The 72089-nt window shown below is 34.9% G+C and overlaps 2 protein-coding genes across 7 annotated transcripts; both read right to left on the reverse strand.

Annotated features, from left to right (window-relative positions):
* Window positions 1–12569: 12569 nt before the first annotated feature.
* LOC139898517 (kinesin-like protein KIN-13A) lies at window positions 12570–17527 on the reverse strand. Its single transcript, XM_071881259.1, is given in 13 exon segments — window positions 12570–12772; window positions 12954–13019; window positions 13113–13668; window positions 13817–14035; window positions 14569–14709; window positions 14711–14887; window positions 14997–15159; window positions 15336–15417; window positions 15505–15582; window positions 15678–15779; window positions 16397–16588; window positions 16762–16983; window positions 17324–17527. Coding segments are annotated over 13 exon segments (2385 nt in total). The 3' UTR covers window positions 12570–12589.
* Window positions 17528–29325: 11798 nt separating this feature from the next.
* On the reverse strand, window positions 29326–35349 carry LOC139898518 (bZIP transcription factor 68-like). Of its 6 annotated transcripts, none has more exons than XM_071881265.1 (13): window positions 35283–35349; window positions 35137–35193; window positions 34979–35053; window positions 34128–34217; window positions 33992–34048; window positions 33740–33906; window positions 33408–33462; window positions 32793–32835; window positions 32598–32699; window positions 32464–32519; window positions 31173–31250; window positions 30590–30715; window positions 29326–29772 (listed from the first exon to the last, which is right to left on the reverse strand). In XM_071881265.1, exons 1-13 carry the CDS (start codon window positions 35343–35345, stop codon window positions 29695–29697), a joined length of 1047 nt encoding a protein of 348 aa, XP_071737366.1. In that variant the 5' UTR covers window positions 35346–35349; the 3' UTR covers window positions 29326–29694. The 6 variants fall into 6 exon arrangements, with proteins under 6 accessions (XP_071737366.1, XP_071737365.1, XP_071737364.1 ...); XM_071881264.1 differs by having other exon boundaries at window positions 32464–32525; XM_071881263.1 differs by having other exon boundaries at window positions 32598–32705.
* Between the last annotated feature and the right edge of the window lie 36740 nt (window positions 35350–72089).

The raw sequence follows: 72089 nt of genomic DNA on the forward strand, positions 1-72089 counted from the left end.
TCTCATTCGCGCATCCCCTTAAGTATATAAGGATAAATTCAGAACGAACTGCTCGAAGAGTTCACTCCCGTTCAAAGATCACACCTTTCGTGCGATTTTCTTTCAGAAATGTAATATAAGATACTTTGAGAACCAATAAACCTTGTTATCCTCTTGGAAGGGGACTGCTTAAAACATTTACGACACTGATGTGGATACTCTACATATATCTTCCTTCGTTGATTGCAACTATATGTTGATCTAGTTAATGTTAACCCTAACTTCAACATGTAACTGAAATGATAAAGTTACATTATGGAACTGTGCTTTCATTTCATCCAAGGATAAGTTCACATACAGTATGTTGAACTGGGTGATATCCTTCATTATTCGTTCAGACCATCCTGAAGACGCTATAAATAATTATGGCTTGCATTGCATATAAGTCCGATTAGTCACTTCCAGCTAAAATTTCAATTCATTTATTCAAATGAAACGTTCTTAAATATCGGGTTCTTTATACCTATGGTCTCCTTTCGAAATTAAGGGATTAGTAAATCCGTGGCTAACACTATCCAGACATCAAATCGCATGGTTGTGATCACCATGCTCTCTATTCTATCTGTCATCTTTATATTGCGACATAAGCGCCCAATGTTTTAGATAAGTTTGGTAACATTCATGATGCATTTCATGCATCCAGCTTACTGAAGATGCCTGTAGGGCTAAAAATGGCATCTTTCCTTTTGTGGATATATATTCAGATGACATATTCATGTTAACAAGAAACGAAATCAATTTGTTGATCTCTTAGGACAAGAGACTTAATCAATGGCATATACCTATTCTTAATTTGATACGCCGAAGTACCTTTCAAGGTAAATAACTCACTTCTGAGCCCACGAGTCTTACGAAATTTTGATACGCTCCTTCTTAGTCAAATACGGTATCATTGTTGGTTACTCCTCAAAATTTCGGGATGAAATTTTCTTTAACAGGTGGGTAATGTAACAACCAGACTTTTTCGACTTTCTTTTGTGCTTTGTACTTTCACAAAACTACGTATTTGTGTGTACTGAGCTATACTATACTCTGGGATCTTACTACATGTGGATTACTTTCGTTTATATGTTTAAACGTGCCTTTAAGTAAGTAGGTTACTTAACTTGATCCCCGGAAGCCTTTATGACCGTTGGTGTCACTTGAGTTTAGAACGAACTGCGTACTGTGTACACGTTTAACTTTTGTCGTAACCGGAATATACGAAATACTAATTGTTATTTTATAATAAAAATTACTTGGGTTTTGGATGCTTAATTACGCTTAGTAATTTACTAGAGCACACTAGTTAGTCTTGATAGACTTTCTACCTTGTTGGACTTTAGCCCACCCTACACTAGCTAGTGGACTATTAAATTAGCCCAATTTTAATAAGTTAGTGACCCATATTAATGTAAAACAAATGCCCATTTATTAAAGGGAACATACTAGCATTTTTGTTAAGTATTATCCTTAATGTTGCATGGAATCCTAACATAAGCACCAACTTTAGACAACCATTAACCAAAAAGCAAAAGTGGTCCCCCACTTGTCCCCTCCCAAACCTACGGCCATGAGGGCCTTGCCTCACCCATTCCCACTATAAATACAAGCCTTAGCTCACCCATTTCACACTTGATTTCATTTGTAATTTACACACACTTACTCTCTAATTCTCTCTCTAGTTCTTCTCTCTCTAAAAAGTGTAAGTATCTGATTTTTCTTCTTCTTCTCCCTTCATCACTCACGACATCATCATCATCATGTATGGATCTAGCCTTTAGCTTTTGATCTTGTTATATCTTAAAGATTCAAACTTGGGTTTGAATCCTTCAAGATCATGGAAGTTTCAAGTTTTCTAGCTTTGAATCTTCACTTATTTTGTAGATCTAAATCTTTTTAACTTTAATCTTGTTATTTTGTTATAAAGATTCAAACTTGTGTTTGTAATCTTCATGTATCTTAAAGATCCAAGCTTTATGCTTCAAGATCTTTAAGAACACTAAAGATCCAAGCTTTTTAGCTTAGGGTTTCATTATTTTGTTAAAGATCTTAGCTTTTTAGCTTATGGTCTCATTACTTTCATTATTTTATTAAAGATCTTAGCTTTCTAGCTTATGGTCTCATTAATCTTGTAAAGATCCAAGCTTTCTAGCTTAGGGTTTTCTTAATACTTGAGATCTAAGTTATTATTGTAGATCTCACTTACTTGGAACCTTTTTGTGTTTGTTGTGATGATAAATATCAAGTCTTCATCATCACATATGATATAGATGCATGAACTTGTGTAAAATGGACAAATGTTGAAGCTTTATTGGATTCATGCAATAAAGAGGCAACCTTGATGTTCAAAACTTGTAGAATGATAGATTTTACTTTTAGTTGTGTGTTAATGGTTGAACCTTGGTCAAAGTGATGCTAAAACATCAAAGATTTGTACACTTGAAGCTTACAAGCATCAAGGATGAGAACCGTGATGAGCATCAAGCACCAAGAACCTAACCGGAGCAATTGTTTGCTGTTTTTCGGGGTCTGATCAGACTCCCGTGCTTCTGGAAAATTAGTTTTCAGATAGCTCGTTTGATTAGATGACTTTTCGTTTAGGCCTCGACTTAATCCGATATATGGTTTAGGATTTATGGCCTTCAGAAAGTCACTACGCCCTTGTAACGTTGTGCTAAAATTTCTGACCTACTCGCACTAAAACCGTCGCCACGGTCAAACGAAGACGAGTTAGGTTCTGAAAATTTTTCAGCGGTTAGAGGACTCACATACGGATCCATAGCCACTTTCTACGCATCTTTTAGATTTGTATAGAGGTTTTAACAGCTGTCCGAAGTCAGCCTTTTGTTTCGATCTCTATTCTTGTTAAACTTACCTTAGTGTTGATGAATGATGATGATAATAATGATGTCGATGATGACACTTAAACTTAATTTATTCACTTTAACCTTTTGGGACAACATACTGACCTAGTGACCTTTGACTTAGGTTGACGACCTTTCGGACCGACTTACTACCTGCATACGTTTCGTATCGACTTTTACTGCTTATTCACCGTGAGTTATAGCTTCCCTTTTTACTTATACTATTTTTGGGACTGAGAATACATGCGCTTTTTATGTTTTACTTACTTGACACGAGAACTTAAACTTTACATATGTGTGGATTATATAACGGCATAAACATTCCCCTTAGCACGGTAACATTTAAACATTGGTTTTGAACCGGTGAACGCGAATATTAGATATGGATCCATAGGGTTTGACATCCCCACTCGGGCTAGTCGCGCTAGCATTTAATGGGTGTTTGATACTTCGAGGACATACGCACTCGCCAAGTGTACTTTTAGGGGGTATTACTATTACGTTAAGTTAGTTACCGGGTGCCCACGGATAAGCATATACTTTTCATACTGTTTTGAATACGATATCTCGTGGTCTACATTACTTTACTGATTACAAACTATAGCTCACCAACATTCGTGTTGACTTTTTAAGCATGTATTTATCAAGTGCTTAGACGTTGTTGCTTCCGCTGTTAGACTTTCTATATTGGTGTTATAGACTTGCTGTTATGGACCTGCTGTGTTAGATTTTCGCTGCATTACTTAGAGATGTCTCAATCATGAAACTTTTATCTTGCATTCGTAACTTATGTTATTTTCAAATAATGGCTTTGTAACGACCTTTGGGTCACATACTTATGTTAACGCTTCTAGTAAGCATATTATCTTTTGTAAACGCTATCTTTTTATGAATGCAAAACTGGTTTTCAAACAGCATATAGTGTTTGACCGTGTAAAGATCCTATTGTTGACGAATCGTACACGATGGTTTTGTACGGGGCGTCACAAAAATGGTTGCTCGCAATGCAGGATGAGATGGATTCTCTACAGAAAAATCAAACTTATGAGATTGTAGAACTTCCACGCGGGAAGAAGGCACTGAAAAACAAATGGGTGTTCAAGCTGAAAAAGGATGGTAGTGGAAAAGTGGTGAAATACAAAGCACGGCTTGTAGTCAAAGGATTCCAACAGAAGAAAGGGATTGATTTTGACGAGATATTTTCACCAGTAGTCAAGATGACTTCAATTAGAGTCATACTTGGATTGGTCGCAAGTATGAACTTGGAGCTTGAACAGATGGATGTAAAGACAGCTTTTCTTCATGGAGATTTACATGAAGACATTTACATGGAGCAGCCTGAAGGTTTTAAGGTTTCAGGAGATAACCTCGTTTGCAAGCTGAAGAAAAGTTTATATGGTTTGAAGCAGGCACCTAGGCAGTGGTACAAGAAGTTTGACTCGTGCATGGTGAGTCAAGGGTACAAGAAAACTGCAGCAGATGAGTGTGTCTACATTCAGAAGTTTTCTGAAGGAAATTTCGTTGCTCTTCTACTATATGTAGACGATATTTTGATCGTAGGGAAAGATGCAACGAAGATCAACCAGATGAAGAAGGAACTCTCGAAGTCTTTTGACATGAAAGACTTAGGACAGGCTCAACAGATTTTGGGAATGCGTATAACTCGAGACAGGAAGAATAGAAGGTTGTGGTTATTTCAGGAGAAGTATATTGAACGAGTGCTTGAACGATTCAATATGAGCAATGCCAAACCTATTAGCATTCCATTAGCCAACCATTTCAATTTAAGTAAGAGATCATTTCCCTCATCCAAGGAAGAGATCGGGGAGATGTCGTCAGTACCATATTCTTCAGCAGTTGGAAGTTTGATGTATGCAATGGTGTGTACAAGGTCCGTTATTGCTCACGCAGTGGGAACAGTGAGTCGTTTTCTCTCCAACCCTGGGAAAGAGCATTGGGAGGCGGTAAAATGGATTCTCAGATATCTTAAAGGTACAACGAAGATATGTCTTTGTTACGGGGGAGCTGATCCAATCTTGGAAGGCTATACAGATGCGGATATAGCCGGAGATCCTGATAGTAGGAAATCTACTTCAGGATTCATTTACACTTTTGCAGGAGGAGCTGTTTCATGGCAGTCAAGACCACAGAAGTGTGTTGCATTATCCACAACCGAAGCAGAATATATTGCTGCCGCAGAAGCTGAAAAAGAAATGTTGTTGTTAAAGCGTTATCTCCACGAATTTGGAATCAAGCAAAAGGAGTACAGGGTACATTGTGACAGTCAGAGTGCTCTAGATTTGAGCAAGAACTCCATGTACCATTCCCGTACAAAACATATTGATATTCGCTATCATTGGATACGCGAGGTAATTGATCGACAACTGTTGAGACTAGTGAAGATCCATACAAAGGAGAATCCTGCGGATATGTTGACAAAGGTGGTGACTCGAGAGAAATTGGAGTTATGCAGAGACATAACTGGAATGTTCGTGGATTCGGCTTGAGGGGGAGAATTGATGGTTTCCAGCCATACACCAACTTCACCTTCTAGATGCCGTAATCAAGATTTGTTTCTAGATATTCAAAGTAGGCAACCTTGACAAGTCATATGGAAGTAGCAAAGTTGATAACGATGACGGCCGCCAACCTTCTCCATTCACACGACACCTTCCTCGTTCACACCATTCCACCGCCAACAAAGTTTTAGTATAAATAGAGGTTGAAACCTCAATTGTAAATCATCCCAAATCACTCAGAGAAGTGTAATCACAACCTAGAGAGTGTGTGTGAGTTTGAGAGTTTTTTTTTTAGAGTTTTGTAAATACTCGTGTAATCTATTCTTGTGAGTAATAGGGTTATTTTTCTCTCAAATTTGTATCTCCCAACGTCCAGGCGATCCTCTCTTCCTAACAGCAAATCGCTTACACAAAATTCAACGACATAGGTGAAGATGTAAACTTTGTTGTTTATTTTCACTTGGTCATTCCCGATCAAACTTGTTGTATTTGTTATCGACAGGCATCATTTGTATATCACCTATGTTGGTACCCCTCCAACTCCACTGAGAACTTTCTTCACGCTTCTAGCAAGATATGGATAGCGTTAAATTAAGAAGATAATATGAACATTTCGAGGAAGACAAACGTTTTGACTTTTAGCAATAATCATTTTAAAAAGGAATACGCCGTGGTGTTTTCTAACTGTGGTTAGTGTTTATATTCATATAAATGGAGTATATCATATTACAATTATGATTTTGAAAGGAATATATTTGTATAGAATATAAAACTACTAATGTGTTGCAGGTGTTTATAGCGGTTGTGGAATGAAATGATATTTTGGAGAGAAATCATGATCTTAATTAATATTAATAATCTTAAATAAAAGGAAATGATAATATAAACCGAACGAGTAGCTGATTAAAGAATAAAATATTACAAATACTGTACATTAGTTAGGTATATATTTTTAACTAGTGAAGTGACCCGTGGAATCACGGGTTTTTTAAACAAAACAGTTTAATGATATGTTCTAGGTATTAAGTGAACGTAAATGCTAAAGTCATACAGTTTAATACTAAATTGATTCTCAATTGCACTTTACCTATTTGAAACATGCTTTCATAAACATTTATCACTTGTGAATCTAGGCAATTGTAAACTCCATTTGACCATGTATATAGTAGTTGACAAATGCAAGTATAAGAATAGAGAGACTTAATTCTCTAACCTTTATATACATAAAAAAAATGACTTGATGAGTTATGCATACTCTACATACAAATATTACATAATGATCACGGATATACTGAAGACTATAAATGGCTATGGGTTGATTTAAAAACCCATGTTGAAGAAGATCATCCACTTTGGTGCTAATTTAATTATTTGCAGCTAAGAGATGAAGTTACCATAGACAACAATTTAGCGATCCACATTATCAAACTTCGAATCTTCTTTCATGCCCATGCTTATCTCCCATGTTTAATTCCATATATTCAACCACCATAAAACACTCCATACGATTCAAACCAAATAATAAAACTTCAAAAGTCAAACATAAACACAATATGCACAATACTTAATGGGTTCAAATTGCTACTTTACAAATTATAATTACTTAATACATCTAATTTAACAACCTGACATATACTTATACTATATACTAATGACTAATAATTCATGAGTTTTAAAATGAACATTGTATATAATGTACCTTGAGTATCTACATCTACGTAATCATAAATGTCAATTGTAAACTCACTAACTTAGGATCAAAATAATTCAAATCCACACTAAATAGCCACCAACAAAAAATAACAAATCAATTTATGACTAATATATAAATAAACAATCAAATATTCAAATCAAACCCTAAAGTAAAAACACAAAACTTTAACATACAATTTAGAAATTGAAGTTAAACCACTATCACAATATTTCAGAGACTAAAACAAACTATTTCCTATTTGTTCCTGTACAATTTCCAACAATAATAAATTGAGCTAATAAATAAATGGTTTCCAAAAAAACATTAAAAATATAAATTTACATCTCTCTGTTTACTCTCTATCACCACATCTTCTAGTTCCACCAAAGTCCCAAATTGCATCATCATATCTTTCCAAACCATAAAAGTTGCAACTTCCAGAACATCAAGATCCAAATAAATATCTTGCAAATACTTCATGGTTTCCTGCACACTTTGACCTTAAAAGCCAAACTGTACATAACAGTTTTACCTCCATATGGCACTAAAGGATCACACCTTGAGTGGTGTATAAGTGATTGATTTACTCACCTGTCAATTGACTTAAAACTTAAAACATCATTCTCTTCATTTTTAGACATGTTTTGCTGCAACTCTGCAAGTCTAAAAATGCAAATGTCTTCAAATAATCACCTTCCACAAAAAACTACATTTTTACATAAAGAAAATAAAATAAAAGCGCCGAAAACAACAGTTTATTTTCTTACCAATTTTAACACAGATAAGCAACACCAAGTAGCATGGTAGCACAACATAAACTGCTCACAGGTAAATCTTGCATCATTATTTCAGATGCTATGACTTGCTTATCATATACTCCATAATCTATAAACTTTGTACAGTATTCAAAGTATTCAAAAGGGGCCCACCGAGATAAGTTGGTCATTACTACCAGTATATATATATCCACTAAACCTTATCAAGAATCTAGCATTTATAGTCGATAATGATGTCATCATTTTAGCATTTTAATAGAAACTATAGACTATAGATGCTATAAATAAATATTCAGCAAATCAAGTAAACAAATCTTACTACCTGTAGGACAGTCGATCTTGGGTCTTGCAGAAAAAAGTTCAAATCTGAATATATGGAGGAATAAGATGATGTGAAGAAGTAGAACGCAAAATATAAAGATAATCTAAGGTTGTTTGGTATCATATGCGAATGAAATCAAGATACAATATGGGTCGTATTAAGTAACAACCAAAGCTAAGAAATCATCACTATACCACACTGATTCAAACTTTGGATCTTGTTTATTGTTTGACATGTTTTGTTCAGTTTATACAACTTCAATATATGTGCACAATAACATGTAAATGGCCAACATGGTAAGAAAAATTAAATTAAATATAAAACTTGTCATATTAAAAATTCTTGTGATCCTCATTAAGAGTACTCGTCATGACCCATTACCCACATCACCATTTAAATCCCTCTTGTACCGACAAAAGACCAATATCATGTAATGGTACATATTCAGTCGTAAGTGTGAGCAAATCTCAAATGTACGCATCCAAAAATCTACGGAAATGATAAGAAACTAAATAAAGCAAATGAGATCAAAAGTGAAATATTACCTGGATGAAAAAATGGATGGTTATTAGACACAACCTGAATGAAAAGCGATGTACCTAATTAAGCACAATCTCAAAAAGGATAGAAAAAAATAATTTAAAAAAAAACACGCATATAAGCATCAATCCTCCATGTCTATTTTATAATATTAGTATGATACTGTTAGATATCAGAACCTATTTTGAGACTTAATAAAATTAAAAACATAACTGAGACAACAAAATCCAAAAAAAGCACCTTAAATACAAAGTAACCCAAACAAATGAATACACTTGATCATATTTGAACAATTAAATAAAAACAATATACAATACCTTTTTTGTCATAATGATCTTATCAAGCTTTAATACTTTTTTTGTTCATAATGATCATATCAAGTTGGATTCAACTCATGCCTGTCGATGGTTTTCTCATCTCGTTATCACTTCTTCCGGGTAACTTTGCAGCAATGACTGACCATCTACAATACAGATCATCGAGAAGTATGAAACGATATTATCACTGATCACCGAGAGGTATGAAAACGATATAATCATCCCTGCAACTTTTATCTTAGTTGTATGAACTTTTAAGGTGTATAGTTATCGGATTCATTATATAGTATGTTGTATTGTTAAGGTAATTAGTAATATTAGTTTAAATTTCATGATATATCCACCCCATAATAAACATATATATACCTAATAAACATCATATTATATGAAACCTTAGAAATTTAGAAGTGATATCCATCAACAATAAGCAAATGAATAAAACCTTCATTCAGTATATGTTACATTCTATAATGAAACCAAAAGTTAGTCTATAGCTACTTCCATAACAAAAAACTTCAATACAAACCACATTTTAAAATAAGATTTCCAAGCAATGTATAAGCGTAGCAATAAACACATAATAGAAGAGCTTAAAACGTTAGGTACATACTCATTCATATGGACACCATACGCCTGCTTGGCTGCTTATATCCAATTTCTTCTGTCATTTCAACACCTGGTGTTCATCCAAGAAGATGCAAGTTTTTACGTTTTGGAGCGTTAAGATAAATTAGCTAAATAGTATGATAAATTACTTAATTTTGAAACTAGTAAAAAATAAATCAAGAAAAGAGTTCTATCTTTACTGCCATTAGACAACCCATTGCTATCTCTTGACGGATTTGTGGGATATTTGTCTACAATTTGCTCTGCAAGTAGATAAATACACCAAATTGCTTGTCTGATGAATTGACAAATATGATATCTTCGTGAATATTATTTCCTTCCATCACCCAAATAACAGAAAAAACAACATTGGTTAATATTAAGGGTTCATATATCAGGTAACAAAATAAAAAAAAAAAAAAAAAAAAAAAAAACCTAGAAATAAAGGAACCACAAAAACCGTAAATTAGATAAAGAGGAATACCTTGAAATCGAAGGAAAGGAGGCCAAAGCTTTTCTTGAATACTGAATACAACAAACAAATTAGGAAAAAAAATTGAGTGATGAAAGTTAAAGGAGAAACTTGTTTAGAAGGTAGAAGAAGAAATCAATTACCATGTTGGGTTACCTAAACATTTATGCTATAATTCCATACCTTCCTTTAACACACTTAAAACTAAAGCAAGAAAGTCTTTATCAATGCTATTGCTAGGAATTCTTCAAAATTTCCAACAAACAAATAAAAGAACTATTTGAAAACTAAAATATATAACAAAACTGTATTTCAGTCAACATATGCCAAAATTGACATACCCAGTGATGAATCCTTCAAAAACCACATAACCTAACCTTAACATTACAAACGAAAGTTATATAAATTGAAATATTCATAGTCAATGTAAACAAAAAATTCTATTATAAATTACCTTAAATATTTCCTTACCATTCTGATTCTTAACCTGCAAATATCAACTTAAGAAAACGAATTTAATAGAACTTACAATCAATAGAAATTACAAATTCTTTCTTGAATCCTTACAATCAATAGAATTCTTTCGTGAATCCTTAGAACAGTTGTAAAACTCCTCATCTGCACAAACGGTTTCGACATCGAGTAAATAAAGTTTAATCAGAGGAAAAGGCTTTAGGGTTAGGAGCTCCAGGCAGCAAAGCTTTGAACTGTGGGTTTATATTACGGATTAGGGTTGCGATCACGCGTGTTTTTTCTAATTTGAGCCATCTGGGATAGGGTATTGTTGTTGTATTTTTTTTTAATTGTAAAATAATTATGTTTATGACATCAGCAAAAGCAAGAGGGCCTCACAATTTTTCTTTTTATTTTTATTTTTTTTATAGAAGAAAAAAATGCTATTTATTACATCATTATTTTAGCATTTTAATAGAAACTATAGATAGATAGTGCATGAGAGTGGGAAAAATGTTGTGTAAACACTTGGGTTTAGTACCAGCGAACGTTTGCTTCAATGGTATCATGCCTCAATGCGGAAGGGCCTGCAATTAATTGTCAAGCAACCCAGGTTCAATTCCTGGGGGCGAAAGGTTTTCTCTCCAATTTTCTGCGATTAGTTGCCAAGCGACCCAGGTCCCGCGATTAGTTTCCAAGCAACCCGGGTAGGAGTTTTCTTCTAGCGTGTGTGGGTGCAAATGATGAGGGTCGTTAAAATAAATGATTCGTTGATGCAAATTCGCGATTCAAAAAAAAAAAGGAAAAAAAGGAAGAAAAAAAAAAAACTTGGGTTTAGTCAAAACCTCTAAAATCATGCTTATAACGCAATGAACATTGGTTTAATCTGAATCTTCCCATAAGCAAAAACAGTTTTGGTCTTTCATTAAAGCTGATGCCGTGTATTTATTTGAACAATTTTTTCTGGTTCTACAATTTCTTTAAAGCTAAATCGGGTTCATGTTTACAGTGCCAGTATCATGAAATCATACTCATGCATTTTCCATTTTTCTACATATATAATAATAAAGAAATAAAAACAATAAGCTGCAAGTAACCAAAACCACCATCATCACAGTAGTTTTTTATGGTTATCTTTTGCTCTCTTTTCCCAGTTCTCAGTGTCTTCTTGTACAAGTCTCTTTACAATCCAAATCCCCCACAACAACAACCACCATTCAAATCAAAACACTTCTCTCACTAAAACTAACCAAATCATATCTCCGAGACATTAACACCCGTTAAGTCACTCGTGTCTGCAAACATCACAATATGAAAATAATAGATAAGTACCTGAAATCAAACAAGAGATGGTATGTTTGACCCCTCTACTTATGAACTCGAGTCACACGATGACGAGTTGAACAAGAAATTCAGCTTAAAATAAGATGGGTTGAACATATTGAAACTCGCTGAAGGTGATTAAAATGCATAATTCTACCACAATTCTTTATAGACTCGCGTAATTTTCATAATATCTTCTCAAAACTACATATCTATATCGAGAACATTAAAATAATAAAAATAATAACAAAATACGGAAATGGACAAATGTGGTTCGGGTCAACCATTACAGTATCCGCTATGTCTAGTTCAAAGCTATAAAAGAAAATAATCAATGAAGAACTGAAGACAAGACAGTCTTACAAGGCAACATGTGTTTGTATCAACGGGACAAATGTGGTTGAACATATTAACATTCGCTGAAGGTAATTAAAACGCATAATACTACCAAAATTCTTTAATCTTTATATATGACTCACGTACTTATCATAATATCTTCTCAAAACTACATATCTACACCCATAACATTAAAATAATAATAATAATAAACATACGGAAATGGACAAATGTGGTTCGGGTCAACCATTTCAGTATCCGCTATGTCTAGGTCAAATCTATAAAAGAAAATAATCAATGGGGAGTTAAAGAGGGTCTTACAAGTTACAAGACAACGTGTGTTTGTATCAACGGGGCACTCTCTTACGGCTGAGTATTTCCTGTTCTTTGAGTCGGTGCTGGAATCTTGCAATGCGAGCTTGGAGGCTGACAAGACTTGCTGCTTTGCGTGACAACACAAAACTCAATTGGGTCACGTAGTTGTCAATAAGGCTGCCTGGCTTCTCAACTTCTGCTAGCAATTTCATTTCCTGGTTTCAAAAAGATAGTTACACTCCTTACACCAGCTTACACTTCAAAAGTACATTATCTACCCTATTTGAATGAAAACCGCCATCCCTTATGTTTATTCCTTGCTCAATTATCATACAATAATCATAAACGTTGAAGGTGAAACTAAAATAGGTAATCTTGACCAAAAGTTTGACTTACTTCACGCACTATCTCCATAGTATCTTCAATCTCTTTCCTGTGAGCAGCGATTAGAGCTTCTTCTTCCTACAACATCATCACACCATTTAAAATTTCATCAATCAACAAACATATAAACTCAAATTTCGTCAAATTAAATCAAATCATCCGTCTACCTACCTCTAATATTTCATTCACATTCTCATCATGAAGCTGCTCGGGTTCCAATTGTTTTGATGACATATAATTGGCATTAGGAATACTAGATCCTTGTTGCCTATTACCAGTATTTGGAAAATCAGTATTAGAAACATCCTTTTTAGACCAATTAACAACCTTTTCTGATTTTTCTTCTCTGTAATTTTTTCTTCGTGGTGGTGATACCTTCTGCACTGTTTCTTCTGTATCAACTGTATTTGGCACCGAGTATATCTTAGAACTACTTAAGCCACTAAAATTACCTTTTGAATCTACTCTCTCCTTTTCTTGGTCACTGTCATCCCTACTGTTTAAGGAATAATAACTTGAACTTGGCAGTGGTTGTTTCTCATAATCTGACGTGGCATTGTAAGAAATACTCTCGCTTTGTGGGAACCTCCTACCTGTATCCAGAACTTTCGCCTCTTGATGTCGCTCAAAAACGTCATCTGTGTCAGAAGAAACTGCATTGTTTGCTGATGAAGAGTCTTTAACCTGATCTTTTTTTGAATTTCCACTTTTGGAAAGACCTTTTACTCTGTTGATTTTGAAGCAATAAAAGTTAGGTACATAAGTTATACAGTATACTTTAAACACAACAACAACAACAACAACAAAACCCACTACCACAAAAGTTATACACTAAACCATAGACACGAAAATGCTATACAGACTAAAAAATGTACCTATCTGCATATCTCAAGGTATTGAGAGTATGTTCACAAGAACCAGCACCTGGAGATATGCACGATATCATAACAGTCCTTGAGTTTCCAACAAACGAATCACGAAGAACTTCAGTTAGTTTGCTCCCACGAAATGGAATATGAAGCTGGTCATTATCAAGAGCACGAATGCATTCTTTAAGAGCTAAAAGACTCTTATTGATTTCCGCACCTTCAATCCTGTAACGGAGACAAACAATGAATACTGAATGTGATGGCATGTGTTATCAACTCAAACAAAAGCTACAACTGATGCCAAACATAATTCATAATGGACAAAATTACAAGGACAGTCCCTGTGTTTTGTACGAATTTGCAGATTCAGTCCCTAAACATTTTTTTACAAAGTCAAGTCACTGTCGTTTGCAACTATTGCAATGACAGTCCCTCCATCTGACGGACGTTAAAAAGTTTAATTAACTCATGTCACATGGCAGGCACCACGAGAGTAAATATGTCTTTTTATCTTATCTTTTCTTCTTTCTCTTTTCGTTCCCTATTTTCACTGAAATTTAACCATTCCACTCGACATCTAAGACTTGAAATCAAACCCAAATACTAATTAAAAACCTTAAAGGCGCAATTTTAAACCAGCCATATGAAAAATGGTCAACTTAGGTAGTACAATATTTCAAAACAAGCCAAATGGGTACATCCAAAAAAACTTCTATCTATATCATGTAGAAAAAGGAGACGCCATAAGTTCAAATTACCGTGTTTGTCGATCATTATCAGTTGTATCAGCACCTCTTTCACTGCCAGCAAGATCAATGAACGAGATTTTCCCGACAACCTTCACACCCTTGGATTCGTCATTAATATTTCTTCTAGTATCGTTAACCTCAATGTGCTTCTAGCTGTAATATTGCATGTGATCTTGAAGACTCCTCATTAGCACCTGTAGAACCAGTACTTCTAGCACCATTCCCCCTATCAATGTATTCTTTTACAACTTGTACATCTAAAACTTCAAATTCTTGCAATCCAACAATGCAAACCTGTTGTCTTGCATCTTCTCTTATGCAAAGTTTCCTAATTAAAAAAAAAAAAAAAAGTTTAGTCATTGAACATACACTTGAGATCAGCATTAGAATCATGTAAATTACTACAGAATTTTCAAGAAAAGCAGATGTGTACTGACTTTCTATCACTCAGAAGATCATAAAGTTTTCCACCATAGATTTCGAAATAACTAAGCCATAACTTGAAATTTTGATTGTGGTAAGTTGGATGATGTAATAATCTAACAAGATCTTCTGCATCTCTAAGAGGTAATGGTTGCATCGTATATGTCTTACCACTTCCTGCAATAAAATGCAACAGTAAGAGATCTTAATATCAGCTTAATTAAAAAAACGAGAACAGTAAAAAAAAAAAAACGAGGACAGAAAACAAAAATAAATAAAGATAAATAAAGTAAATCTAGCTATGCCTAACGACCCTAACATTATAGAAATAAATTGTCAATTGACTAAAATACCAGTCTGGCCATAAGCAAAACAAGTTGCTTTGGTCCGCTGAAATATGATAGGAATTATTGGCTGTACAGTTTCGCGATACACCTGTTTCAAACATATTAATGAATTATAAAATGGCGTAACGTAAACTAATCAGTTGCATTTTCATGGATAACTAATTAAAGCCATTACCTCATCATTAGTTACTTTCTGGTCAAGAACAGCATCGAAACAAAACTCATGATTCTCCACATATGCAGTCAGGTCAACCTTTAAAAAAAATCAAACATCAGTTATTATTCCTGTTTATATAACTTCATTTAAGTGTAATACTCATGTAGAAGAGTTGTCAGTTACGTCCAAACCTTTAACTTGGGTTCATGAACGGTTAGACCATTGGCGCATACACTAACAACGTCATCCTCCTTGCGAGAAAGTTCTTTCTTATTCAATGGTCTTTTGCGCACCTAACATAAGCAACAAAAATAAAATATGTAAATCATTCGGCTCCAGAAATAGCTTTATCTGCATAGATTATTCCAGTTCTATTTTTCTTTTGTTTATGCAATAACAGGAAGTAAAAGAAATGAGGGGGACGCTCCTATAGTCCTATACGTTAGCAGTGTTGCAGCACTCGGAATTTCTCAGCGAGTACTAGGTTGTCTCAGCTTCGGGAGTACTCGGCATGTACTCGGTCAAACTAGGTCAACCTCAGTCAAACTTGGGTAAACTCGGCCAAAACTCGGGATTACTCGTAAAATCGGTCAAAACTTGGCCAAAACTTGGAATTAGTCAGAAGATCAGTCAAAATTGGTCAAACCTCGGTCAAAATCGGTCAAAGTCAAACTTAGTCAACATCCAAGTACTCCCGGATTAGCAGGTTTTTGCAACTTTTCCAGTTAATCCCTCATCTAATCTTTTTCATTCCAAGTATAGCCATAAGATACATGTATAAACCTCCACAAAGGTAATACATGAAGCTTGGTTATTAGTTTCCATAACTAATGACATATATATCAATGCACACGGATCAAAGTAATATTCATGAACACAAAAAGAGATGAGAGAAAGAGAGGCTACTTACCACAACTTTGATCTTAGCCACATTATTTTCACTTGAACTATTTTCTTTTTCGAATGTAGGCAATCCTTGAGAAGCATCTACCTCGGTTTGTCCTCTTAGCTGTTGGTTAGGCAGGAAATCGAGGCCACCATCAACAGCTTTAGTAGTGGCAGGGATAAAAGGTGATTGCTCAAATGGTTCTGACATAACATTCTGGTGAAGAAAGTCACATACACCTTTAGCATACAAGGCCAAGTACATAAATAACTTAAATAAAGCCAAGTACGATAGAAGTATTAACAGAGAACTGAAAGGTTTTAATACCAAGGAATTCTAGATTCTAGTATAAAGGCGGTAAAATATTCTGAACATTGATATATTCATACCTCTGTAAGAAGCTCAGTGTCATCCATAGAATGTAAATCCAATAATCCAGCTCCAAAATCACCCTTTAAATCAGGAGAATAAAAACCATCTGATGCACCAATTCCTCCAGAACCTTGGGCGGTTGGAAAGAAAGACTCAGAACCAGAATCATCATTAAAGTTAAGATTCCTCATTAATTTGAAAAGACGTTGCTTCTCTTCAGCCGATTGTGCTCCATAACCCTGCAAACAGAAGTAAAATGTGGCATTTTATACCCTAAACGTTACCAAACAAAAATCAATCTAATATAAGTTATTGGCACGCCATCTTGCGTATCATTTCTATCCCTTGTGACATTTGACAGGAAACCTAAGTATTCATCCATGCAAATCCCACAATATTAGAAATTAGGTTATTAGCAGATAATTTATAGCACTGCTTAAATAACAAGGTTCCTTTTCAGAAAATTATCCACCAAAATAATCAAACGGGATTAATCTTGTTAAAGTTATTTAAAACCACAGTGTAAGAAGCAAATAAACATTGCCGTCAGTTGATTACATATACACTAATACAACATACCTGCATGAGAAGATTGGGTAAATGGCGTTGATCAACTCCAATAGAAGCCACGGGTGAGGCCAGATGCTGTAGACCTGCAGACTGAAGCCATCGTGCCATCACAGCATCTCCAGCATCACTAGCAAGACCTGCATTATAATTTGATCCACCATCTGCTGGTTGATCATACAGAGAAGTTGCCGCAGCATTTCTCTGGCCGCCCATGTGGCGCTGTGATCGGCGTTGGGGAGCCAACTTTTCTTTCAGGTTTACTTAACAAACTACTGCAACCACCAAACAAACAAAATGACTTAAAAACAACACAAAAAAGCATCTGAACAAATGCAATATATACCTATACATATACACATAAACGTACCTACAAATTAAGGCTAACTTGAATTTAAAGCCAGAATTTGAATGCTTTCAAATGCAAATACGATTCGGATCATAAGAATCTCGAACATGCAGATCAATCGCTTAACCTAACAATAATTACAACTAAATATAAAAAACCTAAAATGAATAAGGTAGACACAAGTAAATTTATCATGTAAGTAAATTACATACATTGCAATGCAATTTGAAGCCTTACCGTATTGAAGTGATAACAATTATGAAAATGTGGAAATTGAAATCGGAATAGGGAGATTGTAGATCTAGAATCTAAAACCCTAGAAATTAGAACAGAGATATTGATGATGTGGCTGATGGAGGATTGTAATTTCCATGTTCTATAATGATGAAGGCGTACACTGCTTTAAAACTAAGACTATTGTCAGGGTAAATTGTGTATTTTTGATGAAAAAGGGGGTTTTGACCGTGCATTTGACTTCCATTAATTCAAAATGTCTAAGTTTTTGTGTAAAGTATTTGGATGGTGATGTGGTATAATCTGATTGAAAATTTGAAGCGTCCCGTTCATATCGAATATAAACGTCACGTACTCATTGGTGTCATTGCGAGGTATTGACCTCTATATGTGACATTTTTCAAAATCTGCATTCGTTTTTATAATACAAACCATAACCTTTATTATAATCAAAGGTTCAAACAGCATAATAATGATTACCGTTTAGCGATAATCTTAGTTTTACAAATTTTACATTTGATAATAACAATACGATTTTCAACATATTTTACATTACAAATCTTCCGATATGCAGTTTTATTTTTGACACAAATATGCATACTCCAAATCCTGCTTAAATTCGGCATAATGCAGCGGAAGCTTTTAATTATCACCTGAGAATAAACATGCTTAAAACGTCAACATAAAGTTGGTGAGATATAGGTTTAATGCTAGCAGCGTTATAAATATAGACCACAAGATTTAATATACATAAACGTTTTAATAAAAATATTCTAAGTTGTTGAGCACTTGATAATCATACTTAACATTTAATCAACGTCGCATATTCCCTTTATTATGAAATCTCACTACACCGTACCAAGTGTAGTCACCGAAACGAAGTACTGTGCAACCTTTGAATACTGGTCGTCCAGTCCGGTTGGGGTTGTCAGGCCCGATAGATCTATCAACAAGATTCGCGTTTACAATACCGCATGTAAATAGTAGTTACCAAGTTACAGGGAAGTATGCCAGTGGTACAACTCAACGTAGAATATATATTTTTAATCACTTGTATCCATAACGTAAATCATAAAATGCATGTATTCTCATCCCGAAATATTTAGAGTTTAAAAGTAGGACTATATACTCACTTTTGCCTTGAAGATATTTAACACGACTTGGTCTCCGATAGATATCACGAACCTAACCATATATATAATATATTAACATATTTTCTTTTCAAATAATCGTTACATATATACTTATAATACTTTTAATATCTATTAGTCCGTAATTAGCAGTCCGATGTTAGTGGTCCACAATTAGTTGCTCAATAAAATAAATAAAGACCCCATCGTATTCGTATTGATCAGAATTAATCTCGACCCATGGTACCATGTTGTCAAATGACATGTTGCATACATAAAGTACCGTGTTGTCAAATGACGTGTTGCGTACAATCATGAGGTCTTATAATTAATCTTCTCGTGTTGTTTACGGGTGGTCCTGAAATATATAAAATCAAATCATAAGTAAATATATATATAAAATATCATATTAATTAGCAAAGATATGATTAGTTTAGTTTTACTCCAATTAATTTCGTAGCTAAACTAGCTTCGGATACTCAATTTTGTTTTAGCCGTAGTTTCTTCAATATAACTCCGTTTTTGTTGGTTCAACTTGCTACTTCCTTGGATCGAGTCATTATTTATGAATATGAATTGTAAATACCTTAGTTTGCATTCGAATCACAGGTTATAGGTCAAACTTTGGTGAATCTTATGAAAGTGATCATTTCCGTCATAAAAATAACATCTAGATGATCATTTTTATAAAAATACTTACACTTTGAGTTATACCATGAGATTTTTATATATTAACATATTCATAAGAAATATCATTTTTCCAGAATATAAACTTCCAATTCAAAGTTTAAGATGGTTTTTAATTATCCAACCCAAAACAGCCCCCGGTTACACTCCGACGACGTAGATTCAGTTTTAAGGTGTTCTTTGTAAAAACAAGTTGTATCTTGTTAAGTTAGCATATCATTATGATATATTACAGGTCTTGAAGTGTTTTAAAAGTCAAGTTAGAAGGATCTATTTAGTTTGCGAACAAGTTTGAAATCATTCAAACTATGTTCTTGTTGTTATAATTTATAACCCAAAATAAGATAGCTATATGAATATGAATCGAATAAGATTATGAACAAGGTTACTACCTCAAGTTACTTGGATAAAGCTACTGGAAAGGAAGTATAACTCTTGATCCTAAAGAGTGGTGAAGTTGAATTGAAAGATTGGAAGTAATATTGCAACTTCTTGATTCTATGTTGTTTTTATGATGATTAAAGCTTGTAATTGAAGCTAAATGATGGGGAAAATGCTTGGAGATGATCAAGTATGAAGTTAGGAGTGTTTTGAGATAGAAATGGGAGTGTAAGTATGATAAAATAGAATGAAGAAATGGTGTTCATGCATAAAAACGTTTTTAGGTTATAAAGAAAGAAAAGATTCATAATTTTGTTTTCTTGCTAAATAATTCATGCTACTTGACAAATGGTTGGTTCCACATGTTCCTTAATCATTTAAGGCTGCTAAGGATGATAATTGATGTGTATATACCAATAGTATATACATCTAGAAGCTGCGTACAATACGGTTACATATACCCTAGGTATACGTGTAGAAATCTTGAGGAAACGGAATGAGAATTCAATTATAACTATCTTTTGTGAATATACTTATATTGTTTTATGTATTTAAGCCCTTTAAAAGTGATTAAATACGTATTTATACGATACTTGTATAAGCATTATAGGTTATAGGTATATATGTCAAAGAACGTTGCGTATAGTTACCGTTTTGAAAACTTAAGTTAGTAGTCTCAAAGTATACTTATAACTCATTGTTATTAGTACACAATGAGATGTTAAACCATCCTTAGATCATGTTAAATATGTATAAATACGTATATGTACACAATCGTATAATTATTGTATGTTATATAGTTCGTGATATCATCGATCAAATTGGAAGGTCAAACGTTGTGTAAAACTCTTTTCAAAAACACAAGACTCAACAATTTGGATTGCTTATCATGTTGGTAATGTTTAATTTATGTAAATATTAATCTTATATGTATAAAACGATCGAAAAAATCTGGGTCGTTACAGTACCTACCCGTTAAATAAATTTCGTCCCGAAATTTTAAAGTTGTACCTATTTTGCGTTCTCGGGAAACAAATGTGGGTACTTTTGTTTCATCTGATCCTCTCGTTCCCAAGTAAACTCGTGACCCCTTCGAGCATTCCAACGAACCTTAACGATTGGTATGTTGCTCTGCTTGAGCTGTTTAACTTCACGGTCCATGATTTCGACTGGTTCTTCTATGAATTGTAGTTTCTCGTCGACTTGGATTTCTTCAAGAGGAATGGTGAGGTCTTCCTTTGCAAGATACTTCTTAAGGTTTGAAACGTGAAACGTATTATGTACTCCGGCGAGTTGTTGTGGTAACTCGAGTCGATAAGCTACCGGTCCAATGCATTCGATGATCTTGAACGGGCCTACATACCTTGGGTTCAGTTTACCCCTTTTGCCGAAACGTATTACACCTTTCCAAGGTGACACCTTTAGCATAACCATGTCACCGATCTGAAACTCTAATGGTTTTCTTCGGACATCGGCGTAGCTCTTTTGGCGACTACAGGCTGTTTTCAATCTCTCCTTGATTTGTACTATCTTCTCAGTAGTTTCGTGTATGATTTCGGGACCAGTTAATCGTCGATCTCCTACTTCATTCCAATAGATAGGGGATCTACACTTCCTTCCATACAGTGCTTCAAATGGTGCAGCTTTAATGCTAGCATGATAACTATTATTATACGAGAATTCTGCTAATGGTAGATATTTATCCCATCCGTTTCCAAAATCGATCACACATGCCCTGAGCATGTCTTCAAGAGTCTGAATTGTTCTTTCACTCTGCCCGTCAGTTTGCGGATGATATGCAGTGCTCATATTCAAACGAGTTTCCAGGGCCTCCTGTAGTGATTGCCAGAACTTTGATGTAAATCTACTATCACGATCGGATATAATGGAAATAGGTATTCCATGCCTTGAAACAATTTCCTTTATGTATAATTGTAATAGTTTCTCCATTCTATCCGTTTCTTTTATAGGCAAGAAATGTGCAGATTTGGTGAGACGATAAACTATTACCCAAATGGTGTCATAACCCCATGCAGTCTTGGGTAACTTCGTGATAAAATCCATGGTAATATCGTCCCACTTCCATTCTGGGATTTCTGGTTGTTGAAGTAACCCTGACGGCTTCTGGTGTTCTGCTTTAACTTTGAAACAAGTTAAACATTCCCCGACATATGTTGCAACGTCTGTCTTTAAATTAGGCCACCAATAATGCGTCTTAAGATCTTGATACATCTTTCCAACTCCAGGATGTATCGAGTATCTTGTCTTATGTGCCTCGTTCAATATCAACTTCCTTAATCCACCCAACTTTGGTACCCAAATACGTTTTGCAAAATATCGAATTCCATCTTCCCGTATAACGAGTTGCTTCTCATACTTCTTCATTATTTCATTTCCTATGTTTTCTTTAGTAAGAGCTTCTCGTTGGGCCTCTTTGATTTGTGAGTTGAGATTCATGCGAATTTTTATGTTCATCGCTCGTACTCGAATTGGCTCGCGTTCCTTTCTGCTTAGAGCGTCGGCCACTACATTCGCTTTCCCGGGATGATAGCGAATCTCACAATCATAGTCGTTTATCAGCTCGACCCACCTACGTTGCCTCATGTTCAGCTGTTTTTGATCGAAAATATGTTGAAGGCTTTTATGATCGGTAAACACAGTGCATTTAACCCCATATAAGTAGTGTCTCCATATCTTCAATGCAAACACTACTGCTCCCAGTTCTAAATCATGCGTCGTATAATTTCGCTCGTGAATCTTCAATTGTCAGGATGCGTACGCAATAACTTTCTTTCGTTGCATAAGGACGCAACCAAAACCTTGTCGCGAAGCGTCACAATATATCTCAAAATCATCGTTCCCTTCAGGTAACGATAAAATAGGCGCCGTAGTCAACTTCTTCTTCAGTAATTGAAATGCACTCTCCTGCTCAGAAGTCCAGTCGTACTTCTTCCCTTTTTGAGTTAACGCTGTTAATGGTTTAGCTATTCGGAAAAATCTTGAATAAACCTTCTATAATAACCGGCTAAACCCAAAAATTGACGTATTTGTGTTGGTGTCTTAGAAGTCTCCCACTTTTCAATGGCCTCAATTTTAGCTGGATCAACCTGAATTCCTTTGCTACTAACAACGTGACCAAGAAATTGCACTTCTTTCAACCAAAACGCACACTTAGAAAATTTAGCGTATAACTGTTCTTTTCTTAACAATTCTAATACCAACCTTAAATGCTGCTCATGCTCTTGCTCATTTTTGGAATAGATGAGAATTTCGTCAATGAAAACGATAACAAACTTATCTAGATACGGACTACAAACTCGATTCATGAGGTCCATGAATACAGCTGGCGTAATCCAAACGGCATGACCAAAAATTCGTAATGACCATAGCGTGTCCGGAAAGCAGTTTTCGGAATATCTTCTTCTTTGACGCGTAGTTGATGATAGCCCGATCTTAGATCGATTTTCGAATAAACACATGATCCTTGCAGTTGATCAAATAAGTCGTCAATTCTCGGTAGTGGATACCGATTCTTGATAGTTAACTTATTTAATTCACGGTAATCTATACACATTCGGAAGGATCCATCTTTCTTCTTGACAAATAAAATCTGAGCTCCCCACGGTGAAGTGCTCGGTCGAATGAAACCACGGTCCAGTAATTCTTGTAAGTGGCTTTGTAACTCTTTCATCTCAGATGGTGCGAGTCTGTATAGAGCACGAGCCACTGGTGCAGCTCCTGGTACTAGATCTATTTGAAATTCTACAGATCTAAATGGAGGTAATCCCGGCAACTCTTCCGGAAAGACTTCAGGAAAATCTTTTGCTACAGGCACGTCGTTGATGCTCTTCTCTTTTTCCTTCGTTTCGACTTTATTAACATGTGCTAAGATTGCATAGCACCCTTTGTTCAAGCACTTTTGGGCTTTCAAACAGCTAATGAGTTTTAGCTTTGAGTTACATTTCTCTCCATAAATCATTACTGGCGTTTTATCCTTACGAGGAATGAGAATTGCCTTCTTGGCACACACAACTTCAGCTCCTATTTTGGACATCCAGTCCATGCCGACTATTACATCAAAACTTCCTAATTCTACGGGTATCAAATCAATTTTAAACGTTTCTCCGGCTAAATTTAGTTTACAATCACGGCAAATTTTATCGGCTTTAATTAGTTTACCATTAGCTAACTCAATCATGTACTTAGCATCTAGAGGTAATGATGAACAATTCAATTTAGTTTAAAAGTCTCTACACATATAACTTCTATCGGCACCAGTATCAAATATAATAGATGTTGATAAGTTATTAATGGTAATCGTACCCGTAACAAGCTCTGGGTCTTCACACGCCTCTCTAGCATTAATAATAAATGCTCTTCCACGTGCAAATCTGTTATTCTTCTCTGGATTCGAGCATTGGCTCTTATAATGACCCTGTTTCCCACACCCATAACAAGTAACAGTGGCCAAGGCAGTTCTATTTGCATTGGTGACAGGAGTCTTGGTGTCATTTGTAATTGTAACGGGAACCCTACAATCTTCAGTAAGATGACCCCTTCGATTACAATTGTTGCATACCACATTACAATAACCAGAGTGATGTTTGTGGCATCTGTTACATAAAATATTTCTTCCCTTGTAACCTGAGCTTGAACCACTACCCGCACCTTGCGTGGTTTCTTGTTTCTTGTTGGATTGTTGATGATTACCTTCCCACTTTCTTTTGTTTTCCGATGTCTTGACATCGGTGTTCTTATCCAGAATAATCTGGTCCATCAACTCGTTTGCCATGGTGATGGCTTCGTGAATAGTCTTGGGTTTCGATGCTGTAACATTTGCCTTGACATTTTTAGGCAAACCATCTTTGTACAGTTCTATCTTCCGTTCTTCGGTTGGTACCAATTCGGGACATAGCAAAACTAATTCCATGAATCGCTGATTGTAGTTGGTGAGTTCAGTACCAACAACTTTCAGGCTTCGTAATTCAGCTTCCAACTTCCTAACCTCGTTCCTTGGACAATACTCGTTGATTAGCATTGTTTTGAATTCTTCCCATGGAGTATCATAAGCTACATCTCATCCTACGGCCTTCACATAGTTTTTCCACCACGTGAGTGCACTATCTTGTAGGGTGCACGATGCATACTTGGTCATGTCCTTCTCAATACAACCACTGATCAGCTACTTTCTGATACAGAGGAAAAGACATCGGCGTTAAGTCGGCGTTAAGTCCCGAAACAGCTCAGCTACGGCCTTCATTAAGCCTTTCATTAGCATTATCGATTACTATTAATAACCCTAACAAAGTCGGCGTTAAGTCCCGAAACAGCTCAGCTACTTTCTGATACAGAGGAAAAGACATCGGCGATGTTCCAATTCCTGTCGAAAAAATTGGCTCCGATGATTCAAAACATTTAAATTTAACTCTAACCATTTTTGCGGATCAATTAACTTCTGATTCGCTAATATATAGTGATATATTGAGCTGTAATTTTTCGTTTTCGACTTATACGAAAATTAAGGCTAAACTTCGTGTATTATTATTAGACGAAGAGAATAGTTAGTGGAGATGAGATGAAGAGAATAAATATAGAGAGGAGGCATATTAATTTCAGATATGGGGTTTTATCATTTTTGGTCTACTTGGGTTTAAAGGTAAAAGACCATAATACCCTTCGTATGTACATCATGTTTTCACTTAACTGAAGAGAACTAACGATCAATTAACTCTAGGACCATTTTCGTGTACAATGTTTAAAACTTGAGACCAACCATGATCGATATAAACTTTAGGTTTCATCTTGATTTTTAGTACAAAGTTTGGAACTAACTATGAAATTTTTTCTAATTTAAACCTGTGTAAGTGAAAATATCATTAGGTTTCTACAAGTGTATATTTATTAGAGATGTTAAAGATAACACAATAAAATATTTTGTGTAACGCATAGTAAGTAAAGGCAATATTATGAAGTAACATGTGACATCAAGTGTGTATTAGATGTATAGATATAATGTGAAACAAATTTAAAAATGAAAAATCACGAGGCTTAGATCATCGTGTACCGATAGCTTCGGGTAAGAAAATGGAAGTTGACAAAGTGGCAAGCCAGTTGACGGGTCAAAACGAATACTTATTCTTTTAACCTGAGATTGGTTAGCCCTAGACAGATTTAAATTATACTCCGTATAATTTTATGAAGTTTCTATGATCACAATTTCTCATAAATACTAAAGAGGTGTAATGCGTTAAAAGTACAATTTGGGTGATTGTCTACCCGTTTGACCCTTTTCCTTTAAGCTATTAATTTAAATTTGATTAGAACGGGACCATATAAGAGTAATACCTTCAATCAAAAAGATGAAAAGCGTCTTTGAAGTTTAAACGGATTAAGTAGCTTGAAATACACTGAAATCACTATGAGAAAGTGACTTGTGAAACTTACAAACTAAATGACGAGCTAAACTAAATGACTTATAACTTACAACAAAGAAAGGATGAAAAACAAAACTAAAATACAAGGCCCTTTCACTTGTGTCTAGACCGAACGAAGCCGGGTAATTAAAACCAAACACAATATTTTTTTACCTGATCTAGACTCTTGATCACCATGAATAGAATTGAAACACAATGTATTCCCATATGATGGTGCGCCCTAAAGTCTGCACACATGAAATAGCCAATTTAAAACGACAAAAGGTACCAAAAAATATCAAAAGAAGGATAAAAAACAAATTTACATAAAGCCGTATAGCAGTTTCCGTCAAGAACATTATGAATTACAATTCAGGCCGCCTAGTGTTTTGCGTAAGTCCCAGAGGAAGCTTCAAATGCATAAGTTCTAAATATCTAAGTATAGAGCACGTCGGCAGCACACATGCCACGTAGGCATAAAACTTAAAGTCGATTACGCACTTTTAGCATAAAGTAACCACTAACAACGTGACACGTGTATCTCTGAACAATCCGGAGACCCAGATGTCTATAAACATGACACATAGGCCATCAATTTGAAGACGCTTGGACTTGTGGTAAAGAACACACTTTCTCTTTCACACAGTACTTTCACTCTCTAAAACTCGAAGACCTAGCCGCACAATGCTAGACGGACCAGCTCATAGTTTGGCTCCGCAAGATTGACTTAAACCAACCCATGATTTCTAGATCGCGATCCGGTTCTGCAGGGATGTTGTTCCAAGAGTAATAGTCAATCGACAATTCACCACGCTAAGGAGTTTTAGACCTGTACTGACACATGTAAGCCGCTAGCCGGAATTATGTATCAACACCGTACTTGAAATAAACTAGAAAAAATTCGACCGCGCGTTGCTGCGGTTATATTCGATGCGCGGTTGAATTTGGATATACGTTGTTTGGTACCTAATATATCTAGTAGGTTGGGTTGTTTGTTGGAAGTGTATGTATATGTATGTAAAGCTTTTTTAACGATGTCCGTTTCGCGTATAGTTAGTCGCGTTGTGTTCGTAAAATTATTTCGAGTTGAACGGTGGTCTCGGAAAAATTTAACTCGCACCGAGCGAGAATATAGGGCCCGTTATTTAGCGTTTTTTAACGATGTCCGTTTCGCGTGTAGTTAGTCCCGTTGGGTTCTTGAGATTTTTTAGAGCTGAACGGTGTTCTTGAAAAAATTTAACTCGCACCGAGCGGGAAGATATGCCTCTTTGAAAAACCGGGTGGAGTTTATTAATTAAAATAAGAATTTGACATTTTGTACCCCTGTTTTGGAGGGTGAAGTTGCATCATGTTAAAACTTGGGGGGTAAAAGTTGTTTTTTTTATTTGTTTTTTTTTTTGTCGTTTGTATTTGTGTGTTGGTCCAAAACGACCGGATTTACGGTGGCTTTGTTTGTATTTGTGTGTTGGTCCAAAACGACCGGATTTACGGTGGCTGTTAGTATATATTGAAATTGAAATTAGCAAAAAGGTAAGTCCGCGAAGTGAAAATTGTTTATACAATTTCACATATTTAGCTGTGGAAAAATATATTAAGTTCCTAAAAAAATGTGGTGGGAGCACACGTGGTCCAATGAGATAGGCTTATGATTACGGTATTTAGGAGGCTTATGATTACGGTATTTTTTAGGGTATAAGATAAAGGAACTTTATGTGAATTTTGTTAAAAACGTATTTGTAACCGGAATGACAATTGCAACACGAAAGCTTATTCTCGAGACTTTTTGCTACAAGATAGATTACTCTTTTCTCTAAAGAGTGATGATATGTACACAACCTCATATTATTATGTACACAACCTATATGCTTTACAGTGTTGTACAGTACAACACTGTAAAGCATATAGGTTGTGTACATAACAATACGAGGTTGTGTACATATCACTTCCCTTTCTCTAAACCCCTCGATAAAACTATCTCATTCTCATCCATCTGACATAATAGAGATACATTTTTTTTCTTTCTCATTTTATATATAAAAAAAATTCTTATACAGTGCGTATTTTAATTATTTCCAATAAAGACAACTAGCTTTTGAACACTCGCTTCGCGCCGGAGGTTCGATTTTCAATGTATTTTATTGCGTTTAGTTTGTAAAATTATTTCGTGGCTAACGATGATGTCGTTGAAGCACAACTCGAGTCGAACTAAAAGGTATAACCCGTGAATGATTTAAATGTTATTTTAAATTAACAATATATGTGCATCTCCGCGTTTCACTATAGAATTGTTGACTTTTGAAAATTTAACGCAAAATCAACGTGTATGAAAAGTACCCCATATATTTAGCGTTTTTTAAAAAGCGTCCGTTTTGCGTATAGTTAGTGACATTGTGTTCCTAAAATTATTTCGAGTTTAACGATGGTGTCGGAAAAATTTAACTCGTTGCGAGCGAGAAGATATGACCCGTTGAATATTTGGGTGAAGTTTATTTAAGAATTTTTATGAAAATGATTATTTGACACTTTACCCCGTTTGGGGGGGCGATTTGAATTTTTGGGAAAAATGTGGGGGGCTTTGTTGGTGAAATGTAATTTAGTTAAAATAAAAATAAAAGGTGGAAAGTCAAAAATACCCCTATTGCTATTCATAGATTTTGTCTGATAGATACATGTATAATATAATATAATATAATATAATATAATATAATATTATAATATAATATAATATAAAATAATTTATTGCATTATACAAGAACAACTAGTAACTTGAAACGCAAACCTGTTGATTCCTTGTGTTCTAAGAAGGTATGATCAAAAATCTGAACAATAAAGACACAAATGCAGCAACTACCAAACCACACTTATATTTATCATACTTGGTACATAACATATTAAAATGATTAGAGACCAATACCTTTTTATAGTAATACAAGGGTATCACATGAATTTCGCGCTACAGTCTACTCATCATCCGGGTTTCCTCAGGCCTTAAAAGATGGGCCGATTGGTAACCATCGATGACAACAATTAATTTCAAAGTTATTCTGCGGATCTAAGACACCACAATAACGTCAGTTTTTTAATAAATTCATGACTAGATGGTGGGTACTACTATGTAAAAGCACATATTTTCTTGTTTGCTAATTGTCGTTAGATTAACCTCTCAGAGAACACCGAAAAGCCGGAAGATTATTGACCAGCAGAGTCCATTTGTTCATCCCCAATAGACGTTACTTCTTCTTGCCCAGCGGTTTCCCCTAGTCGTTCCTGCAAAAGATACGTTATGAGAGCATACATTAGCTTTTTTATAGACTTTCGAATAAGTTTATCCGTCTGGCTAGAGATGGCAATTTAAACCCATTATGTATAAGTAGAAAAATTCAGGTAATGTTTTATCTCTAAAGCGTCAAACAAGTAAAACAAGAAAACAAAAGACAAAATTACACGGCTAGTCCGCGTGGTTGTATGAAATAGCACTCCAAGTCCCTAGACTTTTTTTCATTCTTCATCCTCATGATTTCAATTTTTGCATGGCTCGTCCGTGCGGGTAACGATCGTTAAAAATCTCCAGTAAGTTAGGTCATGTGCGACACAAACTTAACGAAGAACTTTAACGATCGTTAGCCAGAGGGACGATCCATGCAAAAAGAATGGAACCATGAGGACAAGGAATGCAAAAAAAAAGTTTAGGGAATAGAAGGGCAATTTCATACAAGCCGTGTAATTTTATCAAAACAAAAAGAAACACGTAAAATGAAAACTGTGATGATCGGGACAAATAAGTTGAAAGTTTTGCATTGAACTCGATGAATCAGTTTATTTAATTCGTTCAATTGTGTACTGAAGTAATCAAACTTTTGTAATGACACTGTGCAAACTAAAGTATTTATATATAAAATATCCCAAAAATTGTCTGGTGATCCCACCTCAAACCCTGCCCGAACATTTACTCGTTTTGCCCTGTCACCCAACTCACCCAATTCGTCATATTTGATATATTAGATATGACTACTATCAACTGTTTGACATGGACAGTGATAGGGAATGAACTACACGGTACACGTAAAGAATCGGACGATATTACCTTTAGGGATGCATTTTGTGCAAGAAGCTGATCGTAATCACTTCTAAGGCGACCCACTTCTGCTCTAAGAGAAGCATTTTCTTCCTTCAATACTTCAGCCCGTTGAGCCAGCTCATCACATTCCGCCTGACCCAAAAAATAAAATAAAATAAAAAATGGACGCAATCAAAGTTAGAATATTATAAGAACATGAAGAATGCAAATCATGCATCTTGCATATCTTGTATGCCTCACGCGCACTTTTTTAATACTTTGCATACAAAATACATCTTGTATGCAAACCCTGAATAAAGAAAGAACCAGAATGAAAATTTTGTTGGACAATGTTTACCCAGTTATTTATGACTAGATTAACTAGGGTTATGTTTTATCTGGAAAAATGTTAAATTAAACATATTAACAATAAATAAAAATCAAATTGGCCAAATTGTGTTGAAAGAAATGAAATTGAACCATTTATGCTTGAACATCCTAAATCACTTTAATTTAACATTGAAATAAGCATTGCACTTTTAATATTTTTGTTAATCACAATAAAAGCATATTACTTTAAGAGATTTATATGCACAAAAGGTTAATTTACCTGCTTGCGCAGTCTGGATCTACGAGCAGATTCCCGGTTGGATTGTTTCCTTCTCTGGCGTTTTAGTTCCCTTTCATCCTGATATAAAGCATCAAGCAATAAGATTATGCAATGGTTATAACTCATAATAAAGCATCAGAACTTGTTTAACTTTCGTTGCATAAAAACTTAAAACCTAAATAAGGTCCAGAAATGGAATAATCCATTAAATGCATACAAACGCCATAAATTACTAGACATTTTGCTTCATGTACACCAAAATCAGTTGACTTTTCAGAGCCAAACAGACAACTACATTGAACATGGTATACATTAAAGAAAATACAACTCGGTGTCAAGAACATGAAAGAAATACATGGATCCTCCTTCCCAATATAAATTTTAGAAGTAACACATCGCTTCAGATGTATAATTATTAATGCACAAGTCACTACCGATATATTTATTCATAAGGATAAGCATCCAATCCAACTTTTTATTAAACAAGAGAAACTAATACCAGTTCTTATAGAGCTAATTCAGCTGAACATGACATAAATGATAAATGTAGCCTAAAAAGCACTGAAATCATCCGAAAGGCTAAATTACCCTTTTTAGAAAAGAGTACTTGAACCCATCCCGTGGATTCAAGAAATCAGGCTACATAGAATGTAAAACCGACCCTATGCCGACCGGTCCCACGGCCAACATGGGAAAGGAAAATCATGCAACTCGTGATTATGGGGACATGGATAACCATAATGACATCATATTCATTTTCTTTGTAAACAAAGAAAGAGAGTGTTCATTATATACCTTTCGTATAAATAGGTATGTTTAACTATTGCCCTGCAAATCCCTAAAAACGTACTCTCTTACAAACTGTCATAACTCATATCGTCATTTTAGATCCCCGAAAACAAAATAAAATAATACTCCACTCCGTAATCGTCAATTGGTATCAACTCAATGTTCAACTATGCAGAAGCTAGTAAAGACAAATAATTTCTTTTAATAATCAGGGTTTATGGTACTTTATCCAAATAAATTACTATAATAGTTAGTTAGACCTTTAGAGTAGTTCAGATTAGTCAACTACTCTAAACCCTGATTATTCCAAAGAAAATTTATTAAAAGAGCCTGAAACCTATCTAGTTCGAAGCAGTATAAATTTCATTTAATCCTTGTTAATAGAGTTTCTAACCTTATCAACGATAACTAACCCAAAATTACATTAAGAGCAGAATTTCATCCCGTTATTTCAGATACAAGATAACTTTTTAAGAAGCAACAAACTTGAAAAAAGGTATACCTGTATCCAGAGCTGCGACTGCATGTTATCTCTTGCTCCAACGTTAACCATTCCTCCTGCAACTCGACCAAAAGTTACATTCACACGCATTTCAGGCAAATTGGGTGAATTTGTACGATTCCAGTATTCCGTACCGATATTTAAGTTGGTGGTTGGACAAGATACTATTTGATTAATAGCAGAATAAGGAGCATTCGGTCCTCCATTTCCAGAGTTTCCATTTTGAGACGCTTCACCTGTCGCTAATATCATTGTAACATTAGGTTTTTTTAGTAACAAAAAGCAAGGAAAAGTAATGACTGCATGATAAGACACTCAAAGAACCGAACCTTCGAGAGAATCTTGCCTAGATCCTGATTTCATTTGGGATTCCTGCAATATATTTTTTAAAAAGAAAATTAACCTCAAGGTGTTATTGTATTGTTGATAACCTTGAGGTTACCCGCCCATTTCATGGGCCTCGGAGGTTGTGAATGTCCTGCGTTCGACCTCACCCGAGGGGGTCTTACGACACACGATGCCCGTATGAATTCGTCGAGGGGGTTTCCTCTTGAGGGGCGATAGGACTGTAATGCTCGTCCAAAGAAAATGATCGGGTCGGTGGGTTCCGACAATCTACATTTGGTCAAACTCGGCCAATACTCGGAATCACTCGGAAAATCGGCCAAAACTCGGGATTACTTGAAAAATGGGTCAAAAATAGGTCAAAGTCAAACTTGCTCATCATCCGAGTACTCCCAGAGTACTCCCAAAAAAGTCACGACCTAGTACTCCCCGAGTAACGATTTTTGCAACCATGAGCATTAATCTTCAAGTTGTGGAAACTCGCAATCTAGATGGTAGATTAAAATAATAACTCTAGCCATCCAGATCAACGGTTATTTTAAAGGACTGTCATCGTAATAAAATCACCATGTGAAAAGGTACTATGCAAGAGCACTCACATTTTCAGAATTTCCTTCGGTTCCTTCACTTGAACCATCACTTCCACTCTCAGCACTGAAAATTCAAAATTTGCAAATATAATAACTTATAACTTATCATATTCAGAGCAGCATTTGCTGACCTAAGTAACAGACATGGCAAATTTGACCCATTTACTTAAGGCTCATTTTGATTGTGTTTACCACCTCTCTAGTGTTTTGAAAAGGTCAATAAAAAACTTTAAGTTTTTAATGGTTATAAGTAATCAGATTTAAACCAATACAGGAAGGAATACAGAGTACTTCAAACTGTAAAGCCATAAAACTATAGCTCAACGATGTATTCATTATACCTTTTGTGATAAACTCCATTAGCAGATGCACCTGTTTTGCTCGGTTCATTGTTCTTGCCCATAATCATATTTAAACTGCCCAAACTTCCTTTTGACCTTTTAATAGGAAGTTTTTCCTTCCCGTCTGGTGACTTACCATCAACTTCTGTATTCCCAGGAGTATTACCCTACATGTATATGCATATATCGTTATCGAAGAATCAAGTAGTGGACCCTACAAAATCCATTATTGTATTGACTCAGTCAACTCACAGAAGCTTCAGCGACACCGTTTGGAGAAGACATTGCATACGGATACGGATACGACCCCTATTGATATAAAAAACGAATTTTACTATTATTGTTTTAAAAAAATCATAAATTAAATAGATAAACATTAGGAAGATACCGGAGGCATGGATGGATGGGCGTAAATGCCACCAGGGGGATACATGGCAACATATGGATGAGGAGGAGTACCGTAAGGTGGCATAAGATGCTGTGAGTCCACAATAATATCAGAAAAATGAAACACAAATTACAATGAAATGAATGAAAATAGCTAAATATGTAGCATGTGTGTATGTAACATTGTTATATATATCGTTAGCACTGAAAATGTAGTATGTGGTCCATAGGAGATTTATGTTGCGTCTTGGGCTTAACATTGTTATTAATAAGGAAAAACATAGTTTGCAAAACTTACGCAGTGAATTACATTAACTTTCTATAAGATTGTATGAACTTATAGATCAATCATAACAATTTCTATGCAAGAATTCGGCCCAATCAAAAGGTATTTATCTTCAATGACCCATAAAGAATCCCTAGTCAGTAGTCAGTAGTCAAGTATGAAAACAAAAACAGTATCCACTGTGCATACCTATAGTCCCGTAATTAAGGTACTATAATTACCTTATTCAAAAACAATATTGTTTCCTAATTTAAAGCCAAATAAGGTCCCTCATACCACAAAAGAAATGCATATGTTAAACTTGATTACATATTGATAACTGCCTTTGTCAAAACAGTTAATGTAGAAATACTTTAGAATCATGTTATCAATGAGTCAACTACTAAAACTGGCCATGCTAGCATGCTCATCGATAAGTGTAACGATCAACGTAACCTTGTCTTTCCAACATCAGTGAAAACCCAAAATAAGAGACATTAAAAGAATACCAATTCATCGTTATATCATATCGATTATTGTAATTTTTTTACCTATAACCTAAATCAAGAATCTATAAAGCGAAGTACCTGAACCCCCCACATGTAGGGGTGAGCTTGAGGGCTTGATGCCATAAACCCGTGTGGTGGCATATGAGGGTAAGGCTGTTCAACATTTAGGCTAAGTAAGATATCTCGAACGCTAAAACACCAATTTGTAAAATTTTGAACTTTTAAACAGATCGAACCTGAAACCCTGCCCAATCTGGATTGACTGTACCTGTAACAGTACCAGAAGTCTGCTCCTGAACATAGTAATAACAAACAGACGATGAATACATATCGTCAAAATGCATTTACAACAGTGTAAATGGACAAAAAGAATAACATTCACTTGGGAATTTGGTGTTTTCGGCTCCTTCGCCTGGTCTTTCGCCTCCTTGGGGGATTTATCCATATCACTAATAAAAAAATAAATACACAAATTAATAGACACAAAAATAAATAATAATAAAAGTGACATCAGGAACAGATAAAGGGACTGGAATTCGAATACGAAAAATCAGCTGAGTTCATCTTAAGGGTTCAATTTTTCATATTTGAATTAAGATTTTCACATATAGGATTCCAAAATCACATTTTTAGGGTATTAGCACAAATTCAAATAAATGTAACATGGCATGTGAAACTGCATAACACAACACAAACAGATAATACTTTCAATTTCACATAAAAGTATAAACAATAAAAACATAAACTAAAAGAAAAAAAAAATCAAATAGCAATCAAGTAACATGAATGACACTCTGCTGAGCTTAGGATGAATTAAATTACCGAATGTTATCGCGAGCCGGTAATTTTAATCGGGGTGAAGTATTGTAATTGAAATTGAAATAATAACCTAGCTAGATCAAACTCCAAACCCTAAAATTTTAGGAATTTAAAAAGAGAGATCGAAGTCAAAATCGTGGGGATATTGGTTTCACGAGCGAGGTTTGAATTGATTGAAGATGATAGTGACTGGAAAGTGAATGATCAAGAGTTACTGGTTGATTCAACGGTGAATTTGTATGCTGACGTAGCCTATTTGGGGTGGAGGTGTAGAATAAGGCCTGCCCATTGTTTATTGTTAATTAATTAATTAAATTAATAATTACTCTCTTAGAAAAACAATTGGATTAATATTATTACTAATGAAATGACCCGTGGAACCACGGATTCATTTAAACGAAACAATTTAATGATATATTTTAGTTATTAAGTTAATTTAAATGCTAAAGTCATTTAGTTTAATTACCCGGCGGATTCCGACTAAAGAACTTCTCGTTGTTTTTACAAACACATTGATGTACTTAACTTGGTCGGAATAAATGAGCTACATTTATTCTCTCACCATCATCTTCCAATTTTCATCACAATTACTATTTTTATTGTCATAAAATTCTACATTAGAACCTTTTATTGAGACGTGTATTTGCATACATATATAACATAATTAATCTCGTAGAGAGAACTCATATTTGAATTTGAATTTAAATAATAATAATATAATAATAATTAATAAATTAATAATTAATGAGAATGAATTTTTTTCTCGAAAAACATTAAATAAATAAATAAGTAGATTTAATTCAATTAGTCTCGAAAATCACATTAAGGGCTTAGACTTTTTTCTTTTTCTTTTTAATTTTTTCTTAACAAAAGAATTAGCCTAATAATGACATCATTATTATAAAATTTTAATAAAATCTATAGATTATTTTTTTAACAATCATACGAGATCACTCAAGGTACCAAACTACCCGTGTTCATCTTCTTGTAGTTCGATAAACCGCCCCGAATAATACGAGTAATGATTTATAAAATTTTCTTTAAAGAGTAATTAATAAATTATTTGATATATTTAAAGTTAAATTAAAAGGAATATAGTTTGAAATTTAATGATATTTAATGGTTATTTAGAAAAAATGACAATAATATTGGGATAATAAAAAATAGAACGGTAAATAGTTTTTTTGAGACGGAGAAAATAATAAATTAAATAAATTGTTTAATACAATAAATGAAAGTGAAGAATTGAAGTTCATGTAATGTAAATATAATAAAAAAACTAAAACCACATTGTTTGTTGAAAAAATAATTGTTGAATAATATGATGTAGCAATGACGAAATCAGAATTTTGAAATACGATGTCACAAAATAAGAATTTTGAAGTACAGTGTCACAAAATAATACCGAAATCCATCGAATTTGAAAATTATAATCAACAACTTGTTCAAACACTTCTTTAGATTATTAGATAGTAACTATTAAGTACAAATACATGTTACAAACAACACATTTTTATAAGTTAACAATAAAATTTTACCATTTCACAATACTAATATACTCCATATCAATTTACTTTATCATATCACAATTTATAATGCTAATTGAAATGGACTTGTGTCACATTTAAAATGGAACTAGTTTGAGATATGTGAATTTACATGTTTGTTAAAGAAAAAAAAAAAAAACTAATTAAATAATGTTAATTTTTTCAAGTAAGGTTTCAAAGTGTAGATAGTAAGGATTTAACTTTGATCTCCTTTAGACATTTTATTAAATAATGTTAATAAAATCATATGTTGTCAATAAAACTTTATAAGTAACATTTTATTCTATATTCTAACATAATGAGAATGTAGATTTGCTAATGACGGTAGTGATGATTCTCTCTGTTTTTTGATGTGTTGCATGAACTATATAAGTAACATTATATTCTATTTTATTCTATATTGTTTGATGTAAACTTTATAAATAATATTCTATTCTATTCTATATTGTTTGATGTAAACTTTAAATATAACATTCTATTTTATTCGGTGATGAATATCTACGATTAGAAACAGCAAAAATAATGACCATGTTGAACGGTTTACCTTATAAACAACGATACTAAGAATATGAATGTCATTTAAAAGGGACTCGGAATAACCAATGAGAAAATACGACTCAAATGAAACAAAAGTAATTAAAATGGTCTTATTTTACACACAAACAACTTAACATGCTCAAATCACTTACTATTAGCGTAAATCTACATATCAATCCAACATGTTTGAGATACTACACACTAACAACTTCGATTCGATCAAAAAAAATTCCCGCCCGCTTTCATCACTGTCTATCTTGAACTTGTCATTTCGTTTGTCTTTTAAAACTTTTTCTCTTTACCGGATCTGATCAAAAATAGATCCAAAATTCAAATTCTCAGATCCATTCACGTCTGAGTTTTTTTTTTTACGGAATTCGTTCCGGGGTGGGGGGTCTCGATCATGGTTGGGGTTCATACTAATCAATCCAAGGATACTCGATGGCGATTAGTTCACAGAAAGAATGGAAAACAAACTTCTTCTCCTATCGATGATCCGTTTGTGGATTTGGAAAAGGCAACGACTACGTATTTCATCACTAACTTTCCGGAGGATATGACAGCAAAAAGTTTAAGAGATACCTGTGAATCGTTTGGTCATGTCATCGATTCCTTCATTCCTTTCAAACGGTCAAAGAATGGGAAGAGGTTTGGTTTTGTCCGGTTCGTGGGTGTCAAAGATGAGGAGTTGGTGGGTAAATCCCTAGCTAATATTTGGATCGGCAATTTTCATTTATTTGCTTCATTGGCTAGGTTCCAACGATCCTCGTTACGAAAAGGGGGGAGAGGTCACCTGAATCAGAATCGATCAGCTAATGGCAGCCATCGTAGGTTTAACTCTAAACCAAACGACACTGGTTATAACAAAGAGGAGACTTCAGTAAACAAGGAGACAGATCCGGGGAATACTAGTAATTTGAACTTTGCTGAAGCTGTGACGGGAGGTAATCAGTCTAAAGGCACGACAGGTATTATCCTCAAAAAAATTACTTTAATTGATCAAGATGTGGTCACTTTTCCTGATTCTCAGGAAGCTATCTTGATTAAAGTGAAAGAAGTTGAATCCATGTTGAATTTTCATAGAATATGTAAAGAAGAAGGCTTTTATAATGTGTCAATTCATCATGTGGGAGGTTTTTGGTTATGGTTACATTTCGATTCAGTTAAGGATTGTACCAAGTTCAAGGAAAATGTTTTTCTTAAGAACTTTTATACTATTGTCAGACCTGTTTACAAACATTTTATTCCCGATGAGAGATTTGTCTGGATTGAGATTGTTGGCCTTCCTTTATGTGCATGGGGTACAATTGCATATAAAAAGGTAGCAGGTTTATTCGGAAAATTCATGTTCTTCGAAAAAGGCAAGGATGCAGCTATGTCTGTTGGTAAAGTATGTGTTGCAACCAAACAGAAATCTATGATAAATGAAGAAGTTGAGGTCAAAGTGAAAGGTAAACAGTTTGCGGTATTAGTGCATGAAACTGGAGATTGGAATGTGATTCTAGATAAGGGAAAAGAAGGTAATGATAAGGACGATGACATTGACAGTGAAGTTAATTCAATTAATTCGGATATGGTCAAGGAGAATTTTGAAGTTCATTCTGATTTGAATGAAGAAGAGAATAATGATACTTTTGTTCAAAATGAAGCGGTGGAAGAAACAGTTTTCGATTCCGTTGGGATTCATCAAAGTTGTGATACTCAAAAAGGTGAAGGTGGTAAAGAATTTAACTCTGGATCGAACTCCTCTCAACCAAAAAAAGTTCCTTCAGATACTGACGAAAGTAACAAATATAAAGGATTTCATAAATTTCATGGTGGATCCATTTTTTGCGAACTTGAAAAGATGATGGACTTGGGTGAGAAAATGGGAGTTGACGTCTCAGATTGTCAGAATGCTTTCCATAATCTGATTGACAGGATTGGAGCCTATCACGTGGATAAATGAAGATTCTTTCTCTTAATGTGCGGGGGTGTAGAAAGAGGAGAAAACTATTGTGGGTCAAAGACCTTTGCGTTCGTAATAGTGTTATGTTTTTGGGTCTTCAGGAAACGAAGATGGTGCATTTAGATTTTTTCCGTTTAAAAACGATGTGGGGTAATATGACTTTTGATTTTGCTTGTTCCCTATCGAGAGGTCGTTCGGGAGGGATAGTGTCGATATGGGATCCTTCTTTTTTTTGTAGGGAGCGTATATGGTGCGATGACCATTATGTGATCGTTAAAGGAAGAGTTTCGGGGTTGGAAGATCCTTTTTTTCTTGTCAATGTCTATGGCCCTCAAGACATTCGTGACAAAGCTCATCTTTGGGATTTTTTAGTTGATTTTAGATCTCAACACTCTGGGTCTTACATCATGTTCGGTGATTTTAATGAGGTTCGAGAAGAGGCGGATAGATTCGGGTCTCATTTTAACTTCGCCGGGGCTTCTCTTTTCAATTGTTTTATTGCTAATGCAGGTCTAGTTGAATTACCGCTTGCCAATCGGAGATATTCTTGGATGAATAAAACTGGAACGAAGATGAGTTTACTTGATAGATTCTTTGTTTCCCAAGAAGTTAATCTCTCTATTCCGGATTTATCTGTTGAGGCGTTTAATAGGGGATGGTCGGATCACATTCCTTTATTTCTTCGAGTGGATAGAAAGGATTTCGGTCATATTCCGTTCAAAGTATTCAACTCATGGTTATACAGAGATGGTTTTAAAGATTTCGTAGACACGGCTTGGAAAGAACATGATATGAACGTGGGGTTATTTGAGAAAATGAAACGGCTAAAACGAAAGATTAAGGCGTGGGTTGTCGCAAATAGATTAAATGACAAAAGTCGTCTTCACTTGTTAAAGGAGAGAATTAACGAGATCGAATGTAAAATGGAAAACTCTTGTGCCTCTCTTGAGGAGTTAGACGAGAGGACAAAGAGTTTCGTTGAGGTAGAAGAGATTTCTCAACTGGATGATCTAGATATTCAACAAAAATCAAGGATCAAGTGGGACATCGAGGGAGATGAAAATTCACAATTTTTTCATGGTTTGGTTAATTATCAACGAAAACATAATCTAATCAAAGGTATCCTCATCGATGGTATGTGGAACTCCAATCCGAAAGAGATTAAAGATCATTTTTTTGATTTCTTCGCTAACAAGTTTTCTTCCCTGCAATCAGATGTTCTGTTTCCGAATCTAACTCCTTTTTCTACACTGAATAGAGATGATGTTGTCAGCTTAGAAAGTGAGTTTACGGAACAGGAAATAAAAATGGCGGTGTGGTCATGTGGGAGTCAGAAAACACCAGGGCCCGATGGGTTTTCATTTCATTTTATCAAATACTTTTGGGAGATTATGAAGGCTGATATTATATCAGCTGTAAATAATGCTTTTAATTGTCGGTCGTTGTCTAAGGGTGCGACTTCATCCTTTATTACTCTAATCCCGAAAAGCACCAAGCCTATGCACACAAACGATTTTAGACCGATCTCGTTAATTGGTGCATTTCATAAGATTATTGCTAAGTTGCTAGCTCTTCGTCTTGCTAAGGTGATCGACAAAATTATAAGCCCTGAACAAACGGCGTTTATTAGAGGTCGACAAATTCTAGACGGTCCGTTGATTCTTAACGAAGTCATAGAGTGGTACAAGAAGAATAATAAGAAAATGCTGTTATTTAAAGTAGACTTCGAGAAAGCATTCGATACTGTTAATTGGGAGTTTTTGAATTATATGATGATGCGTTTAGGTTTCGGCTCGACTTGGATTGCTTGGATTTTTATGTGTCTCAAGTCGGCCAGATCTTCAGTTATCATTAACGGTAGTCCTACTCGTGAATTCCCTATTCTAAGGGGTTTACGACAAGGGGATCCCTTAAGTCCTTTTTTATTTTTAATTGTCATGGAGGGTCTAAACATTTTATTGCATGAGTATGTTTCTTCAGGTCTGATCCAGGGAGCTCGAATAGCTAATTCGGAGGTTATCGTGTCTCATTTATTCTACGCCGATGACGTTATGATTGTTTCAGAATGGAATTCTTTGGACATGGAGAACATTATAAGGTTGTTCTCTTTGTTTCATGATATTTCTGGATTGAAGATTAACATAGATAAGTCCAAGGTTTATGGTGTGGGTGTTATGGAAGTGGAATTAGGCATCATGGCTACTCAAACAGGTTGTATGGCTGGTGCTTTTCCACTTAATTATTTAGGGCTTCCTCTTGGTGCCAACATGAAGTTAGTGAAAAACTGGAAGGTGTTGGAAGATCGATTTGTTAAAAAGTTATCCAGATGGAAAGGTAACTTGTTATCTATGGGAGGACGTCTAACGCTCATCAAATCTGTTTTAGGTAGTTTGGGCATTTATTTTTTTTCATTATATAAATGCCCAGTTGGTGTTCTTAAAAAATTGGAGAGTTTACGTTCTAGATTTTTTTGGGGAGGTGGTGAAGAAGGGCGAAAGATGACGTGGATTAATTGGCAACAAGTTCTAGCTCCATATTCTAAAGGTGGCCTTAATGTGGGGAGCTTAAAAGCTTTCAACTTGGCTTTATTGTTGAAATGGAGGTGGCGATTGTTGACCGACAGCAAGGCGTTATGGGTGAAAGTTATCAAGGTAATTCATGGTGATGAGAATTCGGGCGCTCAGATCAGACATAATAGGCGTGGTACATGGGGTTCCATCACTTCTTCTTGGTCTGATCTACATACTCAAAATATAATTCTCAATAATGTCTTCAAGAGAAAGGTGGGAAATGGCGCAAACACTAAATTTTGGAAAGATATTTGGATTGGTGATTGCTCGCTTGCTTCCAGGTTTGGTCGTATTTTTTCTCTTGATATGAATGGTGATTGTACTATTGCAGACAGGTTCATCAATGGGGTTTGGGTTTGGGACTGGTCTCGGGAGTTAACTTCTTGTCGTCATCAGGCTCTTTTGCAAGATTTAAAGTTGGTTATCGATTCTTTCGTGTTGGGGGATCAAATGGATTCGTGGGCTTGCACTATCTCGAAACAAAGCTGTTATTTAGTTAAAGATGGGAGAATGATGATAGACAATATGTTGTTACCTTCGAATGGCCATTCTACTCGTTGGATTAACACCCTTCCTCGCAAAGTTAATATTTTTATGTGGAGGGTGGAGTTGAATAAACTTCCATCTCGTCTCAATCTGTCTAAAAAGGGCTTGGAAATTATGCACATTGATTGTCCTTCATGCGGATTCAGCGTCGAATCAACGGAGCACGTCTTGTTTGAATGTCCGATCGCATCTCAAGTGTGGTCCAGAGTGCAACTTTGGACTAATGCAGATATGCCTCACTTTTGCTCTTGGAATCAAGGTTTGGCTTGGTTAAACAATTGGAATTTTACGGCAAGAGTGAAGGACCATATGTTCATTATTATGGCTGCTTATTTGTGGATTATGTGGAGGTACAGGATCAATGTGATCTTTGGTGAGAACAAGATGAAGATAGCAGATCTTTTTGATTCTATATGTAATTTCTCGTTTAATTGGATTAGATATAGAAGCAAATGTAATATTTCTAAGAACGATTGGCTTTGTAAGCCATTGTAAGTTTTTTGTGGTTGCTCTTCTAGTTTCTTTCTAGAGTGAGTAGTTTATAAAATTTGGCTGTTCAAAAAAAAAAATCTTGAACTTGTCACACCTTCATTAAAAAAATAATAATATGAGACATTATCTACAAAATTAGTATTCATACCTATACCCGGCAATTAAGACCCATACACTCAAATTTGGGTCAAATGAGTCAAGCTTTTGGGTCAATTGGTCTTAAAAAAAACTAGGTATAACAATGTAAACTAAAACTTAAAAAAAAGGTCCTATAAATTTTTCTTCAACCTATTAGGTCTCATTCAAAAGATAAAAGAACAATTCAAATGTGTATCAAATCTTAAAGTTCAATAAATAGAGACATGTCTAATGGGTTAAATGAGTTGAGGATAATAAAATTCATTTGTCAATCATTTCTGAAAGCATATTAATGCTTATATCAATTATTAATGTATATTAATATTTTTTTACATATATAATAAATAATAATAACTAAAACAATATAAAAATGTAAAAAATTAAATGTAAAAGTATATGACATGTTTGGACCTATTTGATCAATTTGACCTATAACTAAAACAACTACTCCCTCCGTCCCAAATTAATAGTCTGTTTTGACTTTTCAAAGTCTTTGTTTCTTAACTTTGACTTTTAATAACTTTTTATGTGTTATATAATATTTGACAAAATTTATATGTATATATATCAAGTTTTTATATGTGCTTTCATTTGATATAACCTTCACTAAATATTATATAACAAAAAAGAAGTTATTTGATATTGAACTTAAGAAAAATTGAAAACAGGACTATTTATTTATCTGAGAGCAAGTAAAACATTTCTGGGACTTTTTATTTTTTTTTTGAAAAGCAAAAAACTTTTATTGATCGATTATATGATTATATTAAGATCCTGTATCCAAGGGGTGATGCCTTTTGTTCCTGCAGGTTGTAATCCAAAGGTAAATGGTTTTGGTGGTAGTGAGGAGTATCGTTGTTTGAATCAAAATGCTTCAGTTAGTGCTAATTTTTCGGTAACGGATAATTCTTGTGTAACATCCCGCCTTACCACGACCACAATATTGTCCGCTTTGCCCTCAAGCGCACGGCTTTTTCTTGGCGACCACACGAGGCCTTCCCAGGAGGTCACCCATCCTAGTACTACTCCCACTTGTAGAGACCCGTCCTAATCCATCTAGACGAATACATTACATTTGGTTACATCGCGAGGTACTTGACCTCTATATGATACATTTTACAAACATTGCATTCGGTTTTAAAAGACAAACTTTCATTTCATCGAAAGTTGACGGCATGCATACCATTTCATAATGTATCCAACTATAATTGACTTAATAATAATCTTGATGAACTCAGCGACTCGAATGCAACGTCTTTTGAAATATGTCATGAATGACTCCAAGTAATACTTCTAATATGAGCAAATGCACAGCGAAAGATTTCTTTCATACCTGAGAATAAACATGCTTTCAAGTGTCAACCAAAAGGTTGGTGAGTTCATTAGTTTATCATAATCATTCATTTTCATCATTTTAATAGACCACAAGATTTCATATATTGTCACGCGTAACTCGCGAATTAAAATTCATTCATATGGATTGAACACCTGGTAACCGACCTTAACAGGATGCATATAGAATATCCCCATCATTCTGGGACTCACATCGGACATGATAAATCGAAGTACTAAAGCAGTTCAAATTCTCTGACTGGGGCTTGTTAGTGCCCATAGATCTATCTTTAGGATTCACGTCAATTGGTGGCAATTATAATAAACACCAATTCTCAGGCTACCAAGCTAAAAGGGGGCATATTCGGTTTGATAATTCAACCATAGAATGTAGTTTCGATCACTTGTGTCTATTTAATAAAGCATTTATAAAAGCAGTGCATGTATTCTCAGTCCCAAAAATATATATTGCAAAAGCATTAAAATGGAGCAAATGAAACTCACAATACGATATTTTGTAGTAAAAATATTCATACGACGATGCTGAACAATGCAAGGTTGGCCTCGGATTCACGAACCTATATCAATTGTATATTTATTAAAATATATGATGGAAATCACATAATTTCATTTATTAGTATTTGTTATTTATATATTTTTAATTATATAGAATTTATTCTAAATTCTAAATTCCATTAAAACATTTACTTATATTATATCTTAAATTATATGTTATATATATTTATTTTTTATATATACTTAAAATGATTAATATCTATATATTTAGTTGTATTAATATATCTATATATATTATATGATCAGTATTATATTTAAAATCATTAGTTGGTTATATGTAAGTATTTATATAGATACTGTTAATATGTTTGATATATTGTATATGAAATATTAATATACTTTTAGCATATGTAAGAAGTATATTTTATGTACGAAATATTTATCTGTTAAAAATGATAGTTTTGATAATGATGATTTACTAATAATAATAATAAAAATAAATTTTTTTTTGATAATGATAATACTAATAATAGTAATGATATTGTTAACAATGATACCTAGATTAATAATAATAATAATAATACTAATAATTACATAAATGATACTAATACTTATTTTTAGCATTACTAATAATGATAATTATATTACTTGTAATAATAATAATAATATCTAATAATAACAATACCAGTAACAAATATAATAATATTTAGTAGTAATAATCATACTAATAATATTGAGTGTTAATTAATAATACTAATAATTATAATACTACTAATAATGATAATAATCAAATTAATGATAATACTAATGATAATAATTATAAAAATAATAATAATAACAATAATAATAATAATAATAATAATAATAATAATAATAATAATAATAATAATAATAATAATAATAATAATTTTTGAAATTAAAAACTACCTCAAAAACTTTCCCAAAAACAAAATGCACAAGACAAGGCTCGAACCCGCGACTTCTCGTTCCCCGATTACACACCCAAACCAATGCTCCATTTGTTACTTTCATGATTTTACTTAACTTAATAATTCTGTTTGTGATAACCCGGAAATTTCTGACCAAGTTTAAACTTTATCTTCATATGATTTAATATTTCCGACACGATAAGCAAAGGCTGTAATGTTGAAATCTTAAAAACTTTGAACTATGTTCATGTATTCATTTACCTTTCGACTGCTCTCGACGATTCAGGAACAATTAAATGTAAATAGATATGTATGAATATATACATATGTGTGATCATTAAATTGAGAAATATTAATGAAACATTAAACGGTTTGATTAATATGAAAATAAGTTACGAAATCTATTATATGAGTTGAGAACGTTAACAAGGTATTAGATGAATAATACTTTACATGAACGTAATTATTTCAAGATATTTTTCAACGGAATTAAAAGATAATATCAAATGATTGATTTATCAGATATATTGTATGATTACGAGTCTCTATTGAAAGGTCCACTTTGATTTAGGAAACCTTTCATTTTTAACGGTATTCTGAATGATTGGTAAAGTGATTTACAAGTAAGAACATGAAATGTAAATGGATGTCGACGAGATAAGCAAATGGATATGTTGATTTAAAATAATTTCATACGTTTAATTGTCCATTGGACTTAACCCTACGATTCACGAATAAACTGTAAGTAAAAACTGGAAACCATTATGACTTATATATTATATGATTTTACTTTATTAAATGAAAATGTTTTATAATATAACAATTTCTATTATTTAAACCTTTTAATAAAATGATTTTGAATATAAGTAGTTTTGGAAAACTAAACCTTATAGTATTATTTGACTTAGTTTGAAAAGTACGGAAACATTTTTTCGATATAATAGAATTTGATTATAAAATGTTTTTATGGATTTTCAATGATATGAAAATAAAAAGATAAAATAAAGGTTTCTAATGAGCACTAAAAGACTACAACATTTCATCTCAAGATTACAAGTTAAAATGATGGAAATCACTAAACCTGCGCACTTGCACGAGAAAAATCATAACTAAATCATACTGACTCAAAAAAGGGTGATTCGGGTGTCTAGACGTCCGTAACTCAAAAATCTACAACTTTCGTGAAGACATCATACGCGGATCGTGTACCCATCTACGCAAAATGCGTAATGTTTCAAAAGATTACGCAGAATTTGTAATCATTACGCGAAACGCGTAATGTTATGTTTATCGACATAATTGAGGTGGCTTTACTATTTTTCACTGTTCTAACACGTTTTTTATTCATTATATTATTATATTATAATTATTATATTATATTTATATTATTATATTAATATATGATATGTATATATATGTGATATGTTCGATCTGTGAAAGGAATTGATATTACTCAGTATCATATTTATCATCATCCTTCTTATTATTATTATTTTAATATTATTATTATTATTAAGATTATTATTATTATTATTATTATTATTATTATTATTATTATTATTATTATTATTATTAATCTTATATAATATTAGTTATGTATACATAAAATACTACGACGGGGTTATATTCGAGTGATTTCAAAACAGGTTTTCAAACGGGTTAGAGCTAAGGAAATTACGGGTTATAGCTAAGGAGGTTACGGGTATTGCTCGGGGGTTTTATCATGAGTCAAAGGTCAACCTAGCATTTATCATCTCCGTTGCGTCTACATACTTTTTTGCAATATTGAATCACAATATTGATACGTGAGCATTCATATCTTGTCTTTTAAAATATTAATAGTGTATCCATGTCTAGTGCTCGAGTATATATATTTATGCATACTTGTATACTTTAATTTTGTAGTTAGATAGTTTATGATGAATCACGAATTTGATACATATGCTACTGATATAAAGTATATGATATGAATGTTTTTGGAAAGCTGGCAAAAAATTATTAACTTTTCATTTAGAAATCGCGTGATTTCGATGAACAGATTAAAAGATATGGTCAACTGAATTATGTTTGACGTTAATTGAAATTGTGTTTGAAATTGTAAATTAATATTTAAACAACTTGTCTATGAGATTGATAAATTAGATTTTTAGATATTACTAATCGAGTAAATGAATTTCTATATAAGGCATGTCTCGTTTTGGTAAACAATTGTCAAAATTGACTGTCTTATCAGGTTTTAAAGCTTTATAAACACTATAATCTGATTTTACAAGTATTGGAAAACTATGTGAAATAAATAATATTTTGAGTTTGATAAGCTATAAATTCGTTCAATTATCAAGACTTATACTATGATAATAAACATGTATAAATTTAAAGATCATATTGGGTCAGGTTGACTTTTGAGATGACTTTTGTTAACTTTTGCATGTCGGTCTCGAGCATTAGGATTGTGATACACTATGACCTGACCTAGCTTGTTAGACATGTATTGACCAACATATGTTCTCTAGGTTGAGATCTACGATTATTTTGCTTTCCGAGTTTCGGTCACATTTCGGTGAATGACCTTATGTGCTGCTAAGCTGAGTTTCATTTGATCCCTTTTTAATTGCTTTTGTAATATATATTTTTGGGCTGAGAATACATGCACTTTATTTTAAACGCAATGGATACAAGTACATACTAAATTCTACACCGAGTGTGAACCAAAAATCCCTTAGCTTTGGTAACTAGTAACTGCCGGTTATAAGAACTGGTAGGCGCGAGTAGTTATATATGGATCCATAGGGCTTGACATCCCCGTCTGTTCCAGGTATAGAAACCCTAGCCTGAACTATAAAACAGACGTATACTATTTGAGGTTAGTACACATTGGATTGCATGTATTGTACATGTTGGTTGCATGTATGTTAAAACAGGGGTACTTATTATACCGTTAAAGTTTAGTTGCCAGGGTGCTTAATCTTGTAAAATAATTTGATAAACGTTTCGGATGAAACAACTAAAATCTTGTGATCCACCTTTATATACAGATTATGTGCAACATTAAAACTATGAACTCACCAACCTTTATGTTGACACTTTTAAGCATGTTTATTCTCAGGTTCCAAGAAGTCTTCCGCTGTTTGCTTATACGTTATACAAGCTATGTGCATGGAGTCATACATGCTTTATTCGAGAAAACTTTGCATTCACAAAATCGTCACCATGTATCTTATTTGACTGTATTGTCAACGGATGTATTGTTAAAAAATTATTATATACGGTGATTGTCTATACGTAGAAATCATCAGATGTCGAAAACCTTGGATTTATATATTCATTTATGGTGTGCCTTTTCAAAAGAATGCAATATTTACAAAACGTATCATATAGAGGTCAAAACCTCACTATGAAATCAATGAATGATGTATTCGTCCAAAGGGATTTGGAAGGATCGTCACACTGTTTTTTGTCACTTTTTTTCTCCAACCCAAATCGACAGAAAGCCCCAATAGATTTAGAGAAGTCCATTTTGATGTTCCATTAGCCTAATTAATTTAGATCCACCACACTAGCCCACATACACAAGTCACAAGGGTTTTGTTATCAGGAAAATAAGAAAACAGAACGGAATAGCAACTGTGGAGTTATAGGGTTCGACAACAACTTCATAATCGTTTAATCCTCTCAGCTCGTCCTACTGTACCTCATCTTTATCATTATTTTATTGCAGCAGTAATAACGAACAACGAATGGCAAGTCGAACCGAAGGAATAGTAGTATAATGTACAGCTGAATGTTCGAAGGTATTAGTCTAATAGTGAACGAGGTGTTGGTGTTTTGTTTCGATCCAAAAATGGATAACAATATCAAAATGGTTGTAGCAGTCGAATAACCATAACAGATGGGTGTTCGGTTCATCATCATAGTATTTATCATCATAGAATAATCATCATTTACTTTTATAATCACAAGTTGTTGTATGATTGATAACCTTGACCCACCACATAAAAGTATCACAATTAATTTGATCAAGTGGTTTTCCTATTTAAAGTTTGTCGAAAAAAATATAAAAATAAAAAGCACATAATTAGCAGCCACAATATAACAAGTTGGGTTCTTGGGACTATTTTGTGTGTGTTTTTCAATGGTGGTTTAAGGTTAAAGGTGGTGAGGTGTGAAGAAGGTGATTCGAACGAGGAAGATGAAACCATAGTGATTGTGGAGTGGTGCAGGAAGGTTTCGGTCAGAAACAGAAAAAAATACAGCTGTTTAATGATGATGATCGGGTTCGGTTTTAGACTGATCGAGATAGAAAAATAGATTGGAAAAGCAAAGGCAGTGGTCTTCGATGATGGTTTGTTTCAAGTTGTACAGGAAGTAAAAGAATATAGGTTATGGGTGGTGGTCACAAACCTTGCTTTTTTGGGTTAATAACGAACATAAACAGAAACATTCGAGTAGAAGGTCCATGATCAAGATGATGGTGGTTTCGATGATGGTTGTAGTCGAGGGTTGTGGTGATGTTCAAGAAGGTGGTGATTCACAAAAAGAAAAATAAGTAAAGGTGGTGGTGATTACCAAAAGTGGTGGCTCATAGTAGGAGGTGGCGTCTATGGTGGTGTCGGTTTGATCAAGAAGAAGATGGGTTAGCAAGAATATGCCCTTTTCATTTGTAAATGGGTGCTCGAATGATGGCGTGAAAGATAGTGGTGCTAGAAGGTGGGCAACGGTGGTGATGGTGACCGTGGTTCGAATTAACAGAAAACATGGAAGCCGACTTGATGGTTTTGTAAATTGGGTGTGGTGATGGATCTTAAGGTGGTTCATCAGATGGTGGAGGTTGACGAGTTTATGGAGAGGTGATGAGAGGTTCCTCTTGAATGTGTAGTGTATATATATAATGAGTCAGTGAGAAAATTAAATAAGAATAGTATTAAACAGTGAAGGTTATGTATATATTCTAAAGAATTCAAATATCTCTGCACAAGACAGTACCAATCAAGTTTAGTGGTAGACACACATAGTACCAATCAAGTTTACTGATAGAGAGTGATATATGCTATATGTTAAAATGATAAACAGTAATCTCAAATTATAATTCAATAATGATAAGTAAATTTAACGTGTGATTTCAAAACAGTAGAGCAGTCTAAGTTTTGTTATTTAGTTAGTTTCTCACGAAGTGCAATATCGTTCCTCGTCGTAAATCAGTGGCGGATAAACTTATTCAGAAAAATCCCAAATTTTTATATTAATTATCATTATTTATTTTGGTCATTATGGTATAAAATTCGATCATAAATTATTAAACAAAAATTACATTAACTATTCACTCCCAACCACAAGTAAAATATAAAAAGTTTTAAAATTCAACCAATAGTTCCTAAATATATATTTAATAAGCCTATAATTTGTAAAACTCATTTTCGGCTAACCGTTTATTTTAAAATCATATAAGCTTGAATTTAACTTGCTTAACATCCATCGAATGGAAATTGAGTGTTATTGTCATTTACTAAATAGATTCGAAATCACAAAATATAAATTTAATATACTTTATTTATATATATAGATATGTTTTAAATAATAATAATAATCATAATATCATATTTTTATTTTATTTTACATAATTAACTTAATAACAACGACATATAATATTTAAAGTTATATTTCCAAATTATTATATATATATATATATACATATATATTTAAATACACACAAATTTATTTACAATTATTTGTTCGTGAATCGTCGAGGAATAGTCAAAGGTATAAATGAATCTATGTAAATAGTTCAAAAATTTTGTAGACTAAGTTTAACAGACATTGCTTATCAAGTCGAAATCATATAAAGATTAAGTTTAAATTTGGTCGGAAATTTCCGGGTCGTCACAGTACCTACCCGTTAAAGAAATTTCGTCCCGAAATTTGATTGAGGTCGTCATAGCTAACAATAAAAAATGTTTTCATGACGAATATGAGTAGAGTTTTATCAACATTTAGTAATATAGATAAAATAATTCGATTACTTTGAATTTAGAAAATAAGGTGCGTCTTAACTTTTGACGTTGTCTTGGTTAAATTCCGGAATTCAAGGGATTTAAAGAAAATCTTTGAAATCTAAAAGATTTGATTCTTCGGCGAATAAGGAAATTAAGATCTCTATAATTAAATACGAAGATCTGCCTTGATTTCTTTATCAGGTAATTCACTATAAATTAACTTCTTCCGTTCCATTACCTTTACTATTCCTATACTCAATTTCCAAATTCAAAAGATTGTGAAAATGCTTAATCCAGTTCTGATCCTTGTCCTTATCCTGACTATCGCCACAATCATTCTCCTTTTCCAACTTCCACCAGAGGAATCTGTTATCTTCTACTTCGCTCTTGGGGTTATAGTGTTTTTAATTCTCCCGTGTCTTTATGTTGCAATAAACATTGATATACACGGTTTGTAATTTATGTATATTTTTTTTAGCTTTATATTTTTTTTTATATTTCGGAGCTCCGTGCTCTTGTTTTCTCTTCCCGGCTTCAAATCAAGCGAATAATAGCCCAGAATTTGTAGATATGAAATTTGGAATGAACATAGTTAATGTTCTAAGAAAGAAATTGTAATAGCACGATTTGATTTGTCAAATTACCAGAATCTCTGAGAATAGAACTATCAAGAATATACTTTCTTGATATGTTCAGAAGTTAAGCAGAATGAAAGAGTTATGTAACATGGCAAATGATGACGTTATGATCTGTGAATCATCACGTTCCATTAGAAACTCAGCATGACTTACTGTAATATAATCACGTTGATCAAGTGTCATTATATTATACTAACTCATGCTTCAGTTCCCAACACTACTTCAATAACATTCATATTTTAAGTTCGAATTTTTCATAATTTAGAAACTAAAACTGTTTCCTTTCTGATGTAACGTTGATTATTGCGAAGAGATAAATGATTTCAGATAAGAATAGTTATGAAAATATCTTCAGAAATATCGGGGATATTTGTAATGAAAGATACGATGATAACTTAGAATTTCAAAAATCGATGGATGATGATGAATATTTGTCCGTAAAAGTGTAGAGTCAGGAGCAAAGTATTCGTTAATAACTTCAGCAGATACTGAATCGTTTGGGTTCTTTAAAGACAGGTTTAGTCTTTGTGATTTATCCACAGCCTCCTTCATGGTTTGCTCAATCCGTTTTTCAGTTCCAACTTTTCTGAGCTTTGCCAACATACTATTCTTTATCATCAAACTTTTGAAGGTTAAAGTCGTTTATAGTTTTTGCTGCTTCATTCAGCTTTTCAAAATTCAGAGTATTGATTCGCAGACTGGGTGCTTTCCAGAATTTCAGAATGGATGGTCATAATTCTAAGAGATAAAGGTTATATGTACACATATGACTGTTGATGTAGAAACACTGTGAGATTTTGAAATACTGATTGCGGATTCTCGGTAATTGATATGGTAATTCTCGTTATAAGATGCGGATGAGTATACGGTAGGGTTTTAATGAACAAATATAATGGTTCTTCGAAGAGACTTACGTCAATGAGTAATGAAGTTGCTGGTAAGTTTACTGCTAATGTGATGGGATATAAACGGTTTCCTGGTAATGGTGACAAAAAGCAAACTTATATATCAAAGTTATAATAAGGCTTATTCGAATGAAAGTCGAAGTTGATTTGTTGGAGCTGTGAAAAAATTGGCTACTTTGGAAAGGGTTGTAAAGTTATTTTCGGTGATAACAACGCCAAAGGAGCTAACACAGATACGTGTTAAACGTTTACTCAGGTTACAAGTGTTTCCAGGTGCATAACTATATGCATCAATCTTTTCTTCCGTAGATGAAGTGCGGTTGGTTCATCTTCTCGATTGAGGTGTTTTCAAGAATCATGAAAGGTTTAAACGCAGATTGTAATCATCAAGATACAAATGAGGTTTAAGATGAAATCAAGTGGCAAAATTAAAGAATTGTTTAGTTTCATATGTTATAATCAATATTTTAATTCATTTTAATTGTCCAATGTTGGCAGTCTACAGTTAGCAGTCCACAATTAGTAATCCAATAATTCATATATAGTTTAATATATAATATTCGAATTAATTAATACGTATTCGTGACCCATTGTATACATGTCTCAGACTCGATCACAACTCAAAGTATATATATTATTGTAGAATCAACCTCAACCCTGTATAGCTAACTCGAACATTACTGCATATAGAGTGTCTATGGTTATTCCAAATAATATATATAGATGCATCGATATGATATGTCAAAACCTTGTATACGTGTCCCGATATTTAAAGTGCGTAAAATAAATACAGAAATTAAATGACGATAAATAAAATTGCGAGAATGAAAATTGCGATAAATAAATTGCGATAAATAAATTGCGATAAATAAATTGCGATAAATGAAATGTAATAGGGAATTAACAGTTAGCTAGGAACAGTTAGCTAGGATGTTGTTAGCGTGGATTCTTATTAAAATTTCTCATAGTTAATTTATTTGTTTCTAACAAATTTTATTTTGTCAAATGTTTTCTTCATTATGCCACTTGTTGGATTCTGATAGGTCAAAATCTAAATATGAAATTGAATGAAAATGGTTATTCTGTAGTGAACGGATTCGTATATTGGTGGATGTAAGTAGGATAGTAAATGACTGTTGAATCAGATTCGAAGAATGTACAGTGTAACTTATTAATGTGAAATCTAAATATTCCTCGGGTATTACCTACCCGTTAAAATATTTTCACCATTAAAAGTTTGTACCAAATAATTTTTAATTACAGTCTTTATGAAAACATATATACATATATTTTCTTCAGATGTAATCATGGATTTAATGAGTCAATATGATATTAAACTCATATGATTGCGGTTAGAACTAGAGTACATAATTTCTAAAACATTAGAGATTACATAATCATCATGTTGAACGAAGATAAATGATGTAGAACGTCATGTAGAACGATGATTATGCTCGAGGTACAGATCGAAATGTTGAGGCGTGTGATGTTGAGGCTTGTGTTGTTGGTGGTACTATTGGTGACGGTGATGTTGCTGAAGCTGGTAAATTTTGCGCCATATTCTCCAAATTGATTACTCGAGCGCGACGTTCGTTGACTTCTTGTATTACTCCGAGATGATTGTCGGTTCGAAACAATCGTGTGAATAAGGTTTAGAATTTGGGATATCATATAATCATTGTGAGATATCCTGGCAATGAGGGTGAATATGGTGTTTCGGACAGGTTCGCCGGTAAGATCTTCAGGTTCTTTGTAACAACCCAAACCAATAACCAACCGATTACGCGAAACAAATTTTTTTTATTCAGAAGAGTGCGCCACGCGCACCACCTCAGGGTGCGCGACGCGCACAGGACCAATTCAGTTCTGTCCAGTTTTGTCAATTTTCCAATAAAGATCTCCCACTTCCCGACATATTTTGACGAAACGCTTTTCACAACATGTTATAATGGTTAAAACTCACACGATTGAATAATAAAATAAGTTTTACGAAATCGGGCCCACATATGCCGTAATACGAGTTTCGTACAAAAATATGAGTTTCGACTACACTAGTTTAAATTCCAAATGACACTATAAGCATGGTGTTTGGGGGTTAAACTACCCAAATCTCGGTCGAACTCCAAAAGCTATAACATCCAAAAGCGTCCCCTAACAAACAAACGAGATCTCTAATCCGTACGAATGCCCTTACCCTTGTCTCCGCCGGAGCCTATAAAAAGATAAACAACGAGAGGGTAAGCAAAGCTTAGTGAATGCAATAATTATACCCATATATATATATATATATATATATATATATATATATATATATATATATATATATATATATATATATATATATATATATATATATATATATATATATAATATACCTACTTGCAATCACTTACACATATACCGCATACACGCTAGCAATACAATTAGCATACCATCTCATGTACAAAGCTAATAATCTCCAACAAACCGCAACTAGCGTAATCAATAACATATAATCGACATAATACAATATGCTACAAAACAAAACACAACCATGGTTAACCATCCTCGCGTCATAGTGCTACCGGCTCTTTGGTTCACACCATACGCATCGGTTATGATGCTACCGGCTCTTTGGTTCACATCACAACCCGAGTCATACTCGCGTTAAAGTGCTACCGGCTCTTTGGTTCACACTCTAACAACTCGTGCCGTAGTGCTACCGGCTCTTTGGTTCACACTACAACACACGTACTATGACGCTACCGGCTCTTTGGTTCACATCATAGCACAATCACACACACTATGGCACTACCGGCTCTTTGGTTCATACCATAGCATACAAATAAATACATTATATACATACGCATATAATCATTCCACTCACCTTAACGCCTTCGGTGAATGTTTTATACTTCCGCAAGCTTCAATGCAAAGTATCTAATACAATAAGTACTCGATCAACACACAAACTAGCTGGACTAAAAGCCAACAACTTACACATGTGCATTTAATGACTTAATGCATTAAATGCCCCATTTTCACCAAGACCGACCATTAAGGTCAAAACAACCACATATCACTAAAAGCTAGTGATCTTGGTCTGACAACACTAACTAACACATGATTTGGGTGTTTCATACCCATTTACCAAACATCTAGGTGTGCTAGTAATTTACTAATCAATTTAAGCTCATAAACCTTAATTAACACTTTGAAACCCTAGGTTAGTTACTATTGAGTCTTCATGACCCAATCTTTCCCAAGAACACCCAAAATCACCAAATATGGGTTTTATGTTCATCACTAACCCAAACCCTAACCCTTATGCAAATTAAAATAGGGAAAACAAAGTTAGAACATACCACTACAACCAAAACGTAGCTAGAGAGGAGATGAACAACTTTAGAACTCGAACTAAGACCCAAAACTAGCTCCTCCTTCCTTTGCTTGAGCTTTCTCACACAAGAATCTCACTCTTTCTCTAAAATTGAAGTGGAAAGGATAAGGTTGTTGGAATTGGAGTGAATGCTACCCCAATATCTGATCTACTGGCCTTAAACTCGTCCACAAGTGAAATTACTAAAAAGCCCATCAAAATATCTGATTAAAATAAGCAGAGCCCGGCTACAGTAAATAGTGCGACACGCACACCCTTAGGTGTGCGCTGAGCGTACCAAGCTCAGAACAGGCTCTGACCTCTGTTTAAATACACAAGGTCACCCACACTTTATGTACCCTATTTACACTGCTGTACAATAATTATTTGGGTCTTACAACTCTCCCCCACTAGAATCGGAGCGCGTCCTCGCGATCCAAGCCGCATGACAAGAGGGAAGATAAACTAACACAAACTCTTTGGGCTCCCAAGTAAACTCGGAACCTTTACTATGACGCCATTGAGCTTTAAAAGTTCTCACCTCTTTATTTATCAATCTTTTGACCTTCTCATCGAGTATAGCAATCGGCTCCTCAATATACTCTAGCTTATTGTTTAGCTCAATCTCGTCTAATGGTACCCAAGACGAATAATCCGCAAGACACTTACGGAGATGGGAAACATGAAATGTATTATGGATTCCCGCAAGCTCTTCGGGTAATTCCAAACGATATGCAACTTCACCAACACGAGCTAAAATTTTAAATGGCCCAATAAACCGAGGAGCTAACTTTCCCTGTTTTCGAAACCGAATAACACCTTTCCATGGCGAAACTTTAAGCATCACCATGTCACCTTCTTGGAACTCAATTTGTCGTCTTCGCTTATCGGCATAAGATTTTTGTCTATCTTGGGCCTTTTTCGAATGAGTCCGAATCATATCAATCTTGCTATTCGTCTCTAAAACCAAATCGGTACTCCCGATTTCCTTTTGTCCCACTTCACCCCAACAAATCGGAGTTCGACACCTCCGCCCATAGAGCATCTCGTAAGGTGGCATCCCGATACTAGTATGATAACTATTATTGTACGAAAATTCTACCAAAGGTAAGTGATCATACCAACTACCACCGAAATCAATAATACACGCCCGTAACATATCCTCCAAAGTTTGATTCGTACGTTCGATTTGACCGTTCGTTTAAGGATGATACGCCGTGCTCAATTTCAATTGTGTACCCATATCTTCGTGAAACTTCTCCCAAAACCGAGATGTAAAACGGGTATCTCGGTCTGAAATAATAGATATAGGAACCCCGTGTCTCGATATCACTTTCTTGATGAACAACTTAGCCAAAGTTTCCGACGATATCGCTTCCCGAATGGGAAGAAACAAGGCACTCTTCGTCAATCGATCAACTATTACCCAAATCGAGTCAAATTGGGTTCTCGCCGTCTTTGGTAACTTTGTGATGAAATCAATGGTAATGTGTTCCCATTTCCATTTCAGAATTTCTAACGGTTGTAACTTACCATACGGCTTTTGGTGTTCGGCTTTAACTTGAAAACACGTGACACATTATTCAACATACTTTACAACATCACGTTTCATGTCCGGCCACCAATACTCTTTCTTCAAATCAAGATACATTTTCGTCGCACCCGGGTGAATGGAATACTTTGACTTATGTGCTTCATCAAGTAGCACTCGTCGATGATCATCCATTTTAGGCACCCACACCCTTCCTTGAAAAGATAACAAACCATGCGGACCTAAGGTAATAAACTCCGTTTGTCCCACGATTTGTTCCTCATGCTTATTGTTAACAAAAGCTTCGATTTGAGTCTCGCCAAGCTTTACAAGAAAATCGTTAGTAATAATCATATGTAACAATCCCAATCGTAACGCCGGGTGATGACTCTTTCGAATTAACGCATCCGCGACCACATTCGCCTTGCCCGGATGATAAAGTATTTCACAATCATAATCTTTTACCACATCCATCCACCTACGTTGGCGATAATTCAAATCTCGTTGGTTAAAGAGATGTTTCAAACTCTTATGATCCGAATAAATCGTACACTTTACACCATACAAGTAATGGCGCCAAATTTTTAACGCATGAACCACCGCCGCCAATTCAAGATCATGAGTCGGGTATCTCTTTTCGTGTTCTTTTAATTGTCGAGAGGCGTAATTGATGACTTTACCCCTTTGCATTAGAACACACCCGAGCCCATTTAGAGAAGCATCACAATAAACCGTCATGTCTTCCACACCTTTCGGCAACACTAACACCGGAGCTTGACACAACTTCTCTTTTAATAATTGAAAAGCAATTTCTTGCTCGTTCTCCCAATTAAATTTTGCGTTCTTTCTCGTCAACTTCATCAATGGAGAAGCAATCTTAGAAAAGTCTTGGATAAACCGACGATAATAACCGGCCAATCCGAGAAAACTTCGGATTTCCATAGGTGTAGTCAGTCGTCCCCAACTCTTCACCGTCTCTATCTTCCCCGGATCTACTTGAATACCATCTTTGTTCACAATGTGGCCAAGGAATTGAACTTCCCTTAGCCAAAATTCACATTTGGAGAATTTTGCATACAACTTCTCCTTCCGCAACGTCTTTAACACTCCTCGCAAATGATGTTCATGTTCCTTCATACTATTCGAATAGACAAGTATGTCTTCAATGAACACAATTACCGACTTGTCCAACATAGGTTGGCACACTCGGTTCATAAGATCCATGAATGCCGCCGGTGAATTCGTAAGACCAAAAGGCATTACCACAAACTCAAAATGCCCATAACGCGTTTGAAAATCCGTTTTCTCAATATCTTCCTCACGGACCCGCATTTGGTGGTAGCCGGACCGTAGGTCAATTTTTGAGAAATACGTTGCACCTTGGAGTTGATCAAACAAATCGTCGATGCACATCCGCATACTACCATCCTTTTTCTTCACGAATAAAACCGGAGCGCCCCATGGCGAAGCACTCGGTCGAATAAAACCCTTTTCAAGCAACTCTTGGGTTTGATTTAACAACTCTTGCATTTCCGTCGGCGCTAAACGATAAGGAGTTTTAGTAATGGGGGTAGCCCCCGGAACCAACTCAATGCGAAATTCAACTTGTCTTTCCGCTGGAACACCAGGTAACTCATCCGGAAAAACGTCTTTAAACTCAATTACCACCGGAATTTCACGAATGGGTGGTGGCTCATCACGAGTATCAATAACATGGGCAAGAAAATCCATGCCACCACTAACAAGGAAACGACGTGCCTGTGCAAAAGTGCATATCGGCACAAGTCTTCTTCGCTTATCGCCATGAATAATTAACTCTCCCCCACTTGGGGTCTTCACACGAATAGATTTTTCGTGGCATGCAATATCGGCTCTATTATGATCGAGCCAATCCATACCAACAACGATATCAAAATCACCCAAAGTCATCGGGATGAGATCAATTTTAAAGTTTTCGGCACCAAACACAACATTACAATTTTTACACACATCAACCACTAGCACCGTCTTGCCATCCGCTATTTCAACTTCTACCGGACGACTTAACTTAGCTAACAATTTATTAAGTTTAGGCACAAATTTTGGTGACACAAACGACAAGTTAGCACCACTATCAAAAAGCATCCTTGCCGGATTAGAATTAACCATGAAAGTACCTGAGACAACTTCGTTAGATTGCTTGGCCTCATCATTGGTCATTAAGTGATTGTGACCCCTAGCCGTACTCGCCGCCTTCTCTAACTTCTTTACATGGTCATTATTCAAATCAGGACATTCCGGCCTCTTGTGCCCATCTTTATTACAATTAAAACAAATGATTTTGTTGAAAGATGAGTTCGTACAATCACGGGCCAAGTGCCCTTGTCGACCACAATTGTAGCACATGGGTCCAAAACCCTTAGAAGCCCCTTTTCTCACACTACCGACGCTCTCGGTCACACTCGTGCTCTTCTTGTTCGAGTGGCTAGTAGCTTCAAATTTTCATTTGCCAAAGGTGAAGTCACTCTTTCTTGGAGCAAGCGACTCAAAACCCTTAGCGATATCAAACAATTCATCAAAAGTCTTCGCTGAATTCCTACTAATCCTTTCTTGATAGTTATCATTCAAGGTTCGGTAGAAATCTTCTTTCAACATATGATCATTCCCGTCATACTCCGGGTAAAATTGGGTCTTTGATAAGAAAGTGGACTTGAGAGTGTTCAAATCCATTGACCCTTGCCTTAAAGTACGTAACTCGTCCTTAAGTTTTGAAAGATCGGCCGAAGTTTGGTACTCCTTGAAAAATTCTTCTTTAAACTCGTCCCACGTTAAACTCATACTTTGTTCTTCGCCATAAAGTCGGATTTTCGCGTCCCACCACAACTTGGCATCACCCCTCATCATGCTACTACCAAACCTCGTCTTTTTATCGAGAGGGCACTAACTAGTATGAAAATCCCCCTCCATATCGGAGATCCATCGAGCACTCTTGAGTGGGTCTCGTTCACCTTCAAAGGTGGGAGGTTGAGCATCTTTGAAGTTTTTATAGTGGAAATCTCGCCTTCCAGCGTTATCCTCTTTAAGAACAATCTTAACTTGTTCCTTGACTAGATTGACTACTTGTTCGTCAATCGAATCCAAGAACATCTTCTTAACATCCTCCAAGAAGTCCGCATGACGCCTTTGCATAATGGCCTTAACCTTGACCGTAAACTCGATATCCTCGCTCGTACCCCCTTCATTGTTCTCGGGTCCTTTTCTCGTCTTCATACTATAAAACGGAAAAGATTAAGCAACGAAATGAAAGGACTTAACACATATGTATATACATATACACCACACTACCCCATCTTGCTCAATAATCATCGTACATCGCTTGTTTGACACGATTTGAACCCGTAACAGTGGTAGCTAATCATTGTTACGCGAGCACGTCGCATTAACTTGCTAGTACAACGTCTATCTCGCTTGATGATTGCTAACACAACACAAAACAATTAGCGCAAGGTTAGTTCACATAAACCTAAGCACTAGTCAACTCCCGGTCCGACCCGTCTCCTACAAGTCCCGCATAAAGTGCATACACAAATAAGTCTAAGTCTAGGCTCCTATCTCAAGTCGCCTAAATCCCTTAGACCATGCTCTGATACCACTTGTAACAACCCAAACCAATAACCAACCGATTACACGAAACAAATTTTTTTTATTCAGAAGAGTGCGCCACGCGCACCACCTTAGGGTGCGCGACGCGCACAGGCCCAATTCAGTTCTGTCCGGTTTTGTCAATTTTCAAATAAAGATCTCCCACTTCTCGACATATTTAGACGAAACGCTTTTCATAACATGTTATAATGGTTAAAACTCACACGATTCAATAATAAAATAAGTTTTACGAAACCGGCCCCACATATGCCGTAATACGAGTTTCGTACAAAAATATGAGTTTCGACTACACTAGTTTAAATTCCAAACGACACTATGAGCATGGTGTTTGGGGGTTAAACTATCCAAATCTCGGTCGAACTCCAAAAGCTATAACATCCAAAAGCGTCCCCTAACAAACAAATGGGATCTCTAATCCGTACGAATGCCCTTACCCTTATCTCCGCCGGAGCCAATAAAAAGATAAACAATGAGAGGGTAAGCAAAGCTTAGTGAATGCAATAATTATACCCATATATATATAATATACCTACTTGCAATCACTTACACATATACCGCATACATGCTAGCAATACAATTAGCATACCATCTCATGTACAAAGCTAATAATCTCTAACAAACCGCAACTAGCGTAATCAATAACATATAATCGACATAATACAATATGCTACAAAACAAAACACAACCATGGTTAACCATCCTCGCGTCATGGTGCTACCAGCTCTTTGGTTCCCACCATACACATCGGTTATGATGCTACCGGCTCTTTGGTTCACATCACAACTCGAGTCATACTCGTGTTAAAGTGCTACCGGCTCTTTGGTTCACACTCTAACAACTCGTGTCGTAGTGCTACCGGCTCTTTGGTTCACACTACAACACACGTACTATAACGCTACCGGCTCTTTGGTTCACATCATAGCACAATCGCACATACTATGGCATTAACGGCTCTTTGGTTCATACCATAGCATACAAATAAATACATTATATACATACGCATATAATTGTAACACCGTACTTTTTTTTAAATACTCACAGCGGAAGACTATTTAATTTACATATCATATGTTATTTACAAAAACATGTGATTACACAAAACACTGGTGTTACGATATTACTACAAGCCATTTAACGATATAGTATATTACAAAACACATCAGAGTGACACGGTGTCAAACATCTTCGGTTGTCATGCAAAACCCACCAAAAGCTACTAATACACACCTGCAGGGCAAAACACTGTGGGGGAATTAGCATAACGCTAAGTGAATGGCAATATCTAGTTGGACATCACTACAAGCATCAAGCACAGCTTAAAGGCACTGGTCATTAGATCACTAAAGGCCATAAACAAGAGGACCGGCAACCCATCGCTGATCAAGCTAGAATATACCGATAGCCCACACTACTGAATCACTAGGTATAGTCTTCCAGACGTGACGCACTCGTCATTCATACTATACCACTAATCAGTAACACTTAGACCCAATTCTATTACCTAAAAAGGGTAAACACAATCGATCTCTTACGTCGCACAAAACACCTCGACGTTAGCACTGGGTGCGCACATAATCACATATAGTCACATCACTGGTCACAGACTCCTACACAGTCTAGTCATAAGCATGGCACAGATCACTATACTTGTCACTGTATAATCACATCCATAAAGATAGTCCCACTCACCTGGAAGCACAAGTACTCAGTTGTCTTATATCACTGAGCCTTCACCTTTCCGCTTATCACCTGAGAATATCAGTTCCCAAGTTAGTACACTTCTCAATCAAATTACTCATTAGCATAAATATCATAGTAATAAAGTAAATGGGTCAGAATTACACTTGACCCAAACATACAAACACTGTCACTCGCACGGATGAGGTCTCACTCGTGCGACTGACAAGCTCACTCGTACGGATGAGTATCCTCACTCGTACGACTGACAAATTACATCCATGAGTGAATTTAAAGTACACTCGCATGTTTTAGTAGCTCACACACACGGTTGAACACCTCACCCGTACGGTTGAGTGTCTTACTCGCACGGTTGAGCAAGAACAGCAGCATAACTACAATTATAGCTTTTTACATCCAATATAAAGTTTGATTTACTCTTTTAAAACCTTATCATTAGAAGCTACTCCTCAAGACGATTCCAACGATAGTTGATTCATCAAAAATGGAGTTACGGTTTGAAAGTTATGACCGAAACAAGTTTCCATAATTCTGACCTGCTGTCACTCGTGTGGCTGAGGCCTCACTCGTGCGAGTGAGTCCTCACATGCGTGGTTGACCCTCAAAAGTGTGGTCACACGTACGGTTGATCTGTCAGAAGTGTGGGTGCTGAAAATCAGTTCCAGCACGTTGTTTTCGCAATTTTTGCACCCAAAACTCGATTTTTGCAAGTTTTGATCAATTCAAAGACCCAAGAACACTATATAACACATATATGGTCTATTCCTAACATCAATTAAGCATCACAAACACATTCAAGCAAGAATCAAGCATCAAAATCTCACTTTTTCAAAACCCACTTAAAACCCATTTTAATTCTTCAAAATCAAAGAAGCTTACCTTGTTTTGATGCTGAAATCACAGAGATTCTGATGAACGAAATCACAATCTTTAATTTGAACTTGTTAATTTTATGGATTTTGAGAGCAAAATGTGTTTAGGGTTTCTATTTTGATAAAAGTGGTAAGTGAAGAACGTACAGTACATGTATATCTAAATTCGGTTTCTTCATTGTGAGGAAACCCTACTCCGTGTAACACACGGGTATTTATCAGTTATCTGAAACCCAAAATCTTTAATAACTTATTCATTCTAAGTCTGATTCATAAAAGAAAATATGTTCTGTGACCTTTGTCACAAAACGCACATTATCCCATACACAATAATTATAAAACACATAATTATTAAAATCACTTTAATAACACAAAAGGGTAAATAGGTCATTACTTACTAGGCCCAAAGTGAGGTTGTTACAAATCTACCCCCCTTAAGAAGATTCTGTCCTCGGAATCTGGTCAAGGTTAAACAACTGAGGGTATCTAGAGGTCATCATCTCCTCGGTCTCCCATGTCAGATTGGTGCCTAAACTATGCTTCCATTCCACAAGCATCATTGGAATCTGCTTCTTGCGTAATCTAGTCACTTTTCTGTCGACGATCCTCACTGGTTCTTCCACCAATTTCTTACTAGAATCTACTTTCAGATCTTGTAAAGGAAGAATCTGACTTTCATCGTCCACTTTACACTTACGAATATAGCAGATGTTAAACGTGTCATGAATACCTGCTAACTCTAGAGGGAGATCTAACACTACAGTTTGATCTTTCAGAATTTGACGAATTCTAAAAGGACCAATGTATCTCGGAGCTAGTTTTCCTCTTTTGCCGAATCGAATTACACCCTTCCACAGGGACACTTTTAAATACACACGTTCACCCACAGTAAACGTCACTGGACGTCGGCGAGGATCTGTATACATCTTTTGTCGATCTCTAGCAACTTTAAGCTTTTCACGGGCGATAGTCACTTTTTCTGCAGTCTGCTGCACAATTTCTAGACCCGCAAACTGTTTCTCACCTACCTCCAACCAACACGATGGAGTTCGACACTTTCTACCATACAACATTTCATAAGGCGGCATACCAATACTTGAATGATAGGAGTTGTTGTAAGCAAATTCGATCAATGGCAGATGATAATCCCACGATCCACCATATTCTAACACACAAGCCCTTAACATATCCTCTAAAGTCTGAATAGTTCGTTCACTTTGACCGTCAGTCTGAGGATGATAAGCTGTACTTAGGTTGACACGAGTGCCCAAATTTTCTTGTAGACTATTCCAGAAGTTAGATACAAATCCGGAATCTCTATCTGACACAATAGACAACGGTATCCCATGTCGCGATACTATTTCATTCAGGTACAATTGAGCTAATTTTGTCAACGAAGCTGTCTCACTGGTAGCTAGAAAATGCACACTTTTGGTTAAACGGTCCACTATTACCCAAATCATGTCATTTCCTTTCTGGGTTCTGGGTAGTTTTGTCACAAAATCCATGGTGATATTTTCCCATTTCCACTCTGGAATTTCTAATTGACGCAAAGACCCATATGGTTTCTGGTGTTCTGCTTTCACTTGAGCGCAAATATGACACTTTTCCACGTATTGCGCGATGTCTGCTTTCATAGTTGGCCACCAATATAACACTTTCAGATCATGGTACATTTTTGTACTACCGGGATGCACGGATAATCTCGATTTATGTGCTTCATTTAAAATTAAATCCCTCAATCCTCCAAGTAACGACACCCAAACTCGTTCACGATAAGTCTTTAATCCTCGAGAATCATTCATCAATTCTACTCTTCTTTTCACCATTAACTCAGATTTCAAATGTTCATCATGTAATGCTTCGAGTTGAGTTATCTTTAGTCGATCCACTAAATCAGACATAATCTCAATTCGCATAAACTTTACATTGTCAGCGGATTTCTTACGACTTAACGCATCAGCCACGACGTTTGTCTTGCCAGGATGATATCTAATCTCACAGTCGTAATCCTTAATTAATTCTTGCCACCGTCTCTGGCGCATGTTCATCTCTTTTTGCGAAAAGATATACTGTAAACTTTTATGATTGGTGCAGATAACACAGTACGTACCATAAAGATAATGTCTCCATAACTTTAACGCAAACACTACTGCAGCCATTTCTAAGTCATGTGCTGGATAATTCTTTTCACTTGGCTTTAACTGTCGAGACGCATACGCAATCACACGATCCCTTTGCATTAATACACAGCCCAAACTGGATAAAGACGCGTCGCAATACACAACGAAGTCATCGGATCCCTCGGGTAAGGCTAACGCTGGCGCTTGACACAACAAACTTTTCAAAGTCTGAAACGCAGTCTCCTGTTCATTACCCCACTGAAAAGACACGTCCTTTCTAGTTAACTTTGTCAAAGAACTTACAATCTTTGAAAAATCTTTAATAAACCGTCGGTAGTAACCGGCCAATCCTAGAAAACTCTTGATTTCTGTCGGATTCTTTGGTGAATTCCAATTCATCACAGCTTCAATTTTAGATGGATCCACTTTTATACCTTCCGCACAGATGATATGACCCAAAAATTGAACTTCACGTAACCAGAACTCACACTTAGAAAACTTTGCATACAATTTTTCACGTTTCAAAAGTTCCAACACTTGTCTTAAATGCTCAGCATGCTCGGATTTGGTTTTGGAGTACACTAAGATGTCATCAATGAACACGATAACAAACTTATCCAAAAACGGTTTACACACCCTATTCATGAGATCCATGAAAATTGCTGGAGCGTTGGTTAACCCAAACGGCATCACTAAGAACTCATAATGACCATAACGAGTACAAAATGCAGTCTTAGGAATGTCAGATTCAGCAACACGAACCTGGTGATATCCCGAACGTAGATCTATTTTTGAAAAGAACGAAGCTCCTTGAAGCTGATCAAATAAGTCATCTATTCTAGGGAGCGGATACTTATTCTTCACTGTTCTTTTATTTAGTTCACGATAATCTATACACATTCGGAGCGTACTATCTTTCTTTTTCACGAATAACACTGGTGCACCCCACGGCGAAGAACTCGGACGAATGAACCCGCGGTCCAACAGTTCTTGAATTTGGGACATCATTTCGTGAATTTCTGAAGGAGCTAATCTATACGGAGCTTTAGCAACCGGCGTAGCCCCTGGCACTAACTCGATCTTATATTCAACTTCCCTGATCAGCGGTAAGCCTGGCAATTCATCGGGGAACACTTCTGGGTATTCAAACACCACCGAAATATTGGACACTACTTTCTTTTCCTTCTTTACATCGATGATGTGCAGCGGGGTAGTATATAAAATAGCTTATATTTTTGTAGGAAAAACTATTAAATACGATACAATTTTACACAAGATATTTATTTATTTATAGAATGGATATACTTAAACCTTGCTACAACACTTATAGGCAGTGTACCTAATCGTACAGTAGTGTAGTTTTTAGTAAGTCCGGTTCGTTCCACAGGGAAATCTTTAAACAAAGCTCAACGCTATATTAGTTTACTTTTATAAAAATACAAATATATATATAAGTAATATTATTATTATAAAGGGGGGTTTTTACCGTTTAATGACCGGTTTGTCGATTTTAAAACTTTAGTCGCAGTTAAAACCTAATGTAAAATATAAAATAAATACAAGACTTAAATTAAAGCGTAAAGTAAATAACGATAATGAAATTGCGAATAATAAAAATGCGATAAAATAAAATTGCGATAATTAAAAAGTACGATAATTAAAAGTGCGATAAAATAAAATAACAATAAATAAAAGTGCGATAATTAGAAGTGCAATTAAATATAAAATAAAGGAAATTAAATATGAAATAAAAGAATTATACTTATTTAAACTTCCGTAATCATGATGTTTGACGTGTTGATTTTAGTTTTATGCCCTTGGGTTAATTGTTCTTTGTCCTGGATTATTCAATATGTCCGTCTGGTTTTTGTCCATAACAGTCCATCAGTCATAAATATAAATTGCAAGTGTCCTTGTCAAATTATTATTATACCCGAAGTTAAATATTCCAACTAATTGGGGATTCGAATTGTAACAAGGTTTTAATACTTTGTTTAATGAATACACCAGGTTATCGACTGCGTGTAAACCAAGGTTTTACTACTTTGTTAACAATTACACCAATTACCCTTGAATGTAATTTCACCCCTGTTTTGATTATTCTAGTGGCTATTAATCCATTCCCGTGTCCGGTTAAATGAACGATTATTCGTACATATAAATACCCCGCCCATCGTGTCCGATCGAGTTTATATGGTAATTTATAGGGACGCCCAATTGTAAATCTTTATATTAACATTAACAAACTTTCATTTAGTTAAACAAATATAAAGCCCATTAATAGCCCATAGTCTAGTTTCCACAAGTGTCGTTCTTTTGTCCAAACCCCAATTATGGTACAAAGCCCAATTACCCAATTTTAGTAATTAGCCCAACATCATGATTACTTCGTTTTAAATAAGCATAATAATAACTTAGCTACGAGACATTAATATAAAAAGGTTGAACATAACTTACAATGATTAAAAATAGCGTAGCGTTACACGGACAGAATTTCGACTTACACCCTTACAACATTCGCTAACATACCCTTATTATTAGAATTATAATTAAAATTAAAATATAAATTATAAATATAAATATATTTACGTATGAAGAGGAAGAGAAAAAGATGTGTTTAATTTGATCAGAATTCGGTTGGCTTTATAGCCAGACTTGAAATTTGGGGCTCCGCGACTCGCGGCAAAATGCCCTTCAAACTCCGCGAGTCGCGGAGAGGTATTTACAGCTCACACCCTTGGAGTTTCCTGCTGCCGACGGTTTTTAATATATATATATAATATATATATAATTAATATAATTAATTATATATTATATTATATTTATATACATAGTTAACTTGTAATTTTTAGTCCGTTGCGTCGAGCGTTAAGAGTTGACTCTGGTCCCGGTTCCGGAATTTCGAACGTCCTCGCGTACAATTTAATATCTTGTACTTTGCGTTTTGAATCTTGTACTCTTGTGATTTCGAGACGTTTCTTATCAATAATTGGAACCTTTTTGATTGTCTTTTGTACTTTTGAGCTTTTTGGTCGTTTGCGTCTTCAATTCGTCGAATCTGTCTTTTGTCTTCACCTTTTATTATTTAAACGAATATCTCTTGTAAATAGAACAATTGCAACTAAAAGCTTGTCTTTCTTGAGGAATAATGCTATGAAATATATGTTCGTTTTTAGCATTATCAAATATTCCCACACTTGAGCGTTGCTTGTCCTCAAGCAATATCGTCTTGAAATACTAGAATCACTTCTTTATTCTTCACACTTTGTACATCAGTGATTTCTATATGGCGGTATAAACAATGGTAGTAACGATATGGTTTACAGTCCCACATGACTATAAAAATTTAGATCCATTAAGGAAATTGGATCTTTATGAAAACATTTGATCTTTTGAAAATTAAATCTAGTTTTTACCCTAGATAAGTTTTTCGGAATAACCCTTTACCGGTGTTTGCAAAATATTTTTGTGGGTTTGGTGGGTTTCAGATTTGAAAATTTTAGCTCAAAACTTGCGGTTTTGTGTCACCCACTTGCTAACCTTGTATTTGGAAAGCAACACGTCCAGTTTACTTGTTCCGTATATTACCTTTCGGCAAACTACCGTCCGGTTGTAAAGGAAAGCGTTGAACAAGCAACTGTTTAAGGTAATGTCCCGTGACATGCTTTTGATTATGGTCTATAACGTGTCGGACGCAATTACTATCCTTGGTAGGAGCAATAGTAAAGCTCACCCTTATAATTTGTCGGTCTGGCACAAGGTCCTGTCTTTGACCATGCTATGCAACCACCGTTCTTACGGTTGACACCCGATTTAGTTCAGGTGACCTACTGAATTCCAGGTGAATTCCTAGGATTTTACGTTCAATGGTAATGAACGCATTGAAAATAGGGTTTTCAGAAAACAAATCGGTTTATAATTTTGATCAAAATATTTTCTCGTTTAAGCTCGAGTTTAGATATCATTGAATTCCATGAGTTTGTAATTCTCAATCTTTAAGGTCAATCTCAAGGATTGAGTAATATCAGTCTTAAAAGCTGATTTTTAATCTTTAAGGAGATTATCCTTTCTGGGGATCTGATTCATTAGTCTTATCCAGCTAATTTGCACGGTGCCTCCCCATTGTACGAGATAAATCCTTCTCATGGTTAGGATAAATCTGACCACTTGGCGACCCTGTTTAATGCTGAGGTCCGTGGATTTCCTGCTGATTTTAGTGATGACTTTTCTAGATTTTTCGTCAACCTACAGCTGGTCTGGACGACAACTTCATGACCTAAATCAAGAAGCGCGTTTCTTTTTCGGAAGACTTTACTTCCTTTTAATGATGGAATTGATTCATCGTGTAGATCCATCTCTTCTTTTCTTTCATTGGGTAAAACAGTTTAGTTTAGTCCAAAGCAAAAGTATTTTCAGTTATTTGTTACAGATATATGTGACATATGTTTAAAATAACTTGGTAAATTTTCCCACACTTGGCTTTTATTTTCCTTTTTATCGTCCTCTATTCCATTTTAAATGAATTTTAACATTTTAGTTTGTTTCTCAATTTATGTCCTTTCCGAGGTAACAATAATTTCGGTGTTAAAACCTAGTTTTATCGTTCATAAATATGTATAAACATGATTTTAATTCATTTAATTGAAAATTTTGAAAAATTTTACTAGAATTGGGTAGTCAGTATATAAGACTAGGGCTGTTCTTTTTTATCAGAGAGCACTAGATTCTAATACAACTACTGCTTTACTAGTATTTTTAATGGTAACCAAGTGTTTAATATAAAAATTTTAAAATCCGAAAGAATTTAATCCCTTCCCACACTTAAGATCTTGCAATGCCCTCATTTGCAAGAAATCAGTAACAATTTAAATTATTGAGGGTGATTTGTGTGAAAATGATTAAATTTTTACCAAAGTTTCCAAATACATTGGCGTTTGTTTGCTGAATGATAAATGGTGCACATCATTTGTTCATTCCGTCTTGTTGTTATTTCACATATATTTTGCATCTTGTCGTCAAAATTAGTTGCTTTTGCTGAACTTAATGCCAGTCTTTGAA

This window comes from Rutidosis leptorrhynchoides, chromosome 3 (assembly GCF_046630445.1).
Source record: "Rutidosis leptorrhynchoides isolate AG116_Rl617_1_P2 chromosome 3, CSIRO_AGI_Rlap_v1, whole genome shotgun sequence".
Classification (NCBI taxonomy): domain Eukaryota; kingdom Viridiplantae; phylum Streptophyta; class Magnoliopsida; order Asterales; family Asteraceae; genus Rutidosis; species Rutidosis leptorrhynchoides.

Excerpts from the sequence above, each read along its gene's own strand:
- LOC139898518 (XM_071881260.1), bottom strand. The coding sequence starts at position 35,345 with ATGGATAAATCCCCCAAGGAGGCGAAAGACCAGGCGAAGGAGCCGAAA. Across the intron at positions 35,194-35,282 it reads CGAAAACACCAAATTCCCAA|GAGCAGACTTCTGGTACTGT; the intron begins GTGAATGTTATT and ends TACTATGTTCAG. Across the intron at positions 32,836-33,407 it reads CCGAAGGAAATTCTGAAAAT|GAATCCCAAATGAAATCAGG; the intron begins GTGAGTGCTCTT and ends AATATATTGCAG.